The 71,115-nt window shown below is 44.4% G+C and overlaps 1 protein-coding gene across 5 annotated transcripts; it reads left to right on the plus strand.

Annotated features, from left to right (window-relative positions):
* The first annotated feature begins 7,049 nt into the window (after nucleotides 1-7,049).
* On the plus strand, nucleotides 7,050-39,335 carry Gabbr1 (gamma-aminobutyric acid type B receptor subunit 1). 5 transcript variants are annotated; one of them, XM_063239282.1, is made up of 24 exons: nucleotides 7,050-7,180; nucleotides 7,452-7,548; nucleotides 8,090-8,293; nucleotides 9,014-9,199; nucleotides 10,590-10,610; nucleotides 11,950-12,110; nucleotides 15,141-15,275; nucleotides 15,667-15,837; nucleotides 16,749-16,850; nucleotides 17,069-17,134; nucleotides 17,594-17,785; nucleotides 27,381-27,623; nucleotides 28,417-28,480; nucleotides 30,230-30,307; nucleotides 31,805-31,955; nucleotides 32,404-32,536; nucleotides 33,814-33,930; nucleotides 34,019-34,126; nucleotides 34,925-35,018; nucleotides 35,649-35,776; nucleotides 36,314-36,442; nucleotides 36,636-36,779; nucleotides 37,378-37,547; nucleotides 39,089-39,335. In XM_063239282.1, the coding sequence occupies exons 2-24, from the start codon at nucleotides 7,452-7,454 to the stop codon at nucleotides 39,192-39,194; spliced, it is 3,000 nt and encodes a 999-aa protein (XP_063095352.1). In that variant the 5' UTR covers nucleotides 7,050-7,180; the 3' UTR covers nucleotides 39,195-39,335. The 5 variants fall into 5 exon arrangements, with proteins under 5 accessions (XP_063095352.1, XP_063095353.1, XP_063095355.1 ...); XM_063239283.1 differs by having other exon boundaries at nucleotides 39,092-39,335; XM_063239285.1 differs by lacking the exon at nucleotides 37,378-37,547.
* Nucleotides 39,336-71,115: the final 31,780 nt, after the last annotated feature.

The following is a 71,115-nucleotide window of genomic DNA, read 5'->3' on the forward strand; positions in this document are numbered from 1 at the left end:
ATAAAAACAGGCTGGGACAGCAGCTCAGTGCGAAAGTCCTAGTTTCAATCTCCAGTGCCAAATAAATAAATAAATAAATAAGATTAGGGATGTAGCTAGTTCAGTGTGAGACCCTGGGCTCAATCCTGAGCACTGGATAAATCATGTGTCAGATATGTTAAGTCTGACAAAATAAATGCGATACCATTTTACCCACTAAAAGTTTACTAAATACAAAAAATAACCTGTGCAAATCAAGTGTTGACAGCCATGTAATAAACTGAAAGTTTGTTACATGACTAACATGAGTACATTTTAGAAAAGAAATTCACATTATGTGACAGAGTTTAAAGTGTGAAGAAGGGCACTCTGGAAACTGAGGCAGGAGGATCTCTCAGTTCTAGGCCAGTCTCAGAATACAAAACACAACACAAAACAAGCCAAAAAAAGCTGCAACCTTTCTATTGGCTAAGGCTGGCATAACTGCAAGATAGAACTTGGAGTTGTTGTGGCCTGTTCGGCCCCAGAATAGATCCCGCAGGAATTTGGGAGCCCTGCCTGTCCTGGTTTGACATGTGGTCCATTGCGTCGTAGCATGTCAGTTGGGTGCTTACCTTGTACCCTTGGGTCTTGTAACTCTAGATGTAGGAGACACCCCCTCTCCGATCATCTTGGTAAAATGTTGGAAGGAAGCTGAGCGACCTGGAGACCCCTGCTCTAGTGCCTTCGGCTCGCCCCTCACCCTGCAGTTTCAGTGGGTGTGGGGGGAACTCGGGCAGTGCATGAGTTCTCAGATTTAGGACAGCAAGTGCAGGAGGAGGAAGAGAGAACAAGACATGGTGTCCAGCGCAGCTTGTGGGCTCTTGGCAGCAGCCAGGCACCACAAGGAGCCAGCTGGCCTAGACCGAGGCTCCTTTCTTTGCACCCCGCCCTCCTGTCCTGTTGATCCTGGGACAGGGGCTGACTGCATCTGTTCCCACAGAACCCTATCCCCCTGGGTGGTCCACAGTAGCGCAGGGACACGACAAGGACACGACAAGGATGCTCGGCAAGAGGGGTCCTAGTGCCTTGGGAGGCTTTCGCAGCGGCCCACTGGTGTTCTTGGCTTTCCTGATTGCCTGTGACATTCTGGGCAGATTACTGAACACATTGGAGTTCAGTTTCCTCATTTATGAAATGGAAATACCTGTGTCGGAGAATATTTTAAGGCCCAAGTAAGATAGTCTAAGGCACAGCCCACTTTTTGGAAAATGTGTGGAAAGTTGCACCACAGGGCCAACATCAGCTGCTAGTGATATGAGGCAGCTTGGAGAGGCTAAGGAGGCCACAGCAACTCACAGTGAGTAGTGGGCTTGGGTTGAGGTGAAAGCACCAAGGCCAGTTTAAAACTGTGTCAGGCTTGTGTGGCCAGAGCGTGTGGAGGAGGAGGGCACTGGAGGGAGCCTGGCTCTGAGACGGCCCTGCTACTTATCGGGCCCTGGTGTTTGTTTATTGGCCGTGTGACCTTGACCTGGCTCTGGACACTGCCAGGGCTCAGGGTTTCCCTCTGACAAGTGCAGACATGCAGAGGTATTTGAAAGCATTAGGAGAGAAACTGTGCTAGAGTTCCTTGTGAATTGTGCTCAGTGAGGGTGTTTTGTTTCTGTGCAGATCTGAGTGTAACAGGCTTGAAAGCACCTGAAGGTGTGTGTGAGTCATGCTGGCTCCTGGGAACCTCATGCTGGCATGGAGAGAAGGGAGACAGTGATGCCAGCAGGTGCTTGTTTACTCTCAACTGCTGAAAGAGGGCTCCCTTCACACCTGCTCCAGGTTTCCCCTCTGCTGGGATCAGTATGGTTCATGGTTGTTTAAGACATACAGGATCCAATACTGCACTGTAAGAGGTGGGGGGGGGTACAGATTTGATCAGTTTTGTTTTGTTTTTTTGAGACAGGGTCTCACTCCGCACTTCAGGCTGGCCTTGAACTAACTCTGTAGCCAGGGACTGGCTTTGAACTCTCATTGATCCTCCTGCCTCAGCCTTCTGAGTGATACCATTACAGGAGTGTGCCACACTTCTAGCTCCCAGCTGGCAGTTACAGTGTTTCCATGAAAAGAATTCCAGTCTCCTGAAACATCTATTTGTATACCTTTCCCCCTCTCCCTCCTCCCTTTCCTCCATCTCTTTGGGTCCTGAAGCTGAGCATGGTGAACTACACTGCCAGCCCTTTTCTTCTTTTTTTATTTTGAAACAGGGTCTAAGTCACTATGTTGCCCAGGATGGGCTCAAATTCTCCGTTCTCTTGCCTCAGCCTCCCAGAACGCTGGGATTTACTGGTATGCCCCACCACCCTTGGCTAAGTACCTCATCAACTTATAAACTTAGTTCCACACATCCTTCTCTGAGATTCCAAAATCCCCAACATTTTGAAAATTACAAATTTTGTTTTTAACTCATTTGGTGGCAAAACCTGGCCTGAGTTGCATTTATTTGGTGGCAAAACCAGACATAAAGCTATGTATAGTCTAAAGTGAAGGACCTTACATACCACAGGAATATAATTTTTCTTATTATATACTTCAGTCTGCATACATGTATTAAGTGATGGCTTTCCCAGGATTCTGTAACCTTCTAATAGAACAACTGGGATTTGCATTTTTATTTGAGTATGATTTGCTTACTTGGGGTTTGAATAAGTGAACCATAGTGACAGGAGCCTTAATGGACCATGACAGGTGACTCGAGTCACAAACAACTGTGCTGTCAGCAGCAGCACACACTGCAGTGCGTGTTTCTCAGATGGGCACAAACGTTTGGCAGCTCCTTAGTGACACCGGGGACAGACCTACCTTGCAGAGGGCCAGATACACAAGATTATCGTTTCTTACTTTGTTGCTTAAGTCAGTCCCGTGTTTAAATATATTGTGTTCCTCCACTTATGACCTAAGGGCTGACTCACAGGGAGATTATTTCTGGAGGCTGATGTTAGTCTTACTGTTGGTACAGAGCTCCAGACACAGAAGGGGCTCCTGGCCACCATGGTGTCTTGTGCATGGGGCAGGGCCACACTAGAACAAGCATTCACCACACAGCCTTTTAATTTCACTGGGGTTTTATAAACACCAGGACATGCTCATCTGTATCTCTCTGCAAGCACATAGTAGAAATAAGTAGGCACCTTCCTGTCTTACACTGTGTGTACACCTGTGAGGGGCTGCATATTTAATGTTACCTCAGAACTCAGGCTTTAAGCCCTAATTCCCAAAGTGAGAGCTGAGAGGTGGGTATGTGGGAATGACGACTGCCCGTGTACAAGAGACCCTGGCAGCTCGCTCACCCTCTGATCTTGCAAGGACGCAGTGAGAGAGCACCAACCATGAGGAAACTGGCTGTCACTGGTGTGCTAATACGTTGATCTTAGACTTCTAACTCCCAGAGCTGTCAGCTATAAAGTTTCTGTTGTTACAGCAGCTTGAAGAGAACAAGGCAACAACCAAAGTATGGAGCAACAGAGATTGTTTTTGAGTGACTTGCTATGTAGTTCAAGGTGGCCTCAAACTCACAGGATCCTCCTGCCTCAGCCTCCAGAGTGCTGGGATTAAGGCATGCACAACCATGCTCAGTTAGCAATTGAGATGATGAGCAAGGCACGGTGCCTGTAATCCTAGCACTCCATAGGCTAAACCAGAAGACTGTATCTGAGGGCAGTTTAGGCTACCGCAGAAAATGCGAGGCCAGTTTGGAGCTTAGCAAGACTGTCTGAAAGCAGAAGAGCCCTAAACCAAAGCAAACAATACCCTGTAGAAAATTGTTGAAGAGTTCACTCACCCCCTTACTTTCTGGCCCAGCAGTTCTGAGTGCCTACTTTTGTTTTCTTCCCACCAGTACTTGGAATTGAACACAGGGCCTTTGCACTGAGTTACATCCCCAATTCTTAAAAGAAAAAAAAATCTTTTTTAAAAAATTTGAAACAGGGTCATGTAAAGTTGCTAAGTTGCCCAGATTGGCCTTAAACTTTCCATCCTCCTGCCTCAGCCTCCCAGACTGAGGATTATTGGCATGTACGTCTGCATTCAGCTGGAGTACCTACAATTATCATTAAGAGAAAATGAGCACGCACAAGTGATAAAATGAGGGGAAGGATCAAACAGGAAAATTTTAGTAATAATAACAAGTGATGGAAATAGTTCAAGCCTTCATTAAAGCCCCAGAGTGATCTGGGTGTAGTGTAACATAGCTGTTACACTAGCTACTCAGGAGGCCGAGGCAGGAGAATTGCAAATTCAGACTTAGCTGGGTAACTAAGAAAGACCCTGTCTCAAAAATAAAAAGAGGTAAAGAAGTAGCTTAGTGGAAGAGTTCCCTTGGGTTTGTATTCCCGGGCCAGGATGATAAGGGGTCGGGGTCAGGGTCAAGCCCAAAGGGTAAATCACTTGAGTGCTGGAGTTTTAAACTTTTACCTTAGTCATTTTTCTTTTTCCAGACTGGGTCTTGCTATACAGTTCAGGCTGGCCTGGAACTCACTATGTAGCCAAGGTGGCCTCAAACTCCTCCCTCAGTCTCTTGAGTGAGCCATTCGGTTGGTTTTTGAAACAGCCCGAGTCGTGGAGTCTAAACACAAGTCTTTTCCCACCAGAAGAGGACACAGCTGCCTTCACTTGTTCACTTGCTGACTTGTTACTTGGGTATGGAGGATGCTCACAGTAGAGACCAAGACAAGGCCCAGACCTGTTCTTAGCTCCGGTGGACACGTATGCTGAGACAGTGCCCTCCAGGGGATCCTGCTGGGCTGGGAAGGGGTCTGAAGGTAGCCTTTCCAGGGACACAGGGGAGCCTGGACTGACTGACTGCCAGCCAGCCAGCCAGCCAGCCAGCTCGCAGGCCTGCAGTGAGGAGATACTTCTCTAAGCTGTCAGGAAAACTTGTCACCCTTATGTTCTTCCTGAATTTAGTAACTATTATTTATTACTATTATTGTTATTTGTGGCAGTAGGGATTGAACCCCAGACTTTTGCAGAGCTACATCTCCAGCCTGTTTCTTATTTTGAGACAGGGTTTCACTAAATAATTCCTGCCTCAGTCGCCCGCCGAGCTGAGATTTAAGGACAGGTGCCTCTTTGCCCACCCTAACTATGAATTTAGATGATACCCATACTTCTCCAGTTCTGTTGGTTGAGAAGGGCGTTAGGAGGAGACCCTTTCCACTCTCTTAACTCCAGGGGGTGGGGTGATACTGCTCCCTAGAGAATACTTTGAAATCTCATGTTTTTTCTTTGAAATCAGAATGGTAGAGGGGACTCTACTGGCACTTATGGAAAGGGTCAGGGAACAAGCTTTCTTTCAAGGCACAGCCTGGATAATGAAGAACTGTCCCTCATCCACATTCTTACAAGTCCCCTAAGACATTCATGTAGGTGAAAGCTTGGGCTTAATTATCTGAGTCTATAAATTGATATAATTTTGAACTTTCTAGGAATGCAGTTCCAGTTCTGTGTCAATTCAAGGAAGACTGACTTTGCTACCACGCAGCCTTCATATTGCATGAAGTCACCTCATTGACAGCAATGTGCTGGAGGCAGCTGACTCACTGGCTCCACACCTGTGCCATAGTGCTGGGGCAGTGCCTCTCAGGGAACCAGGTGCACTCCCACGTGCTTCCAGGGAGAAGAGCCCGGGCACTCACACACTGAGGTGCTGTCTATACCATTTCATTAGAAGTTTTTTTTTTTTTTTTTTTTGTCCGTTTGAGACAGGATCTCACTATGCAGTTGAGGCTGGCCTTGGACTCACAGTAATCCTCCTGCCACAGCCTCCCCAGTGCTGGGATTACAGGTGTGTGTCACCATGCCCAGTTAAAGTTGCTGTTCTTTTACTTCCTTTTTATAGTATAGGCTGAAAAGCATTTTAAGTTTTTTTCCCCTCAAGACAAGGTCTCGCTGTGTAGTCCAGGCTGGCCTTGAATTTGTGGCAATTCTCCTGCCTCAGCCAGCTGTGATTATGGACTTGCCCACCACACCCAGCCGTTTTAAGTTTTTCAAAGGTATGTGTATAGGAAGGTTGCACCATCTATGACTAAAGCTCATGATGGGGAGGGAGTCATAATAAAATCTCATAAAATCCTAGTCACTCTCATAGTATAGTATTTGACTTTTTGTACCTTTTCTGGGGGGCAGCAGCCAGCAAGGAGCTTCATTTCCTTTCCTTTTTTCTGAGAGGGAGCCTCTTTGTTCTCTGCACAACCAAGCTCAGGCACATCATCTTCATCATTACCATCACCACCATAATCTTCATCACCACCACCATCCATCATCACCACTGCTACCACCACCACCATCGGCCACCACCATCATTCACCATCACCATCGTTACCAACACCGCCACCACCATCCACTACCATCACTACCACCATCCACTATCACCATCATCACCACCATCATCTACCATCATCCACTATCACCATCATCATCACCACCACCACCACCACCGTCCACCTCAAGCACGCACTAGCCTGGAGTCCCACCAGTCCTGAGACCTCTCTGCCTGCATGCTGGCGATTCCCTACCATCTTGGGAATTCTTCCGGTGCTCTCTGTCACCAACTGTTGGCAGCCAGACCCTGTTGGGGTGGAGGAAATACTGGCTTCTGCCCACGGGAGGTTCCTTTTCAGTCTACCTCAGTTTCTCTCCCGGTCCTTCGAGCAAGTGTCAGTTGCACACAGCTGAGCTGGAGTCTGAGGCGTGGTGGCTCCGCCTCTTTCCTCCCGTCGGCCCTGGTCGGCTCGGGTCCCCCCTCTTTTCTCCTCTCCCTCCTCTGTTCTCCGGCTTGGGCCCGCATCTCCCGGGTCCAGGCCTGCCCCTCCGTCTCGTCCTCCCCAGTGCAGCCGCTAACCCCGCCTGCCCCTCCGCTCTCCGCCCCGCCCCCAGTTTCGTGGGTGTCGCAATCCCGGTCCCGCGGCGCTCGGAGCATCTGGGTCTGAGCCGGGCCCCGCGTGGCGGGCAGGGCGGGCCGTGCCGGTGCCGCGGCGTGGGAGGCGCCCTCTGCCGGCCGCCTCCCTGGGTCCCGCCGGAGCGCCGCCTCTCCCTCACTCGCTCGCGCCCGCGGCCGCCGCGCCCAGGCCGCAGACGGGTGGGGTTGAAGCGCGCGGGCGCAGGCGGCGGGCTAGGCGGCGAGCACGCGAGCGCGGGAGGAGCGGCGCGGGCCTGGGCCTGCAGCGGCGCCGAGGTAGGAGCGGGCCGGGCGGCCGGGCGGGCGGACGGTCGGGCGCGGAGGCCGGGAGGCCGGGAGGCCGAGCCGGCCGGAGGAGGCGGCGTCCCGGGGGTGGCGGCCGGAGCCTCAGGGCCGGGAGGAGGGGACGGCGTTGTCCGCCCCGGCCCCGCCCCCGCCTCCTCCGCGGCTCGGGCCGCTTCGTGCCGGCCGGGCTCGGGCGCCGAGGGAGGCCGCGCCGGGCGGGCCGGGCCTGGGCTCCGCGCGCTCACCGCCGCCTCTCACTCAGATGCTGCCGCTGCCGCCGCCGCTGCTGCTGCTGGCGCCGCTCTTCCTCCGGCCCCTGGGCGTCGTCGGGGCGCAGACCCCCAACGCCACCTCCGAAGGTTCAGCCTCCTCTCCCGGCGACCCGGGCCCAGTCCCTCGGCCGTCGCGGCCGGGTCCTCGCTGGTCCCCTCGGCCCAACGCCACTTTACTACTCCTGACCTCTTTTCTGTTACCCCACATTACTACCCATCAGCCTTTTTTTCTGCTCCACATTGCTACACTACATCTCATTTCTGTGACTGAATTATTTACTCAGCCCTACCTGGCTTTCCTGGTCCCGCATGACAGCGATTCCTCCCTTTCGTTGGTCCCACTTGGGGATGGCTGTGCGGTCTCCTTTTCCTCTAATTCACCTTAGAGAGCCTCGCCTAGGCCCCTCCTTTTCTTCCAAGTGCCACCCACATGTTATTTCTTGGTTTAATTATTCCATTACCCCAACCTGCGCCTTTCCCTCCCGCTACTCTGTCCTTTAGCCCTGCCTTGCTCCTGTCCCCACCCTGTCCTGCTGACCACGCCCTGCTGTCCCCTGTCTCCTGCAGCCCAGCCCACCTGGCTGTCTCCCACGGTCCTTCTCTGTGTGCCTCCCCCACCCGCCACCAGGTTGCCAGATCATACACCCGCCTTGGGAAGGCGGCATCCGGTACCGGGGCCTGACTCGGGACCAGGTGAAGGCCATCAACTTCCTGCCCGTGGACTACGAGATCGAGTATGTGTGCCGCGGGGAGCGCGAGGTTGTGGGGCCCAAGGTGCGCAAGTGCCTGGCAAACGGCTCCTGGACTGACATGGATACCCCCAGCCGCTGTGGTGAGTCGCCTTGGAGCTCCTGGTCCCTGGAGACTTTTCCTTTTGCTGTGCCAACTTGGCATTACTGCTTGCAAGTTAGCACTTTAAATTCATTGTGACCAAATTCATAAGTCCATTTAATGAACGATTCCAACCATTGGCAAAGGGATGCTGCAGTTGGAGGTCCTAAGGCTAGCAGCCTGCACATTTCATTTCATCTTCCTGTCATGAGGCTCCGGATTACTGGATGAAACAATGTTATTATTCATTTTATGAGTTATTCTCTTTGAGGTAGATTATCCAAAAAATTATGTCTGAAATGATTTCACTACATTTCTTAACAACACTGACACCAACTTGGAGATGGTATCCCCAGGAACCCGAAGTGAGTTTGATAATATAAACCAACCATGATAAGAAAAGCAAATCTGACTGCATACAAAGTTATATACAGTACAGCTATGGGTTTCACAGGCAGGGAGCCACCCACTGACAGGAGAGGAGATCCCATTTTGTATGCTTAGAGCTCCATCTTGGGTTCTTGCAGTGGAAATGCTATTTCTTGTTTTGGGACTGTGTGGATGCTTCAGGGTAAGGGAGGAGTGGAAGGCAGGGATGCAAGTCCTCCTGACACCTGGTTTTCTGTAGAGCAGGATGCTTGTGGACACAAATCCAAACTTGCCCTCTGAGGGGAAGTAACCTCCAGTTTGCCTTTCTTCTCAATTTCTTGTCTCTCCACAGTTCGAATCTGCTCCAAGTCTTACTTGACCCTGGAAAATGGGAAAGTTTTCCTGACGGGTGGGGACCTCCCAGCTCTGGATGGAGCCCGGGTGGATTTCCGATGTGACCCCGACTTCCATCTGGTGGGCAGCTCCCGGAGCATCTGTAGTCAGGGCCAGTGGAGCACCCCCAAGCCCCACTGCCAGGGTGAGGGGAACAGCTGCCCACATGCAGCTGATGAGGACGCTTGATAGCGGGAGTGGGGGAACAAGTGGGGTGCTGGGAAGAATGTGGGGGGCTTGGAGAGGTGGAGGTAAAGCCTAACTCTCCCACCATCCACCTGCCTCAAACCTCTTTCTGCAGCCCCAGGATCCACTCTGCCTACATTAGTGGCTTTTTTCCATTTCTCTTTGTATGTCTTCTTGCTGCTCTTGGTTCTTTGGCTTTACTTTTTATATTCCTCTGTGACTCCTACCTTCTTAGGGTTTAAATACTCTAGTTTCCCTGGATTAATGCCCTTTCTCTAAATTTAGAACTTTCTTTGCATCACCTTTTAAATTTGATCCTCCACCATTTATTATATGAGAGAATTACTGTAAAGACAATGTTTTTAGAAAACCTGGTTATCTGGTTTACCTGCCTATAATCCTAGCTCCATAGGAGACTGAGGCAGGAGGATCACAAGTTCAAGTCCAACCTAGGCAACTTAGTAGTGGCTTAGTGACATACTGTCTCTCCCCGCCCCCCAAAAAGAAAAGGGCTGGGGATGTAGCTCAGTGCAGAAGACCTAGGTTCAATCCCCACTACAACACGGAGACCACAACAAAAATTGTTACGGAACCTGAGAGTGTAAATGTATTAGTGTAGTGACTCAAAATTGGGGAACAGCTCAGCAGAGAAGTGAGGCCAGTTCACCACTTTTACTGCCATTTGCTTTGCAAATAGCTCCTTTTTTCTGGGGGGAGGGGGTTATGAATGCTCCCTCCCTAGTGGGCTCTCCTGGATTGCAGCTCATTCTGTGTTTTAGGCTTCTACCCCTGTAAGGTGCTTTCAAGATCCTGGTCCGATCATTCCTTAATTTACTGAGTTACAGTTTATTGCTCTATTCTGGAAATAGGGTGCCCTATTCAGGGATGGTTTTTGCATGAACCTACTGGAACTTAAACTTCACTTCCTCACATGGCCCTCTGTTCTAATAACAGAGAGAGCTCTTAATATGATTCTACATGGAAATCTATTTTTATAAAAATTGCAAAAGTATGATGTTTTAACACACTTGTCAAAACCAGTTAAATTTGTAATGATTTTGCTTAAAGAGAGACCCCTAGATTTTACAGTATTCAGTTTCTGCAAAACCAGAATCTGCTTCTGCCTTAGCGGTTGCTTCCAGCCTCAAATCCTGCTGTCCTATGAAGAAACGACCCATGTCCTGACCCCCAGCCCCACCTTGCTCTTATCCTCAGGCACCCTCCCCTCTGAAGCGCAGGCTTCTGCTCTCCCAGTCTTCGACACGGACAGGTGTGGGAGGGGGCTGGGGCGCAGGCCGAGAGCCGGGCGCCCTGGTAACTCTTCTCTGATCCGTCTTTTCTGCTGCCAGTGAACCGAACGCCACACTCAGGTGAGATGGGGACCCTCACGGCAGTCCCTTCCTTCCCTTCTGCTCACAGGCACCCTGTCCAGGTTGTGGCCGTGTCCTTCACCACCTCACACCCGCCCCAGTTCGCAGCCTCTCCTTTTCTCCTACTCATTCCCGCCTCCAGCCCCGGTTTTCCATGGGGCTGCGGCTCCCCTTGCTCCCTGCCTGGTTGTACTTCTCCGGGTCCGGCGACAGGAGCAGCCGGCAGGGGGCGGCGGCGTGCGGGGCGCCGGAGCAGCGCCTGTCTTGCGGGGGTGTGCCTGCCTCCCGCGCGGGCGCCCCCTGCCGGGATGCCTCCTGCCCGTCCCACGCGGGTCCATCCTCCTTCCTCGGGCTCTGTCTGCGTAGTCCTCAGTGTCTGCACCACTCCAGCGTCCTCCTGCACTTCTCAGGCTGCGAGCCCCGTCCTCCCTGTTACTGTTCCCCGCCCCGCAACCGCGCCCACAGCTGCCTCAGGCCCAACCCCAGCCCTCCTGCAGCCCAGAGTCCGAGTTCAGTCTCCTGCGCACTGCCAGCGCACCCGGCCCTTTCTCGCGCCTCCCTTGGGTGGGACTGCGCCCCTCCGCCTGGCCGCCTCCACCTCTCCACCGTTTTCTCCTCTGCCCTGCCCCCTCGTCTCCCATTCCCCCATCCTCCACTCACCCCCTCCCTTTCTTGACCCCTCCCTCTATCCCCGCCTCTTCCCTCCCCGCCCCTCCCCTCTCATCTCCTCTTCCCTGTCTCCCCTCCCTCATCCTCTCCCTTTCCCCGCCCCTTTTGCCCCCTCCTCCATCCCCCGCCCCCCCCCATTTTCTCTCCCTGCCCCTCCATCTCCCTTCCCCTGCCCCTCCCTTCCCCCCTCCTCTTATCCCCTCCCCGCCCCTTACCCACCCCTCCTCCTCTCCCCTCCTCTCTCGGCCTCTCTCCCGCTCGCCCCCTCCCCGCCCGTGACGTCAGGTCCCCCTCCCAGCAGTTGCCCGCTCCGCTCTTCCTCCTCCTCTTCCTCGGTCAGTCCGCGAGGAGAGTCCGCGGCAGTGGCGCGGCTTGTTGCTGCGTGGCGGGAGCCCACATCCCCTGCCTCCTCGGGCCTTGCCCGCTCCTCCCCTGTCCACTCGGGGATGGAGGCGTCTCTCCGACGTGCCCTCAGCAGCCGCTCGTGGGAGAAGTGTCCCCCCTGAGCGCCTCCCCGCCCTCGCCATGGGTTCGGGGGCCCCCTTTCCCCGGGCGGGGTGGCCACTGCCGCTGCTGCTGGCGCTGGCGGCAGGGGTGGCTCCTCTGGGGGCCTCACAGGCTCCGCACCTCCCGCGTCCTCACCCGCGGGTCCCCCCGCACCCCTCCCCAGAGCGGCGCGCGGTCTACATCGGGGCACTGTTCCCCATGAGCGGGGGCTGGCCGGGGGGCCAGGCCTGCCAGCCCGCGGTGGAGATGGCGCTGGAGGACGTGAACAGCCGCAGGGACATCCTGCCGGACTACGAGCTCAAGCTCATCCACCACGACAGCAAGGTAGCCCGCGCATGGGAGTGGGCAGGAGGGCCGGGGGCCTGGCCCTCCCTGGCTACCCAGGGGAGGTGAGCTTAGAGAGGGAGGCAAGGGCTGGGGAAAGCCGGGGATCTAGATGTTAATCATGCTTTTAGCCTGAGGGGAGAAGCTCTGGAAGTGTGGAGGCTTAGGGAGCCTGATGGTGAATTTAGGGTCCTAGCCTATTCTCTTTTTCTGGGAAAGTGAACTAGTCCTGGGCTGGGTGGGGGCTGGCAGGACTGTCAGAGATGAGAAGCTGGAGCAGGGGTTTACATTTGCCATGGTAACAAGGTAGGTTTTGCGTAGGTTGTGGCCGGAAGGAGTTGGGAGGGAACAAGGAAATTTTTGAGGGACCTGAGAGCTCTTTTTTATTTACCAAAACAAACAGCAGGGTGGCTGGGAGCCCTCCCTGCCTCCACACTATGAGGGCTGACGATGTGGGAGCTGTGACCTGTAGGGCTGGGAGAGAGAATGGCCAAGCACTGGGCCAGGCACTAGGGGGGTGAATTGGGTCAGGGTTCACATGGTGCCCTGTGATAATGCAGGGTGGAGAAGAGTCAGTATTCCGGAGAAGAAAGAATGGATGAGAACGGAGAGGGGGAGGAGGTAAAAGAGGGATGGCAGGCAGTGCTTGGGAGGGACCTTCCGGAGGGGTCCTGGGGCCACCTCGGGAAGCTGGGCCCTTTTGGCACTGGCCTCTAGGGTGTGACATGAGAAATGGGGTACCAGGTTCGAAGGAGAGAGAAGGGAGAAGGGGAAGGTATAGCAAGGTTTCTCTCCCACCCATCAGTCCACAGTGAGAGGGGAAATGGGGAAGCATCTCACAGAGGGACGATTCGGAGCCGCCTTGGGGTTACCTTCTAAGGGATTGGAGTGGGCTGGTAGAGAAGATGAACTGGTGTTTTTACACTTTGGGGTGTGCCGGAGATTTATATTCAATCTCCAGAACATGAATATACATCTAAAAATAGCATGTGAAGGAAGAGGGACCAGGAATATGGGTGCAGGTAGGGTGCTTTGGGAGAGAGCACCAGGGTTGTTAGGAGCTTGGAAAGAGAACTTGAAATCCCTTTGGGCTTTTACTTTCTCTGGGCTTCTCAAACATTAGTGTATACAGAGCCACCAGAGGAGTCAGAAATATGGATTCTGAAAGCCGGATGTGGTGGTAAACACCTGTAACCCAGCATTTGGGAGGCTGAGGCAGGAGGATCACCAGCCTGGGCTACCTAGTGAGAGCCTCTTTCTCTGTTTCTCTCGCTCTCAAAAAAAAAAAAAAAAAAAAAAAAAAAGGTATATGTACATGTTTTCTAACTCCTTGGTCAGAGAGGAACCCCAGATAGCATCTGTATGTTTACCAACAGGAATCCTGCCTGGTTGACCTGTTGCTAGCCCCAGGATGCCTATGGAAAGAGCAGCAGGGTGCAGAGTGAGAATCGCCTGTCAGTTGGGCAGGCAGGAAGAAGTAGAAGGTCAGATCTATTGGATGAGTCAAGCTAGAGGAGCAGGAGGGATAATGGTGGGAGGGGGTGAGGACTGGTGACAGGCTGGGGGTTCCAGCTCCCCTCCTATGACGCGTGATCACAGGAGTCAGAGACAGGAGCCTCTTGTAGGAGTCAGGGAGCAGCTGGGACACCCAGGAGCAGGAACTGGAGGAGAAGGTAGCAGAAGCTGCAGAGGACGGATGAGAAGTATGCCCCTTCCCTGGCAGCAAGTGCTGACCATTGCAAGAGCCCAGGAGGAGGAGAAGGAGGACAGTGTACTGGGAGGAGAGAGTCTCAGCGAGGAAGGGTCTGGGAGGGATATAAAGGGAAAAGATGAGCAAACAAGAGAAACTGCACATTCACACTGCTTACAGTGCCATACTTAGAGGCACTATGGGTTCTTGTGTGTCCGCTCTCCTTGTTTCTATTAATATTTGTTCAGCTGAGTAGTGGGGTGCTGAGGGACCTTAGGGGGAAGTGGGGCGCGGGTCTGGAGTAACAGATGCTGGGAGGTGGGACCCCAGAATGGTAAAGATACACAAAGGTACCCAGGTGGGAGGCATGAAGAGAAAGTCTTCCAAAGGAAGGCCAGCACAGCTCTTGGCTCTTGGCAGGTGGTCAGCAGGTTTCTGCAGCCCTTGATTCTTCCCTGCCCTTTAACCTCCCACAGTGTCCCAAATGCCAGGTCTCAGTGGGGCTTGAGCAGGCTCCAGGGGACCTTCTTTATTTCCTTGCTACTTGTCACACTGGGCTCCCTCTCCTGGCTCCCCACTGGCTTCCTTTGGGGCTCCCGCAGCTTCTGAAATGTCATATTTCAGCAGGAGGGAATGGGCTGCGAGGAGACCCAGGACAGACTCCTCCCCGCTGCATTCTTCTCTTAGCTCTTGCGCTTTTGGAATTGCTTACTTCTCCAGCTCTGTACCTTTTTTTTAGGCAACATCTGGCTTCTGGAGAGTTTCATTCTATTTATCCTCCCATTCTTTCTTCCTCTGGATTCTTCCCTACTTTTAACGTTGGGTATTTGTTTTCCTGATGGGCCTGTCCAATGGTGGAGCTCAGTGGGAGGGGATGGGGAAGACCCCCTATTTCCTGGTCTCTCTTGTTTCCTTACTGCTAGCCCAGAAAAGAGGAGAGGGAAAAGAGGAAGGTTTTAAAAAAGGTAGAGAGAGGGGGTTTGCTGAGGTGAAGGTGAAAAATGTCCTACCAGGCTTTGAAGAAGTGTGAGAACCTGGGGGTATGTGGTGATGGAGACGGTGGGGAGCGGGGTGGTGGGAGGTGGGCCTGGGATGTCTCTGATGAGCTGAAGAGGAGGAGTGTGCTGGAGGGGAACAGGGCAAGGGGTCAGGTGGAAGACAGAAGGGAATTAGTGACATAAGAGAAACAAACCTGACAAGCAGAGATGTCAGGAGGGAGAAGGATGTGACGGAGATTAACTGAGGAAGGAGCTAGACTGTCTGGGAAGGTGAGGCAGTAGGAATTACAAGGGGAAGAGGGCCCTGGCAGAGCCTGCCTTGTCCCCTTTTTCCTCACTCAGTGTGACCCAGGCCAAGCCACCAAGTACTTGTACGAGCTGCTCTACAATGACCCTATCAAGATCATCCTCATGCCTGGCTGCAGCTCCGTCTCCACACTTGTGGCCGAGGCTGCCCGGATGTGGAACCTCATTGTGGTGAGCAGGCCTGTGAGGGCCAGAAGTGCGGTTATTCCCTTTGGATTGTACTATGTGGGGATGGCGGGTTTGTGTTTTAAGAAGGTGAGGGCGAGGAACCCACACCAGGACTGGGAGCACTTACAGACCTGAGCTTGTCAGCTTCCTTGCAAAGAAGCCTGACCTGGTTCCTCATCAGAAGGAACTGAAATAGATCAGACAAAGAACATCCTGATTAGGAGGGGTGTGTGCCTTCTAGACTCACTTTTCTTAGGGCACAGGTAGGGAAGTTGGGCACAGGGGGAAAGCAGGGGAGACAACTCCAGGAACAAGGAAAGGGTTAACTGCACACCAAGCAGCCTCAGAGGAACCCACCACTGACATCCTGTTTGCACTGTCCTTGGCCCTCCAGCTCTCTTACGGCTCCAGCTCACCAGCCTTGTCCAATCGGCAGCGTTTCCCCACATTCTTCCGGACGCATCCCTCAGCCACACTGCACAACCCCACCCGTGTGAAGCTCTTTGAAAAGTGGGGCTGGAAGAAGATTGCCACCATCCAGCAGACTACGGAGGTCTTTACATCGGTGAGGAGGACTGGGGGTTAGGTATGAGGAGCGTCCACTCTGAGTCCTGTGGGGAGAAATGAAATGGGATTCAGTTGGGCAGGAAGCCCTGATTCTTAAAAAATCAGTACATTCAAAGTAAGTGAAGCCCATGTTTTTTCTGTAGCCAGGGGAACAAAGGAGTTCTTTTATGATTTTATTTTCCCTTAGATGCTCTGTGCCCCTGACAGGTACACCCAAAGTGACTCCATTCTGTTAAAGTGGTGTAGTCCTAAGCTGAGTCGGGAGGAGGAAGGGAATAGTACACAGTACCCTGGGAGCTCAGGTGGGGAGCAGGTGTAAATGGTAATGGAGAGGGAGACAGGAGAAAGAGGAAAGGAGTGGAGGGGCAGAGGGAGAGAGACAGGCAGGCCAGATGCAGACACACCATCTGGCAGTAGACACAGGCCAAAGGACACAGTGCATTGAAGGGACGGGGAGACTTGAGGGGCAAGAGAGGAGGACATGGCTTGAGACCTGAAAGGGGCTGTCCACTGCCTCCCATCCGTACTCATCTCTGGGTCTTCTACACACTTGTGTTCAGTGGCCTTTGATCCTTCCTCCTCAGTGTTTCTGGCCCCTCTCTGTGAACCTTTTGTCCATCTGCCCTTTGCCCTTGAGCTTATGTCTTGCTGTCTATTCCAACCCCTGCCTCCTCTTTTGTGGCTCTTCTGTTTTCCTCTAGTGGTGGGAGGGTGAATCAGATGGCATCCCTGAATTCACTTTGAAGGACAGAGGCACTTGCCCTGAAACTTTCCTCACTAGGGGCAGAGCTGCTGGAGAACAGCTGAGTCTGGCTCCTTTGCTCTGAGTGTGTGCTCTTCAGTTAGCAGCGCTGTTTACCCCATTGTGCACCCTATGTTCCTCCTGTTTGTTTCTCACTCTTATGGCAGACCCTGGATGACCTAGAGGAGCGAGTGAAGGAGGCTGGAATAGAGATTACCTTCCGCCAGAGTTTCTTCTCGGATCCAGCTGTGCCTGTCAAAAACCTGAAGGTGGGCTGGCTAGGAGTGGCTGGCTCAGCCAGCAGAGGGCAGGTGGGGACAGTGATGTGCTGGAGATGAGCATCCTGCGGGGCAGCAGTGTCTTGGGGAAGATAAGCCCTGTCTTTGACGTGCACCCACTGCCTGCCACACTAAGCACTTCAGGGTAGAAAACAAAGCTCTGAGTGCCCAGATACCCTTAGGAGCTCTCTTTCTGTTTCTGCTTACAGCGCCAGGATGCCCGGATCATCGTGGGACTTTTCTATGAGACTGAAGCCCGGAAAGTTTTTTGTGAGGTGCGGGAGCTTAGTGAACTCCACCATGGTTTTCTTCTAAGTCTCCTTCCTATATCTCTGCTTAAATTGATAACAAATAACTGAGGTGATGATTAATTTAATATGCCTCTGACTTCATCCTTTGCACATGCTAGCTCTTACATTTATGCATGTAGACTTGTGTGTGCACACACACAAGACCATTTGCAATACTCACCTTCTCCCTCTTTTGGTTTCTTTTTTTCTCTTTTGGTTTCTTAGATGACCCATGAATCCTCTCTTTCCTGGCTATCTGGAAAAGCCACTCCAAAAAAAAGGGACTTAGAGGAGGGGTTGTTGAATTTCTTTTATTATCCTAGACTTGTAGATTTCTTCTTAATTCTGCTGCTCTTCTCTGGTTCCGACTCTCCTAGTGTCCAGTGAGAACACACACAGAAAACCCCAGACCATACCCCGGTCCTCCCCCTTTGCTGTGTGCAGGTGTACAAGGAACGGCTCTTTGGGAAGAAGTATGTCTGGTTCCTCATCGGATGGTACGCTGACAATTGGTTCAAGATATATGACCCATCCATCAACTGCACGGTGGATGAGATGACTGAGGCAGTAGAAGGTCACATCACCACTGAGATTGTCATGCTGAACCCTGCCAACACGCGCAGCATTTCTAACATGGTGAGGAGACTGGCATGTTGAAGCCGAGACTGGGTGGAGGAGGGCACAGAGGGAAAGGGAGAGCTTGTAGGGTTTGAACGTGCAAGGGAAGGGGTCTGTGCCCCTGTGAGCTTGTTTGTGTCATGTCTCCTATAGGGTCTGCTTCTGCTGTGACTTCACTGGGCAGGAGAGAGAGGAGAGTGGTATATTCCTAGGTCTCTGATGAGTGGAAGGGTTGTTACCATGGAAACAAGGAGCAGTTGGTGAGAAGTCAAGGAAGGAGCAGCTTTAATGATAATACAAATGCTTGCATATGTAAGCACCTTTACCAGAGTGTTATTCCTGGACAGAAATATATTTTATTTTCTTGGCAACTTATATTGTACCTCAGGAGTTGCTTAATATTCACTCTGGTTGATACAAAATTAGCTTTGATTTTGACTTTAAGTAGTTCTTTTTTAGAGTTTTAGATATATAAGACACTTTTGAAATAATTTAGCCCCAAATAGCTAGCTAGTGACAGACTGGAGCTTGAAGTGAGAGGTAGCCTGCAGGGTGGGGGGCACAAGCAGGTGTGGGGTGAGCAGGGGAGACCACCAGGTTGCTCAGCACTGCATCTTAGCATGTGGGATCCAGGCAACTCGACAGGGTAACCTGTGTGTCTGCTGTTATACGATGTATATTGCCGGGTCCAGAGAGCTGCTTTTGAGAGCGTGCTGGGGTGGGAGATAATGGTGTTAAAACCCAAAACTAGTTTATTTAGAAAGGATTTAGTGAGAATTGACTTCATGTGGTAAATTGGGAGCTTAATGATTTTAATGAACCTGAGAGCAGTATGATGTAGATTTCTATTTGCCTCTTTTAAATTGAGAAGATTAGGACTCAGAGGTTCAGTGATATGTCCCTCGCGGCACACATACCCTTGAGTGGTCTCACTAGAACCCAATTCCTAGCTGAATCTTAATTCTAAACTGCTCTGCCCCGTTATTTTCTGTGGAAAAGTAGGAAGCACCTGGTAGGTAAATTTGCTAGCGCTGAGCCACAGCCTCAGCCATTTACAGCAGCTTTTGAGCAAGGAAGAAACAAGAGTCTCGCCAGCGGGTTGTGACGAAGAATCAGCTGCCACATGGACTCTTCTTAGATGTTTTGCGGGACTGTCTCTGTGTTTAATGTGTCTGTGTTGAAAAGTGCAATGAAAAAGATTCTGGAAGGTCACTGCCTGTAAAGTACCTGAGAGGTGAGTCACCCTTTAGAACTGAAAAATTTTAGGATTGGTTACCCAAGTCAGAAGGACCTGCCAATTGTGGCTTCAGTCTCATAACAGGGAGCTGGAGGAGCCCAAAAGAAAGGCAAGGATTGCTTTGAGGGACACTTGGACTTTGGAGGAAGATGCTGTAGGGCATCTTTTTCTTGCTTTTGGCCTTTAGAGATAAATGGAGGCCACAGGGATTATAGTGACACTAGCCTAAAATGCCAAGTGGAGAAACCAAGATTTTTCAGTTGAGGGTAAAGAAACCTTAACTGATCTTGGAAGATAAGAGGTGAGCAGAACTAAAAGAAGTGGGTCAGAAGCAGCAGCTGGATGTAGGTAGGCAGACCCATGGGGACTTAGACTCTGTAGGAAAGGCCAGGTTTACATAGAGCAATAGTTCCCAATCCTTAGCTCACTTCAGAAACACCTGGAAAGGCACTTAGTATCCAGATCCCCAAGACCTTTCCCCAGAAGTTGTGGTTCAGTAGGTATAGGGTGCCTTGTGTAGAGAGCAAGGTCCTGAGTGGGTGACAGGAGATTAAGAAGAAACAAGACATGTAAAAGAAAAGCTAGGCCTGGGTGGGTAGAATCTGACTTTTCTGCCAGACAGGCAGGGACAACGTTCCAGCTTGTCTTTATGCTCATAAAGTAAAAAAGGGGAAAAACACATAGTGGGTTTGAGAGTGCATGGTCTCAGTGTTTTGCTGAGAACATTTGAAAGCCAAAACACTCTCAGAGCTATGATGCTGTAATTAACAAGGAGGAACACCCAGGCTGGACACCTATTGATAGGCAACTGGGCTATAGATCAGTTTGGTAACATGGTCCTGCTTCTGGGGTTCTGTGTGCCTGGCTTTATTCTAGTCTCAAGGAGTTTGCCTCCTCCAGCTCAGCCACAGCTCAATCCTCCCCACAGTAGGATAGGCCTGAGAATTTAAATTTCTAGAAAGTTTGTAGGGATGCTGATGTCACTGCCCTGAGGAATTACTTTTTTTTTTCAGTTTTATTTATTTTTTTACCAAAGTTACGCTATTTATTTTATTTTTAAATTTTATTTTAAAGAGGGTAAAATTAAACACAACAAAACAGAACATAAGAAAGCAAAGACATAAATTTCAAAACAAGACAACAAGAGATCTTCATTATCTATCATATTGTCTCTTGTTTTCTTCCAAAGTGTCCGTATCTTGACATACAGTGAATTCATACACAACAACATAGTATAAAACTGATCCGAACTGGATGATGGTGTTTTAGGTTTTCAAGACCAGACAATAGGGAAGTCAACAATGGCTGTTATAATGTCTCTTCAGAATAGTTGTCCATACCTTCACATATGTTGAAATTAAAACAAAACAGACTAAAATCACTCTGAGCAAAGAATAATAGTATTAAATTTCATATCTTGATGCTACAGAGTCAGCACTGGATACTGTAGTGTCTCTTTTTCTTCAAAGTAGTTATTCATTTCATCATGCATTGTGTAATCAGTTCTCATAAGCTGTTTATAAGTTCTATGCGTGTATGAATCTCTACATGTATATCTATATCAGAAGGAAAAACAAAGCAAGACAAAACAAATTGCTAGAAAAACATGAAACAAAAAGGTCATAAAACTGCAATACAAGGTGATCTACAATGGTTACTATGATGTCTCTTGTTACCTTCAATAGAATTGTTTATGTCATCAGGCATAGTATAATTGAATATAGCAGTACATAACTATTAATAAAAATGAAACATTGGAGACATTATAAGACTTCAAAATCATGTAATAATCAAACCAGAGTGGGTATCCTAGTGAATCTTGTCATCTTCAGTGTAGTTGCCTATACTCTCAGACTTGATACTATCAGTCAGAAGAGATTGAAATAAAATCAGTCAAGACAAAACATTAATCTTAACCAGATTCAAATAAGATCGGTAATGATAAGACAGTGTAAGTCATACAGGGCTTCAGATTAAGTTAATAGGAAATTAAGGATGATTACCATACTATATCCTATTTTTGGAATAGTCTGTTCCCTCACATACAGTACGAGTAGACTGGAACAGAATATAATCCATCTAAACAGAGCAGTGAGTGATTTGGATTTTAAATTCTGACACACTATTAACAATATCCTCTGAGCTGGGTGTGGTGGCTCGAGCCTGTAATCCCAGCACTTGGGAAGCTGAGGCAGGAGAATCATTGCAAGTTCGAGACCAGCCTGGACTACAAAGTGAGCTCAAGGCCAGCCTGAACTGCATAGAGACCCTGTCTCAAAAAGACAAAAAAAAAAAAAGAAAAAAAAATATCTTTTGCCTTCCTTTTTTAGACAGTTCCTCCCCTTTCACTCCCACAGGGTGCACTGCACATTTTAGGTCCCATCAACTCCCTCAGGTTTTAGATTGGAGGGGCAACCTGCTATTTACCTAAGTGGTTCCAAACTTCCTTACTCCTGGACTTGATCTCAAGTTGTATTCCTTTACCTACAAAAGCCTCAAGGTTTTCCTTCATTGTAGCTGAGTAGTTTTCTACTGCACAAAAGTGTCCTGTCTTTTCAGCCTATTTGCAGCTGCTGGTTTAGTTGCCCCTATTTCTCTCTGGTTCTCTGTCACATAGAGGACTGCTTTCTCATATTTGATTTTTGGTCCGTAAACCCTCTTTCAGGTTAATTATATTTCCTATAAAGAGCATCTCGATGGGCCCTACCTCCTGATCTACTCTGCCTGTGTTTCTTTTTGTTAGTGTATCAAGGCCATCTATATTAGAGATTATAGCCAACCTTCTCTGCCTCATTTCTGCTATGCTATTTTTCTGCCATTGGTTGTCTACTTTTTTCCTTCATTCTACTGTCTGCCCCATTCATTCAGGCCTGTCTGCCACTGTTCCTGAAATCCTGATATTTTTATTTCCTCTCTCTCTAGAATGTCCTTCAGTATTTTTGTAGGGTTGGATTGGTGGTGATGAACTTCTCTTTGTCATGGAAACATGTTGTTTTTCCATTAATTTTGAGAGACAATTTTTCAGGGTACAACAATCTGGGTTGGAGGTTATTTTCTTTTTTGTTTTTTTTAAAATCCTCAGCCCTGAGGTTATTTTCTTTCAGGGCTTGGAATACTTCATTCCAAGCTCTTCTTGATTTGATGGTTTGTGTCCAGAAGTCTGCCGTGATTTTGATGGGTTTTCCTTTATAAGCGATCTGTTTGTTTTCTCTGACAGCTTTTAGTATTCTGTTCTTGTAATGAATTTCTGATATCTTGATTATTATATATCTGGGTGTGGCTGGAGTTCTGTATGCCTCATACATCTGAATATCATTTTCTTTTCCTATGCTTGGGATGTTTTCCTTAATTATTTCTGTGAATAGCCTTTGTATTTCCTTTGTGTGTATTTCTGCTTCTTCACTCACATTTTTTTGTTCTTAAATTATAGATCCTCTTGTCATCTGCTAGCCTTTGTATTGTTAGTGCCTGTTTCCTTGTTATTTTTAAGAGATCTTTCCTTTTGCAATCAGATGTTGCAATCCTATCTTCAAGTTTTATTAATCTATCTCTAGTTTCTGTCAGGCAGTTTTTCCAGCTTTCGATGGAGTTTTTAATTTCCTGGTAATCTCTTTGATCTGTTTCATGTGTTCTAGGTTTTCTTTATATTCATCGAATGTTTCTTTTCTTTTTTTGTGTTCCTCCATTCTGCTGTCTGTGTCTTCTTGAGAGGTGCTTAGCATTTCTTTTATTAGTCTTCTTATATCTTGCTTTACTTGAAATAATTTAGTTTTGAGCTCGTCAATGATGTCATGAAGATATCTCTTTATGTTTGCTGATGCTGTGTCTGATATTACGTGTTTGATGCGCTCAATTTCTTTTGTATTTTCCTCTCCTGGGTCAGTATTTGCAGGGTTGGGGGCTCAGGGCTTTTTCTCATTACTTTCTCTTGTCATGTTTTTGGTTTTTCCCATATAGGTATATAGTGGAGGTCTGAGCCCCTTTCCTTGTTGGTTATGGTTCTTCTGAAGCATGCTGGCTAGGGATTACTGCCCTCTCCAGTTTGTTGTTGGTCATTGAGGTACAAGTAGGGCCAGTGAATGCTGGCCTCTCCACTCTGAGCCAGTCAACCAGTGGGAGCCTTCACTATGTTAGTGTGTACTGTGCATATGGAATTGGTTTGGGATGACTTACTGGGTCCCAGCCAGGAGTGTGACCCAGCCCAAGCAGATCCCGCCAATCTGCTCTGGGTAGGGTGCAACCAACTGAAGTCACTGTGGTTCCTTGTTCATGCCCGTCCTGTCTGATTCCAACATGTCGTCCAGTTGGTCACCCCTTTCCCATGGTGGGGGTCTTATTCTGAGCACTCACCACTGGTTAGTGCAGGTCTCCATGATGGCTTCTCCGTTGGGCTTGCCAATCCCCGACTTCAGCACAACTGCGGCTCCGGTGGTGAGCACTCTGTGACCTGACTGCGAGTTTGAGTGGCTCCAGTGAGAGCGCCAGTGGTAGCCCCAGAACCACTCATTTGCCTGGGAACGAGAGGGTCCATCTTCCTTTGTCTGGTCCTCTCCAGGATGTTTTATTCCAGCATCTGAGTTGTTTCTCTCAGGGAGGCTCTGTATTTTGCTGTTTACTAGTTCACCATCTTTAGCTCTGCTCGTCACACTGTTTATTTAGAGAGTGGTTCTTAACTAAAAGGTGTGTCTGGAGAAATTTTTGGTTGACACTTGGGGTGGGCGGTTTGGGGATGAGACAGATGTGCTTGGTGTTTAGTGGGTAGAGACCAAGGATGCTTCTTTTCTTTCGTTGTTTTTTTTTTTTTTTTTTTTTTTTTTTTTTTTTTTTTTTGGGTGCTGGGAATCGAACAATCAAACTTAGGACACTGTGCTTGCCAGGCAGCTTGGCAGCTTCTTGCACCACTGAGCTATATCTCCAGTCCCCAAGGATGCTTCTTATCCTGCAGTTCAGAGGTCAGCCCTGACAAAAGAGCTGTCATGCCTAAAATGTCAATGCTGTGGAGCTGGAGAAGTCCTGGTGTAGAGAAGGACCCTTTAGAAGTGGAGTGAGTTACTGTGGTTTGGAGAAGTCTAGCTATGGCCTAGAGCGAAGGTGGAGGGCGTGTACCTGCAGGTTAGCGTGTGGCACATCCTGATTGGAGACACCATCAGACTCTGGTTAAAGCCAGCTAAAAAGGCAGTTCAGGAACACATTAGATCACTGCCAAACATCCATTTCTACACCCGGAGGTAGATGGGCAGCACTGTTAGAACAATTAGGATCATAAGTTTGCAGTTGGCTAGTGTCTGTGGATCATAAAATTTTTGGTTTTAGTTTTACTTAGCAGCACAGTAGAATTTCTCTTTGAGAATTTGTAACCTAATCTTTTTAGAGGTGAGATGGTTTTTTCCTGATGAGTCACGGTATGGGAACATGGTGCTCCTGTTGGCCAGGTGTGTTGGAGGTGGTGTCCTGGGATAAGCTGGGAGTTTGAGGGTCTGGGAAGTGGGTAACATCACCAGCAGATTAAACCTCTTCCTATCTGGGTGATTTTCTGATGCAGTCTTTACTTTGAACTGAGGATTGGGTAGACCTTGAAGCCAGAGGAAGCATAACGAATCTTGAGAGCAGGTCCTTTGGGGGAAAGTGCACAGGACTAGTGCATGGCGGCTGGTAAGAGACAGACTTTGTAAGCGTCAGACTCACTGTGTAACTTGAGGCAGGTTACCTAGCTCCTGTGCCTCAGTGCCCTTGTTTCCAAAAGAAAGAGGTGTAATAGTCGTACCTCTTGGTGAATTTTCATTAAATACATCCATATATGTACCTTAAAAAAGTGCCTGGTGTGTAGTAAAGACAATGTAAACGTTATCCATTGTCATCCTGTGTAGGGAGGGATTTTACTGAAACAGTTCAACATAATGATTAGGAGGATTTGGTAATTTGAAGGAGTCTAATGTGATCCCAAGGTTTTGATCTTATATATTGAGTGGTGTTGGAATGTGAGGAAAAATTGAGGTTAGTTTCAGATACTTTGATTTTTGTTTTGGACAGAGTCACCGTGTAGCCCAAACTCATGGTGATCCTCTTGCCTCAGCCTCCTGAGTCCTGGGATTATTTGCACTGCTATGCAGGGCCAGTTTTGGATATTTGGTATTTGATATTTTAATTTTGGAGACAGGGTCTTGCTGTGTAGCCCAGGCTGGCCTTGAACTCATGACAGTTGTCCTGTCTTAGTCTCCCAAGTGCTGGGATAATAGGCATGCACCACCACACCAGGTTTGAATCTGAGATTATTGATCATACTGTTAGCAATGCCTGACAGTCAATTGGAGATATAGGGCTCGAGATTTTGGGCTGGCATTATATATCTTAGTAATCAAAGAAGAAGTTGAGAGAAATTTTCAGAGAGATTTGCTTTTATTTATTTATTTGGGTTTTTTTGAGGCAGGGTCTAGCTATATAGTTTAGGTTAGCTTTGAGCTCACTATGTAGGTTGACCTTGAATTCATGGTGATCCTCCTGGAGTTCTGGGATTACAGGAGTGCAACACCACACCCAGGTTTCTGCATTTTATACATGTTCTTATTTCATTTTTATACAATTTTTTTTTTTTTTTTTTTTTTGTCTTTTTGAGACAGGGTTTCACTGTGCAGTTCAGACTGACCTTGAACTCATTTTGTAGACCAGGCTGGGATTTGAACTTGGCAGTGATTGCCTCAGTCTCCCAAGTCTTGGAATTACAGGCATGCACCACCATTCTCTGCCTTATATGAACTCTATAAGGCAGAAGTCCCATTTTAAAACTAAATAGTCAATAGATAAGATTTAATGACTTGTTGGAATTTTTTTTTTTTTTTTGGTACTGGGAATTGAACTCAGGACTTTGTGCTTACCAGGCTGGTGCTGTGCAACTGTATTCTATCCCCCAATGTTGGAAATTTATAGTAGATATTAGAGTAATTGGAATTAAGCTCCATCAATGTGTTTACTCAATGGAAAATTTTAAAATAAAGACTTTGTTTTTAGAAATTTTGTTTTTTATTAGTACATGTTTGTGGTACATAATGTTTACATTGCTTTTTTTTTTTTTAAAGGAAGTTTAGATTCATTTGCATAGCCTTTGTTGTTACTAGCACTGTTTGCTGGAGTGGTATATTGGTTCCCATTAAGGACACTGCATTTTCAGGTCATGGTCAGATGCGGTGGTTTACCTTTGGGTCCTCTCTTGGTGTTGTGCATTTTCTTCAGTTTGTACAAATGTGTGTAACTTACAAATGTATGTTATGGTAACATACCCACTATTGTCATTGTCCTAATCCAGTGTTGGTTTACTTTTGTTTATTATATAGACTGGGCACAGTTTGAGAAGAATGGATCTCAGTCTTATCCTCAGTAGTTATAGAATCTAGTCTGTGTCTCTTCAATGCCCAGGCTGTTTTCAGGAAGTTAAAATAGAAGAAAAAAGTGATCAGAGCATAAAGACAAAAAGATACTTACTCATTTATCTATTCATTCCATGAGAATTTGTGTATGTTAACATATTCCAAATCCAAAAGTTGTTTGTGTAGTATGCCTGTGTAGTACTTGTGCTTTTCCAGAAATAGTTGTTAAACTTTTCTTTGTGTGTTTCTGGGAGGTATGGAGAGATGTAATTTTCTCTGTGATGTGGAAGATAGTTCCAAGATACCAAGCAGTTCAGCCCTGGTAGTTAAGGCAAACAGGCTTACGGTCAGGCTTACCATGTTGGGTAGGTTCATGGATCCATCTCACGAGGTTAAACTAAGTACTATTCTTTTTAGCTTTCTGGGAAAAAGAAGGCTGAATGTTGAGAGAGGTGTGGGTGGGATTGAATAACGGGCTTCAGGAGTGTGAAGGGTATTTCTTCTGTCTCCAGTCTTCTGAAAACCGTCCAAGAATCATTGAACTGAAGTTACAGATCTTGTTGTTTGACAAGCAAAGTGAGAAAGACATGCTGTCGCCTTTTCTAGGATTTTTCAGAGTTGGAGGAGCTGTGAGATCCTGGGTCAGATCTACTTAGAAAGTCTGCAGGATGGGAGTATGTCAGCATCACAAGTCTTTACTGCAGTACCACGTCTCTTCCTCTGCTCCGACTCTACTTGCTGTCCTTTGCTATTCGTGATCTAAAGTATTTATTCATCACACTTCTCTGTTTGTAGTTCTGAGATAGCAGCTGACACACTGCGACCACTGGCCCCTGCTGACACCTGCCCAAACTCAGTGGCTTCTCACCTGAGACAGTCATGGGCGATGTTCTGCCTGATAGCAGAACACAGCCCTTCTGTCTCACTCAGCTAAAGCGTTTGAGCTAGAAGTCGACAGCCCCTTCTCACTGCACCCACGTACGTGCCCACCCTCCCTCTTGTTTTCCCTACCCAGACCTCCCAAGAATTTGTGGAGAAACTAACCAAGCGACTCAAAAGACACCCTGAAGAGACTGGAGGCTTCCAGGAGGCACCATTGGCCTATGACGCCATCTGGGCACTGGCACTGGCCTTGAACAAGACCTCTGGAGGAGGTGGCCATTCAGGTGTACGCTTGGAAGACTTCAACTACAACAACCAAACCATTACTGACCAGATCTACCGGGCAATGAACTCTTCATCCTTTGAGGGTGTCTCTGTGAGTAAAGCAGCTTCCTTTTTACTCCCATTCCCTTAAATAAACAGAACAGCTCAGGCTCCTGTTAGAAACTGTATTCTATTTTTCTCTTCTCGTTTCTCCTTTTTTTTTTTTTTTTTTTTTTTTTTTTGAGACAAGGTCTAACTGTGCAGTTCAGGTTGACCTTGAAGTCACTATGTAGCCAGTCTGGCCTCAAACTCACAGCGATCCTCCTGCTTCAGCCTCCTGAATGCTGGGATTATAGGTGTGCACCACCATGCCCTGCCCCTATCTTTCTATTACTTCTCTGCAAAAATCATTCTCATACTGGAAGAGGAGGGACCCTTAATTAGAAAATTGCATAGGAGAGTACAAAGAATGACGGAGTGTATTCTATTTCTTTCTACCTCTCCCCTTGTTTTATCTTAAAACCAATCTAGGTAGATGAGAATTGGAGGATTTTAGAAGAGGAAACAGCCTGGAGGTTCATTGTCTTATTCCTTTTAAAGTGAGAAAATTAGTGCCCATTGGTGCTTGGTAACTTGCTCAAGGCACACAGCTGGAGGTGAGGTCTCCTGCCTTTGTCCAGAGCTCTTTCCCATTCAAATCTCCTGGGCAAAGTTTCTTCTCAAAAGAATTGTGTTCCTGGAATCTAGGGTATGGGCATCTGGGGTGTGTCCTATATGCAGGCAAGTGCCATAAATAGCGTTCATTCAGAAGCTCAGTACATTAGACCCGCGAGGACTCAGAGTCCCTGATGTTCTCTTTCCACTGGGACCTTTATCCCGTCTGCCTTCCGCATTTGTCCCCTCAGGGCCATGTGGTGTTTGATGCCAGTGGCTCCCGGATGGCTTGGACACTCATCGAGCAGCTACAAGGTGAGCAAGGCAGTGGGGAAGGAAGGGTGGGGCCAGCCTGGGAGGATGGCATCTGAGATGTCGCTGCAGGGTGGCCTGCTGTTTCCTCCTCCCGCCCTTTTCTTTTTAACTGTGCTCATCAAATTTTTAAATAATACCAGTGAAAAGCTTGGACGTGAGTAGGTTTCTTGCAGTGGTTGTATTCTTTGGAAGGGGTCTGAGAATTAAAAATAAGTGTTCTCTTCTCTCTTTTCACACTCAGAAAATTCCCTTCAGAGGCTAGTCTGAAGGGTTAATGAGCTGTCAGTGTGTCATCAAAGATGCAGGGTCCTGGGAATGGTAGCACATGCCTGTGATCCCAGCACTGAGAGGGTGAGGCAGGGGTGTCTCAAAATTGAGCCCAGTCCGTACCCTGGGTAATTCAGCGACTTAATGAGACTGTTTTAAAGTACACAAATGAAGGCTAGCCTATTGCAAAGCCTCAGGGTTCAATGCTTGATCCTCCCCCTCTAAAAAAAGTGATACAAAAATATAAGTAGGAAACCCACTATTCTTTAAGGAATCTATTGAGTATCCTTGCTGTGTATGCTATAATTCCTAATTTTTGTTTTGTTTTATTTATTTATTTTTTGAGATGGGATCTTCATACTGTGTATGGGTCTGGCTGGCCTTGAATTCACTATAGAGCCCAGGCTGGCCTCAAATCTTGCAGTAATCCTCCTGCTTTAGCTTTCAAGTGCTGGGGTTATGGGAATACTCCACCACACTCAGCCTATAATTTCTTCATTTATCTGTAGTTTCACTTTTCCAGATTGTACTTTCTTTCTTTCTTTTTTTTTTTTTTTTTTGAGCTACCGGGGATTGAACTCACGACCTTCTGCTTGTGAGGCAGGCGCTTATGCTGCTGAGCTAAATCCCCAGCACAGATTGTACTTTCTTATAAATTAGTACATTTACATGTTGGCGAAACTTGTGTGAGCTAACGTTTCATCCCCACCCCACCCTCCAAGCCTCCTGTAGCATGGCCAAAAGACGCATTTCTTGGCCTCCTGTGAAAAGTTTCTTTTTTCCTGTTTTGCCACCTCCCACAGTCCTCTCAGTTCTTTGTATCTAGGATAAGAGGGAATGGATTTTGGCCATGGCAAAAGGGTGTGAATTGGCTTTTGAAAGAAAAATTATGTTAACGGGGACAGTTTTAGAACAGAAATTTTTTTTTTGGTACCGGAGGAGGATTGAACTTACGACTGCATGCTTGTCAGGCAGGTGCTTATGTCACTGAGCTAAATCCTTGGCCGTAGAACAGAAATCTTAGAGTAGCTGAATTTTTAGTGACCCTTTAAGAGGCAGATGTAACTTATCCAAGGTATTAGAATCCAACCTAACAAGTAACAAATTTCAAAAATTAAAATGAAAGCCACTGGGAAAATAGATGGCAGGGTTGTGTCTATCACAAGCAAAAGAATAAGCAGAAATCTATTTCAAGCCTCCTAAGCCAGAATCAAAGTGAGAGGCACACAGCCAAGAGAAGGGTGAGCTGCAGACTGTGGCAGACGTGGAGGGGCTCCAGCCTCAAGGAAGGTGATAGATACCCTGTGTGTTCACGTTGTCTCGGAGCCCCTTCGGGAAGGCTGCTGGTTCAGGCAGCCCTGGGTCTTCCCAGGAATCTTTCAGCTGCCCGGATAGGATGGTATCAGATATGGTTGTGGGAGGTGAAGATGCCTAGGGGGGCTGCTTCTGTCCCTGGCCATGCCTGTTATATTATCTGCTCAGGTGGCAGCTACAAGAAGATTGGCTACTATGACAGCACCAAGGATGACCTTTCTTGGTCCAAAACAGATAAGTGGATTGGTAAGTTCTCTACTTAGCCTTCCCTCCCACTTCTCTAATCAAGGAAGATAGTCTTGCATTTAAGTGGAGGTGGGGTGGTGGGTGGTGTGTGCTGTTGGGGGAGACGCAGCAGGTAGCTGCGAGACAGGCTGGTGTATCTGGAGAGGGCAGAGATGTGTGTTGTGCTAATTTTAGACAGTGCTACGGACACTGAGCGTGAGGCAGAGAGCAGGAAATGGAGGCACCTTTGGATCTCCAGGTACCCTGGTGCCTTGGGACGTCTAACCAGTTACTTAAAGCCTAGAGCTGCCTCTGTGTTTCTTGGTCATGAACATGGTTATTTAGATTATAGGAGAAGACACAAAATCTCTTATCGTAAATTTTACTGTGTATGTGTTTTTCCCCCCATACGCTATTTATTCACTTACTTTGTTTTTTTCTTTCTTTTTTTTGTATTGGAGATTGAACTCAGGACTATGCACTTGCAAGTCAGGCACTTATGTCGCTGAGCTAACCCCTTATTTCGTTTTTTTTGAGATTTTTTTTGTCTTGCTATAAGGTTCGGTCCGGCCTTGAACTCACAGTGACCCTGCTCTCTGCCTCAGCCTCCCAAGAGGAGAGCTGGGGTGACAGGTGTGCATCACCACACTCGGTGCCATGTTCTTTTAGAAGAGAGAAAGCAAGCAGTTATTCTTGGTGTTTGCAAAGCGCTGAGTGATAAGTGGGATGATGTGGAGGTGGGCCGAGGGGTCGCTGATGGAAGCTGGAGGATGTGACATAACAGCCATGGAGACAGCTGTCTGCTGGCCCAGTGAAACCCAATCATTCCCAGCACTGCTGGAGTTCGGCTTTTTATGTTTTTTTATTTGAATTTAGGACAGTGTTCTGTACTGCTATAAATGCTGTGTGGCCTAAATTAGTTTTTTTTTTTCTTTAAGCAAATTGAAATTAGGTTTTTCAATGAACACTGACAAATTTGAACTTCCCTTAATAATAACTGTAAAACACATTTGGGAAATCATCTTACATGGTTAGAATTTCAGATTAGTTTCTTTTTGTTTGTTTTGCCTAAGGTTAGGAGGGCACAGTAGATACATTGAGGCTCCTGTAGCATCCTGAGTGGATTATTGTCTTTTACAGCTTTTGATTTGCAAAAGACCTCATTAAGTTTATTTTTCAACTGTTCCCTTTTTGTGCTCTCATTTTCCTTTGCTACAAGCAAGACAGAAAAATAAAGAGTCAGTAATGAAAGAGGAGACACAGAGACACAGATATAGACAGAGAGACAGAGACAGACAGAGACATGGCGAGAGAGACCACTGCTTTGGAAGCCGGCAGCATCTACTTTATCTTCTCTTCTCATTTCCGGTGGCTTCTCGAGGGCCCGTGCCAGCCAGGGCCTCCTGTTCTTAGAATAAGCACCCAGCAGCAGCCTTCCTCTTTGTCCCTTTCCCCTGTCCATCTGTGCTTCTTTGTCTTCTTTTGTCTCTTCTCCGTGCTGTCCCCTGTGCCTTGCAGGAGGGACCCCCCCAGCTGACCAAACCCTGGTCATCAAGACTTTCCGATTCCTATCACAGAAACTGTTCATCTCCGTCTCAGTTCTCTCCAGTTTGGGCATTGTCCTCGCTGTTGTCTGTCTGTCCTTTAACATCTACAACTCCCATGTCCGGTAAGTTCCTTTTGCGACATGGCCCTTGCCCCATCTGCCTTTCCAAGGTAGCCATCATGCTTTGGGCAGGGAGTGAGAGTAAAATGTGTGTGGCTCTTAATGCTGCATGTTTCCGAGCGCTCCATCCTGACCTACTGAGAATGCTGAGGGCAGAAACCAGGTGTAACTCCCCCACTGCTCCAAGGCAACCGACTGGAAAAGAACCCCAAAATAAAATAAAACCAAACCTTTGAGGCCAGGGAGCCAAGTCTTGGGCTCTGAATGAAGTGTGTCCAGTGGAGGTTCTGTGCCTTTTCCAGCCCCATGACCAGGCTGACTGTCAGGACCCTGCTCTGCACCAAGCCTGTCCTCCTTTAGTCCTGCAGTTGGGATTACATGGCATTTAGAGCTGAGCCTTCCTGAAGAAGAAGGGTAACCTTGTTCCTCTCCAACCCTTTCCCTTTCCTAGTTATATCCAGAACTCACAGCCCAACCTGAACAATCTGACTGCTGTGGGCTGCTCACTGGCGTTAGCTGCTGTCTTCCCCCTGGGGCTGGACGGTTACCACATTGGGAGGCATCAGTTCCCTTTTGTCTGCCAGGTGAGGAGGGGAGGGCAGGGCTCTCTCATCCCCTTGGAGTGCTTTCCCTGATGTGAGGTTCTCTGCCTCCTTCCTGTCTCATTTACCCCTGACTCTTGTCTTTATTCCTTCCTCCAGAGACCACCCCTCAGCACTCTCTCTGGCTTGGTCTCTTTTTTTTTTTTTCCTGGGTCTGCAGACATTTTCCATTCTGTAGTCCACTCACGTGTCTAAGGTTGCCAGGGCATGGCTTGCAGAGAAGAGGAGGGAAAGGCTGGAGCTCAAGGAAGTGTGCATAAAGAGCCCACAGACAACGGTGGCTTTTCTGTGTTGTGGGAGCTGAGGACTGGGAATGTGGGCTTCCCGTGGGAGCCTTAGTGGGGGTTTGGAAGAACAAAGGGAGAAACTAACCTGATAGCAGAGAAGTCAGGGATAGGAGAGGGAGGAGGAACACTGTCACACAGGGAAGAGCCTCTTGGATTGTTGGTATCCAGAAAGTTGTAGGAAAAGTATGGCTTGAGCAGTGATACTTGAATGGTTGTCTATGATGCTGTAGGCAACACTTACTTTCCCCTCAACTCCACCCACTTGTACGTTTCTTCCCTGCGCCCCTGTTCCTGTCTTGATTGTGTAGTGTGCATGTGGCATTTGCACACACATGTACATGCAGTTCATCAGGAATTACTTGTTTCCAGTGAGATCAGAGTGCAGTTACAGGAGCAGACAACTAGCTGCAATGCAACAGGAGGGGTATTAGAGTAGAGATTTGCAGAAAGTGCTGTGGGAGGAAAGAAGGAAAGCAGCTCACAGTTGTAGTGGTTGAGTGGGCCTCACAGAGGAAATGGTGTTTGCATATCAAAGGATGCTTGTGAATCTGCTAGCTGGGAAAGAGGAAAGATTACTCGGGAGCATAGGGAACATAATGTGGCTTACAAAAACTAGAGCGAGTTGCTGAGGAAGGGTAGTTCAGCATGGCTGGACTATAGGGCAGGTAAGCACCTGACAGTGGAGCTCTGGAGGTGTTTGGGCTATAAGCCATAGGCATTGGCGTGGCGTGATCAGGAGGTTTCGTAAGGTGACACTGGTTGGGTAGAAGGTGAGTGCTGGAAGAATTACCAAAGGTAGGGAGGCCAACTCCTGTCCCACTCTGTCCTTGGCATATATTTTATCCCCTGCTAGCTGTGTCCTGCCTGTCTTGTCATCTGCTGCCTGCTCACACTCCCTCCTGCATCTTATCCATCCTCATCACAGCCCATTTCCTGCCTGCCCTGTTCTGCCCGTATGCCTCATCCTTTCAGGCGCGCCTCTGGCTCCTGGGTCTGGGCTTTAGTCTGGGCTATGGCTCTATGTTCACCAAGATCTGGTGGGTCCACACGGTTTTCACAAAGAAGGAAGAAAAGAAGGAGTGGAGAAAGGTGAGTGGTTTACAGTCCCTGTCCCTGCTCCTTGGCTCCTCAGGCTCTAGATTTCCCCTTAACCAGCCTGCTCTGAATGTTTGCTCAGACGCTGGAGCCCTGGAAGCTGTATTCCACAGTGGGACTGCTGGTAGGCTTGGACGTTCTTACTCTCGCCATCTGGCAGATCGTGGACCCCTTGCACCGCACCATCGAGGTACTGCTTGAGAGGAGGTGCTGCTGTCAGGAAGCTGAGCAAGGTTCACTGCACATCAGTGTCCCAGGCTTTGCATGTTCTCAACTACAAAGCAGCTCGTTGAGATAGTGCTCTTGGCCTTCTGCCACATAGTGGCTGTCTTAGTTTTCTCTCATTGATGGGACAAAATACTCAGCACCCCAAATTAAGGAAGTGAAGGTTTATTTGGCTCACAGTTTGTCCACACAGACAGGTTTCAGTCCATAATTAGCTGGCCTCTGGCAGGGTGGCATGGAGCAGGGATGGCTGTTCATGGATGCAGCAGGTAAAAAGGCAACAAGAGTCAAAAAGGGAAGAGCACGTCTCCTTCCCTCCCTTACACTGCACCTGTCCCTGAGTGGGTGCAGCGCTCACACTGCCAATCCCAATGCTAGAACCGATCACAAATGCTAGACTCAGCTGCCTTTGAAAGACCTGCCTTCCATGACCACTTGAGGCTTTTGAGGCTTTTGAGTTAAATGCTGCAAACCATAACAGTGACTTTCCCACTCCTTCCTAGAAGGAATCCCATCAGAGCCTCTAGATTCATTGCAAGGATCAAAGTGGTGGAGATTAGGGAACGCTATGTAGAATTTCCTTGCATTGGAAAAGGAGGGAACAAGCCCTTCTAGGGAGTTCAGGAAGTGTTTCCAGGTCCAGAGGAACAGAACTTGGCGTCAGTGTTGATGATCTCTTAAGAGCGAGCTAGTAGGGCTGAGGTCAGAGGTGGAGCAGGGGAGGATGGAAGTCATCTTTCTTGTGGTCCTTTTTCTTCTTCAGACTTTTGCCAAGGAGGAACCAAAGGAGGACATTGATGTCTCTATTCTGCCCCAGCTGGAGCACTGTAGCTCCAAGAAGATGAATACGTGGCTCGGTATGTGGGATGCAGGGGAGAGGAGGGAAGGATGGCTGGAAACACAGTCGGTCTGGTGAATGCTAGGTCAGCACGCTGCCGCTGAGCCATGTGCCTGGCAGTGGGTCTGGAAGGAGAAGCGCCTTTGAGAGAGATGGAAGGGAGCTTGTCAACCCAGTTTAAATGTCTCTGTCTTTTCATTGCACTGCTGTTTCCTGAGAACAGAGGAGGGTTGCTCTTGTGGTTCCCTCTGACCTTGTTAACATTGCTCTGATCTACAACTTCAAATTGCAAATCTACCTTCAGCTCAGTGCCTATCCTCCTGCCTGGAGGGGAAGAGGTGAGGATTGTGCGGGCCTCCACTGGCCCATTATTGGTGTCCATCAGGCTTCTGCCTGCCTGACAGCTGCCTGAGGACCACCATCTTCCTGTGTGATGTAGGACTCCTCATCCCAGCAGGATGGGATCAGGTCTAGGCCAGGGTGGGTCACAGGAGGCGGGGGTGCACTAGATCAGAGAGGCTGGGTGGGAGAGGAAGGCTCCTTCCTGTGGAACTGCAAGCAAGGGGAGTGGTAGATAAAAGACGAAGAGGATGAGGACTGAGAGCAGTGGAAGTTTGGGTGCCCCAGTGACCCTTTCCTGCCTCTCTAGGTATTTTCTATGGTTATAAGGGCCTGCTACTGCTGCTGGGAATCTTTCTTGCTTATGAGACCAAAAGTGTGTCTACTGAGAAGATCAATGACCACCGGGCTGTGGGCATGGCCATCTACAATGTGGCGGTGAGCTCCCTGGATTCCAGGCATTGACCCTGTAGACTGCACAACAGCTAGGCGTGGTGCACTGGGAAGAGCTGCACACTAGATCTAGAATCAGTGGCAAGGAAGTCTTGACAAGTTTGTTAATGTTAGACATATAAAGCACTTCCTAAAATGTCCTACTGCCTAATCATTAGTTGCTCAATGAAGTAGGTATTAGTATCCCCAATTTATAGGTAAAGAGAAAAACAGAATTGTGAAATCAGAGTTCTGTGGTTCATGGATGGAACCTGCATGGAGATTTCCCTAGAAACTGACTTTGTGTGTGTGTATGTGCGCATGTGTGCCTGAGCGTGAGCAAGAGCACACATGTGTCTGCTGGTGGAGAGATTCTGGGAGTTCCTGTCTTGGGGGAAGGGTGGGAAACTGGTTCAGGATAGTCTGTCTGGGATTTTTCTCAATCTAGTGGAGGACAATCCTGCTCCTGGCAAGTTCCCCAGCACCCTATCCTCACAGGCTGTGCTATGGGGGAAGGAAACCCCAGATTCTGTCTGTCTGCAGGTTCTGTGCCTCATCACTGCTCCTGTCACCATGATTCTAAGCAGCCAGCAGGACGCGGCCTTTGCTTTTGCCTCTCTGGCCATCGTGTTCTCTTCCTATATTACTCTGGTTGTGCTCTTCGTGCCCAAGGTAATTTTTCAGCCTTTCTGCTGCCTGCTTAGTGTCGTGTCCCTTCACACCAGGACTCTTGCTTGTTCCTCCTGCACTGCACCTTCCTTCCACTGCTCCTACCCGTGCTTCAGGCCCTGCTTGTCCCCGTTCATGCCTTTCACCTGCCTCACAGCCCCTGCTCTGCCGCTTTTGCCCAAATGTTTGTCCCCAGATGCGCAGGCTGATCACCCGAGGTGAGTGGCAGTCTGAGGCCCAGGACACCATGAAAACAGGGTCATCCACCAACAACAACGAGGAAGAGAAGTCGCGGCTCTTGGAGAAGGAGAACCGTGAGCTGGAAAAGATCATTGCTGAGGTATGTGGTGAGGGCAGGATCCGGGAGGCCTGTGTTTTGGGGCTGGGTTATCTAAAATAGAGCCTTGGACTGGGAGTTCAGGTATTTGTGATTTGTGAAGGGAAGGCTTTAGGACAAACCCTGCAGGGGAGTTTAGTGCAGTAGGACCGGGCAGGGGAAAGATTTGAGTGAGATTCTGCTTTAAGTAAGTTCTTGATTTAATGCATTGGAAGCCTCTGGCAGTGACAGTTTTGAGCTGTTATTGGCCAGCATTCACAGCAGCCTGATGCCAAGTATACCCATAGGAGAGGGCACTGGGTAGCGCCCAGCATTCATGCTGCCCTCTGCAGCAGTTAGGGGCACTTGCAGCGTCAAGAGACGGAAGGTGGTTGACATAAATTTGTATGCACTGACTTATTTCTTCTTCATTTTCTCCTTTTCTTCAAACCTCTCGCTTACTTCCCTGGCTTCCTTTGGTACCCCGTTGTATTCTTTGATTTTCCTTGCTCTTTTCTTGGTTCCTCCCCTTGGTTTCTGCTGACTCCTCCCTCCCCGCCCCTTCTGTGTTTCCGCCTTCCTCCTCCCTTCCCTGCTCTCCTGCCTGTGCTGCTTCCTCCAGAAAGAGGAGCGGGTCTCTGAACTGCGCCACCAGCTCCAGTCTCGGCAGCAGCTGCGCTCCCGGCGCCATCCCCCAACGCCTCCAGACCCTTCTGGGGGTCTACCCAGGGGGCCCCCTGAGCCCCCTGACCGGCTTAGCTGTGATGGGAGTCGAGTCCACTTGCTGTACAAGTGAGGGTGTCAGGCAGGAAGGCTGGCGGGGAAGGGAGCAGGGAGCGGGCGGGAGGCCGGGGAGGAGGTGAGTGTCTCTGTCCCAGGCACGTCCCCACCATCTGAGCCCACATGTTAAACACCTGTGCCTCAGGAATACTGGTATTATTTGGGTCTCTAATACTCTGAGAAATAGACCTTTTTGTGTCTCATTCATTCATATAATCTGGTATCATTACTTCATAATGAAGTTTGTATTTTACCTAGAGCTTCTCACACACGCTCCTTGGCAGCCTGGTCATTCTGTCTGTCTAACAACTTGTTGCTGTCATTACCAGGCAGCCTCCTGCCCTTTGGCTTCCCATCGGCGGGGGTCCTCTTGCCACCCTGTTGCTCTCACCCTCATAACCTCCTTTTGTTCCACTTTCTCTTCCACACATTCCCATTTGTTTTCTCCTTAGTTTTTCCCCTCTGAGGGCTCGTTCTGCTCACCAAGGCTCACTGTGTGTGTGTGTCCATGCTACGCAGCACGTGTATCCTCCCGCTCTCCCCCTGGGCCTGCGGGGCATGTTCCTGTGCACGCATGTCCTTCCATAAGCTTCTCCATGTGTGGTCCATGTGCTCGCCCTGAGCCCTGCGCTAGCTGTGTGTGTCCCTCGCATGGTCACAGCTTTGCCTGTGTCTTCCCTGCCTGTACACATCTGTGCTCGCCTGTCTCCTCCTTCGCCTGAAGAGCATTGTATTCCACCAGGAGCCTGTGTAGCACCCTGTGCATTGTTATGACTCTGACCCTCTGCTGGGCTCTCATACATACTGTTTCCTCCTCATACTCCGTGTCTGTCCTGCATCTTCATTGTGTGACCCTTGTCTGTACTCAACAGACATCCTCTCCCAGACTGCTCCCTTTCATTGAGTGCATATATGAGGGAGCTAAGGGTAAAGAATGGGGGCAGGTTTGGAGATGCTTCGAGTTGATGGATGGTGGAATCATGACCATAGGGAGGCACCTTGGACCATCGGGATGAACAGATGGACTGATGGGGCGATGGATGGTGTCCCTTTCACACTGGTGTCTCTTGAAGAATCTTCCCAGATCTCAATAAACCAGTAGACAGTGTGACTTGGCACCTTACCCTCTGTTCTGTGAATGGCAGGCTCCAGTCCACGGAGGGAGGCTTGGAGGGCTCCAGGTTAACAAAAAGGCTTTGAAGGGACGGAGTGGAAGCAGTGTTTCATTGGTCCATTAAGGGCTTAGCAGGGCAAACCAGGATATAACTAAGGCTGGGTGGGTGAGTGATGATGTCAGTAGCAGAAGTGTGGGCTCTGGAGTTGGAGGCCAGGTGTCACATCTGGCTACAGTGCAAGAATTGCCTTGATCTCTTGTTCTTTATGCCCTAATTTATGAAGAGTAAAGAATACAAATCATAACAGTAACTACACATTACTTCAAAAAGTGGAGGCAAGGACCAGGTGGTGCATCCAGGTGCCTGGATTGTGCTGGTCCAGGTATATGTGGCGTAACTGTTAATCTCTGGCACTCGTGTTTGATGAATTCTCTACAGCAGCAGGCATGCACTGGAAGCCTGGAGCAGGTGGCTGAACAGATGTGCAGGTGCCTTTCCAGGAAGTAAGAACAACAAGGAGATGATGACTGCTAGAAGGTTTTGAATGAGATGGCCTGCAAGCGTCTCCAGCTGTACAAATATTTGCCTAAGAAACTCCAAGCACCTTGGGAAGAATTTGTGGTTGAAATAAAGGGTTTTGGATAGCTGAGGGAGAAAACAAGTTGCTTGGACTTTGGACAACATACTTTTTTTGTCTCCTTTTGATTTTTTTTTTTTTTGCATGTTTTTTTGATAATGGGATCAAATTTAAGACCTTGCACTTGCCAGGCACGCACTTGTGCTTCTGAGCTATGTCTTCAGCCCATGACGTGTTTTTTTCATAGCTCACTTTGGTACTGAGTTTTCGGTGACTCACTTTTTTTCTCTCTCTCCCTTCATCCCTCTTCCTCCCCCTCCCTCCCTCCATACTTCCTCCCTCCTTCCTTCTTTCCTTCCTATTGCAGTAGAACTTCAGGGATGGGCCCTGTTACTGTTCTGTGTATGGCCAGGTTAAATGTTAGGCCAGTATTGGAAAAGCATTCCACTATGATTGTCTGTATTGGAACAATTGTGTTTGATTTGGGTTTCCATTCTCATAGAGGAGTAGTCTTAACCTGCTGTGTGCAGACTGAACAGCTGGCTTCAGAAACAGCAGCAGGAATAATATCCAGTCCTGGATAGAACCTAAAAGTCATGAATTATCACCTCAGACTTAGGTTGGAGTTAGGTGGGATGTGAATTATAAATAAAGGACCGGAAATTCTACTGTGGCTAAAGGTGAGCCGGATACTGTGTGAGCAGGAATGTAAGAACTGGGCCAAATGGTAGGGCTGGCAGAGATGCTTGGTACAAAGGGCATGAGGAGGGCCTGAGTTACTGGGTGGCAAGGCTACTGCTCAGCAGCTAGGGAAGAATGGTTATTGTACTGTGAGGTAGACCCTACCTCACCAGTGCCACCTTGGGGTAGGGCATTGCCCTCAGGCTTCAGGTCTGCGTCAGTCTTGGAACATCCTGTACCTAACTGCCTGCCAGGCTATACTGCCCCCTCTTCCCTGTATCGGCCTGTCCTAGTCCCAGTCACTTAGAGAGTGTTGGTGAACGTTTCCTGCTGCATGACTTCTGCTGTCCTTGCAATCTCTCAAGTGGGGATGAGGCAGATTACCAAGGGAGGCACTGGGGTAGAACAGCGAGCAAAAATGGACTTTTGTGGGATGTATGTGCTCAAGATAGGTCGGTGATGGCCAGTAAACAGATGAATAAATAGACAAGGCCACTTAGGATCTTGGAGTACTGGACATTTCTGTTGTAAGAACCTTTTCTTTTCCCTTCCCTTTCCCTTCCCCTTCCCCTTCCCTCCCCTCTCCTCCCCTCCCCTCTTTTCTTGGTACCCACCCAGGAATAGAGAATTGAACTCATGACCTTGTGCTTGCTAGGCAGGTGATGTCCCTCTGAGCCATATCCCTAGCCCTGTTTCATTCTGTTGTTCTGGTGTCCAGGACTAGGAGAGGGGATGGTTAGTATTCTCATTATCTGGCAAGAAGACTGCAGCTCAGGGAAAGGAAGAACCTTAAGGAGTGGAGCCAGATTCCAAATATGTGCATTATTAATTACTGCTTTACCTGTTGGCTTTCATGCTGTCTGTGAGTCAGAAGTTTAAACATGCTGTGGGGACCATTTCTACTGCTCCATCACAGCTGGAAAATTGAAAGGCTGGATGCTAGAGTCCTGTGAAGAATCCTCTCAGTATCCAAAGGTGGCTAATGGCCCAGCTGAGACTTCAGCTGAGACTCGTGGGCTGGAACCCCTACATGTGGCTTTTGTGTGTGGCCTGGAATGCTTTATAATATGGTGACTGGATTCCAGAGGCGAGTAGGGAGGGAGACCAAGCGAGAGTGTGCACTGGGGGGTCAGCTAGGGATCTTTTTTTCTGAAAATGCCTCAGAAGTCACGTGGTATCCTTTCTGTTATACTCCATGGGATTGGGTAGTGACAGGCTATGGCAGGATCCAGGGATAAAAGCAGATTGTCACACTGCAAAAGCGTGGTATGTGAAATGGGATAAATCTATTTCAGGCTTCCTTGGAAAAATGATTCACCTGCTCCAAAGCCAGTGTTTGCTGTTCTCCATTGATCACCCTACTTGTCTTCTGGCATTGAACCTTTTTTTCTGACCCTTAATTTCTTAGGTAGCTTCAGGGTCAGCTGTTGTTTCACACCTAGAGTCTTCTGTCTTCTGTGCTGAAGATGGTCCTGCTGTTGGGGGACTTCCACTATCCATGTTGATTTTTAGGCCACTGTCTTGGTAACTTTTCTCTTGTTGAGACAAAATACCCAACGCTCAAAATTAGGGAAGGGAAGGTTTATTTTACAGTTTTGGAGGTTTTGTGCATACTCAGCTAGCTGCAAGGCAGGTGGCATGGTGGGGCTGCTGTTTGTAGCCCCTGCAAAACAGCAAGAGTGAACTGTGCAAAGGAGAAAAGACACCTTCTTTCTGCCCTTACACTATGACAGCTCCACCCCTGGGAGGTGGGCATAGCATTCACACCATCAATCCCAGTGCTAGAGAATGAACCAATCACACACACTGGATTCAGCTGTGTCCATGATTGCATGAGGCTTAGGGGGTGGTCATCTGAACACAAACCAAAACAGCCACTAAGGACAGGAGCCTGCATATTCATTCAGGCTTTTGAAAAAGGGAATTTTGCTACTTTGCTCTTCATTAATTTAGGAAAAATATGGGCATTATGTCATGTGATATCTGCCCCTGAGAGAAGTGATGTTAGTGTGTGTAACCAGCCACCATCGTGTCCAGTGATATGGCCCCTGGGGAGACTCCTGCAGGAGGAGGGCTGTGCTGTGGGGTAAGGGTGCAATCTATGTGAACTGGCACTGCTGGGGACTGGTGTGACAAAGTGAGGACCATTTGTGTAGCATGCAAGTGTGTTTTCATGTGTGTGTCAAGCAGCACATATGGATTAAGACAATGTAATAGGAACCAGAAATGAAGACAAAGTGATGTTGACAGCACACTCATAAAAAGCAAGACGAAGTTAAGGTCTGATTAACTTAGTACATGAGTCACTCTCAAATTCTGTTTATTGTTTATATGTAATGAAAAGAAGAAAAGCTGCTAGCTCTGAGTCTTAATCCCACTCACCAAAAAAGATGACATGGATACAAAAAGGACCGGATGCCTGCAGTACCACTGTGCAACACCCCATTGATGAAGAACCAGTACTAGACCTCGGCTGAATCGCACTGTATTTGCAGCTGTATCCCAAAAGATGTGAGGCCAAAATCCTGATGTCCATCAGAGCCTGGGAGACCTGAGGAACTATCTCATGATAGTCTCCCAGGGAACATGAGGAAGAGAATGTGAGGTGGCCTGAAAGTCCTAGTATTCTAGGAGGATCAGAGTGTCCTCCACATCCTCAGATTAGTTGTCGCTGAAACGTTGCTTGTGTGTCCCATGTAGATAGGCACATGGTCTCCAGAGCACCATGATGGAATGAGTCCTCTACACAGACATGACAGTTGAGATCAGATAACACAGCCAGTGAGTGTGACAGAGTTAGGAAATAATCTGTGGAAGCAAACACAAAAACAATGAAAAGAGGAATACTGAAAACTGACAGGCACAGTAGTTTTAGAATTTAAGTTATTTATGGAGATACGTACCCTCCCTTTCTTCGGTATTCTGTATCTGCCTTTCTCTGTCTGGTAGCAAAAATCACACTGACCCTGCAGTGCCTCAGATATGTGGCCTGTAGACTCAACCTTTTTATACATCATAAAAAATTTCTTAGTACAGAATTGCAGGTTGCCGGAGTGGTGGCTGTCATCACTGGCCTTGGCCACTGGCACCAGGGTCAGGATAAGGATGTGAGGGACTTGAGGTCACTGGAGGTGTGGGCCTGAAGCTGAGGCCCACTGCTTGTACTGGTTGGCTTTCTCTGGGATTATGGTGTTTCATGGAGAGCAATGAGGTGATGCTGATCATGACCCTGTAGTGGCTGCCTGCAGCTTTGTTGCAGCTGGAGCAACAGTGGATAACAGGAAGAACAAGGCCCTGACCCTGTTACTGCTGGACATTATTCTGAGGTGACTGTCCTGGCTCTGTGGTACGGTCCCTGTATACTGGCTGTACGTTGACCAGATGCTGTGGAAGGTAGACAAGGTCAGCTCTGAAGGGCCCTGGGAGCTGGTGCTGCTGGTCCAGTTGCATAACCAACTCAAATACTTCAGATGCTGTTGGACTCACTTTGATGAAGCTAGGGCATTGATAGCCTCATGTAGTTTAGCCATGTCTTCTGATCTACTGAGATCAATCAGCTGGTCTCTGGGGTGGATTTCTGGCCAATTCTACAAGTATTCTTTCAGCATTCAGTTGTACCACAATGGGATCTCAAACAGTGACCCCAGAGACTGCATCCAGAGACCTGCAGTATGCAGCTTTGGCATTGGGATGCATCAGTGCTGAGTATCCCAACTCTTCCTGCCATTACAGAGAAGCCAATTTCTCCCAAACCAAATGTCACTGGTTGTGGAAGCTGCGTTTTGTATGGGAAAGGATCAGAGTTCTTTGAGATTATCCTGGCTGTTTTAGTCAGGGGTTGTAAGAACAATTACATACAGGACGCATCACTTATAATAGTATATGAGGTCAACCAAAGAGTTAAATACAAAGAAAGTGCAGGAGATCTATCCACACACTAAAGGCCCAAGGAAATGCAGCTGAGGTTCTGGATCCCACAGCGGTGTTCTACATGAGTTCAGATGAAGACAATGATTCATGCAAGTCTGCTTCATGGATCTGTGCTGGGAGGGCCCAAAGATCAGCAGTGAAAGGTATAAAGTCTATGCAGCAGGGTGAAGGATCTGTGCCTGTAGGTTGAGGGTTCTGCACTGGAGCCAAGAAGTGACACACAAAGTAAGGACCAGGGCTCCCTTCAGAAGTACCACAGTCAGCAACACTGAGGTCCTGAGCTCGTCTAACCATTACAGCCAAGTACTTATCAGGAAGCCAGTATGACAAACTTTCTGGAGATTAAACAGACACGTATCCAGAGCTAAGAAGCAATGCTCAAAGTAAGGACCAAAACTCCCCTAAAGTGAACTATAGCTTCTCAGTAGCAGGCTTTGGAACTCCTCTGATGATAACAATTGAGTGCATACCAGGGGAGCCAGCATGACAAGCTCCTCCAGGAGAATCAATGACTCCAAACAACACTTAGGAGAACCAACAATACTTTTGCTGCTTCTCCGGTCTTATGCTGGCAACAATCCATAGGTGGACCATCTACGCTCAGCACAATGCTGATTCAGCTCAGCTGGTGGTTAAGTTACCAGCCCACTACACTGGCCTTATACTTTCCCTAGAAGACAATCACTAAGTTCCAGAATTTACCATGTCTTCAAACAGATGCAGAAATTGAAGCGGCAAGTATCCAGAGTGATGTTTTCTCACTGGAGACCTGTACTGCCAGTCATTGCTGTGGCATCACTGAAAGGTATATGTGAAAACTTGGAAATCCACACATCACAATCTGGGTTTAGCCTTGACCTGAGATGCATATCAGAAGCTGACTGCACAGACACTTTCTGTACTTAAAATGACTGTAATTGGGAATGGGCTTTTCAGTATCTGATGGCATCTCATCTTCTACAATATGGGAAGTGCTGTTTGGTCAAGCTCCTGTGAGTTTTCATGCTGGAGATTGGGCTATGCATCTCAAGAAAACATCTACCCAGAGTGACCAATTTGAGTCACTATAATGACAAACAGTACGTTTCCAGAAACTAATTATCACCTAGAAGTTTGCTGTTCTGGCTGCCCTCTATCCCGGGAAAAATGGAAGGTGGGAATCTATTAGGGGTCACAAACTTGCTAAGTGTTAACTTATAGGTAGGGTGTGATGGTTGCCACTCTGGCAATTACAATGAAGGACCTGAGGTTTATCTCAGCACAAATGATCCCAGGAAAGCTGTGTGGGGGCCATGATGGCAAGCAGGTTGGTGTTTCTGTTGGCAGTCATAGATGGCACAGCTGTCTTCCATCCCAAGTCTCCATCTTGTGCTACAAACTACCTGTCATCTCCGTTTTTATCTAGACACACTCTTCCTCTTCTTTTTCTTCTATTTTCCTTCATTATTACTTTCCCCTTGAGGATAAGATTCTCTCTCTTCTAAAAAATTAGTTCTCTAGGGGCTGGGGATTTAGTTGAGCAGAGTAAGCATCTGCCTTTTAGGTGTGAGGTCATGAATTTGATCCCTGGTACAAAAAAAAATTTGTTGTCTAAACAGAAGAGTGTACGAAGCATATCTGTAGATTTTATAGAATAATACATCCATTATATTTTAACACTTCTCTATTTAAAACAGATCAAGCCAGACATGTACAGATTGGTTGCTGCAGGAAAGACTAAACTGGTAACTTGTAAGGAAGCATTTATTGTCTTGCTGCCTGAACTTACCTGTGACAAGTAGCTTCTAACTGTGGGAGCCTTGTCTTTTTTTTTTTTTTTTTTCATTCTTTCTTTTTTTAAAAAATTTTATTTAAGGAGAAAAAAAAGCAGAGAAAGGGTACAAGTTATACAGATTTACAGAAAAAAATAAACAGTAGGAAATCATTAGTTAATGGATTACATATTGTCATCTTAGAAATAATTGTTCAGGTCACAAAATTAAAGCTTGTAAAGTGGATATTCCAACAATGATACTGCAAACAGTTCTATTCAGTGATCCAATAAAACTCAGTGATATCATTTTCTATCTTATACACTTAAATATACATGCAGTTATATCATTCAGAGCACTTTCTTTTCCTCTATTTTGTACAATGACTATTACACATTTTGGGTTTTATTGCTCCCACGATTCTTATTACTTTTTTGGAAGAGAGTAAAACCAAATGTGACATAACAGAACAGAGTTGGTCAAATCAAAAGGGTGGACATAATAGATAATGTAAAAACATAATACAAGGTGATCAACAATGGTTACCATAATGCCTCCCACTATCTCTAATAGAATTGCCTATATCATCAGTTATAATAAAATTGAACAACACAGTAAAGAACAAAACCAAAATATTGGAGACATTGCAGGTCTTCAAAAGTAGATAAAAGTCAGCGAGAATGGGCGTCATAATGAATCTCACTATCTTCACAGCTGTTGCCTAAACTTTCGAACCTGGTACTATCCAGCAAAACAGAATAGGGGAACATCAGTCAAAAACAAGATGGTGAGAGTAGTACAGGGCTTTAAATCAAGATAATGGAAAGTCAACGTGGGTTACTATAATATATCCTGCTATTTTAATTTATTTTTCCCTTAATTAAAAGGATAAAAAAGTAAATAATGGAGTGGAGATTGAGATAAAAGAGGGCATAACAGCCAAACAGCGCAGAGCAAAACATAACCAGTTAAACAGAATAGTATTTCACCACAAGATAATCCAGACATAAAAGTAGTTACCATATTGACTCTTTCCTTGAAGTCCTTGAGCACAACTTCGTATACTGTAGCATTAAATATATCAAAACAATGTAAAACCATTTAAGAGAATGACAGCATTACAGGGTATTTAGAATCGACTAACAGAAAATGAACAATGGTTTCTGTATAATCTCCTTGTCTTTAAAAGTTTTTGCTTATACTATTGTATATAATAAAATCCAATAAGATACAACCTATTTAGACCAATGGAAACAGAAGAACAAAAGCTTGATGAGACTTCAAAACAAGATGATACTAAATCAGTATTACCTATTAAGACATCATTTCTCCAAAATAGCTGTTCCTATCATCCAATCTTCTCTGCCTCATTTCTTTTGAGCTCTATTTCTGTCATTAGCTGTCAGTTTGTCTTCTTCATTTTGTTCTCTGCTCCATTTGTTGTGGCCTCCCCGCCACTATTTCTGGATTCATTGTATTTTTCTTTTTTTAGAATATCCTGCAATACTCTCTGTAGAGTTGAATTGGTGGTTGCAAATTCCCCCAGTTCCTCTTTATCCTGGAAGCACCTTGTTTTTCCATCAGTTTCCAGGGACAGTTGTGCAGGATATCTCAATCTTGGCTGGAGATTATTATCTTTCAAAGCTTGAATTATTTCCCCCCACGCTCTTTGTGATTTGTTGGTTTGTGCAGAGAAATCTGCTGTAATTCTGATGGGTGTTCCCTTGTAAGTGGTCTGTTTCTTGTCTCTGACAGCTTTCAATATTCTGTTCTTGTATTGAATTTCTGGAATTTTTATTATTATATGCCTGGGTGTTGCTCTGTTTGGGTTGTAGATGGCTGGGGTCCTGTATGCCTCATACATCTGAGTATCTTTACCTTTTGCTAAATTAGGAAAATTCTCCTGGATTATTTCTGTGAGTAGCTTTTGTAGTTCATTTGTTTGTGTCCCTACTTCTTATTTTATGTTCTTAATTCCTAAGTTATGGATCCTCTTATCATCTTGTTGTCTTTGTATTTTTGCTGTTTGTTTCTTTGTTATTTTTAAGAAGTTTTTCATTTCATTCTCCCATATTACAAATCTGCACTCCAGTTCAGATAGTCTGTCTTTAGTTTCTTTCAAGCTGTTATGCCAGTTTTTGGTAGACTTTTTAGTTTCCTGGTAGTCCCTTTGAACCTGCTTCACGTATTCTATGCTTTCTCTATTTTCTCCATCAAACAATTCTCCCCTCTTTTTCTGTTCTTCCCTTCCATCTGTTTTTTCTTGGGTGGTGCTTAGCATTTCTCTAACTATTCTGCTTACTTCTAGCTTCAGGTCATTGATAACTTCATTCCTGAACTGATCTGTGAGGCTCTCTAGATGGTGCTTTATGTCTTTTGGTGCGGTGTCCGCTATTACCTGTTTCTCAGGATTGGGGGCCGAGGAGCCTTTCTTGTTGCTGCCTCTTCCCATATTCTTTGTTCCTTATATATGCAAGCTAATATAGGAGGCCCGGCTTCCCTCCCTGTCAGCCACAGTCTGTTTGAATTGCGCAGGTTAGGTGTTCCCGCCCACCGCAGCGCACCAGGAAGTTCCAGACCAGGCAGCCTACGCAGGGCCCGCCCCTCCAGGCCACTGTCAGGCTCTGGGATCTGGGTTGGGCCAGCCTACTGGGTCTGCCAGCAGCGTCACGTAGGCTAGGCACTTCTCACCAATCCCGCCTGAGAGGGGGATATGTGGCTGAAGTCGCCACCGCGCCCTGCTCCCGCAAGTCTGTCCAGTCCCAGAATGTCCTCCGCTGGAGTCAAACTGTGGTAGAGTGTGAGTTTCTCTCACTCACCTCACCACAAGTCAGTGCACGCCTCCCTGCTCATCCTGTTTTCGACTCTTTTCGCAGATTCCTGTTCTCAGAGCTTCCGCACGTCTCTCTCCTTGCCGAGCCAATGTAGAGGCAGCCGCCGCGTGGCGGGAAACCCAAATCACAGCTTCCAATGGCGCGGGCTCCAGCCTCCAAACTGAGGCTTTTCTGTTCCTGTTCTAGCACCAGGACTGCATTGCAAGTTGGTTTCTCTCAGCCCAGTTCGTTCCTGGGTCAGCAGAGCATATCTCCGTCGGCTTATGTCTCCTTGCTCCGTAGCATTCCTGACTTCTGAGCCGAGTCTTTCAGAGAACCTCCGTAGCTGCTGTTATCTGTCCGTCATATTCTCCCGGAAGTCGGGAGCCTGGTCTTGATTTTTTTTTTTATTTTTGTTTGTGAGAACTACAAACAAACTGGTGTAATAGCATACCTTCAAATTTGATTAGAGTGGAGATTTAAGGAAGGAGAATGATGCCACCTCTTAATTCCACGGACAAGTTATTGCTCCTTACAGAAACTTCAAAACGCAGGTACTATAATTAGATCCCATCTCAGATCACATAATGAGGGTGGAAGAGGAGGAATAGCGCAGAAGGAAGTACAGTGGGTGGGAACTGGAGCTGGGAGCTGAATGCAGTTGTGCTGGCCACTTCCTCCATCGCCCTGCCTGACGTAGCTCTTTGGTTCAGTAAGTTAGTTTCTCTTTTAGTGGTATTGGAAGTAGCAATGGAGGCACAGTGAGATGTTGGAGGGATGAACCCCAGCAGCCCAGTCCCACGAGGAAAAACTGCTCATTAGTTCTACCCAGTCTAGGGGCCACTTGGCCTGCAGATAATTAACCACTAATGACAGATGAAAACAGTTGGGAGGATTCAGAGCAAAATTGCCAACAGGATGCTTCCTGAGGTAGATGAGGTCACCCTGTGCTGCTCTGTTACTGGGCACTGCTGTCTCTTCACCCAACTCCTCAGTGTCTCATAGTTCCAGTTTTTTCCCCCTCACTTCTCTTGTACTCACTGACTAGCTCTTTGGTTTATTTCCTTTGTGCTCTTACATAATATAGGTGTAATTTACATGATAAAATGTACATAAGCTTACTGAGCTTTGACACATATATACAAGGTAAACATCCTAGAAAAAAATGTAGAATGTTTATATTATATACATATATATATATCCCAAAATTTATATTATATATCCCAAAATTCTTAATCCAAATTTGCAGAAATTCTGTGCCCTGTGGGTGTTCTAGGTAGCCGCTGCTTTGATTTTTTTGATTCAAGGTGGTTTTGTCTGTTCAAGAACCCCATGTAAATATCTATTTTATATGTATATACTCTTTTTCTTTAGTTTTTCATATGGTGTACAACCTTTTTGAGAGAAATCCAGATTGTTTTGTGTATTGGGGGTCCACTCCTATTTTATTCCTAAGAAATATTCTGTTGTTTAAATCTCTTGAGAATTTGTTCACCCATTCACCTATTGGGGGAATATTTGGGTCTGTAGTTTTAAAATATGCCCAGTTTTAAAATTTCCTCTTTTTAACAGGTAAACCTACTTTCCTTCCCTTCACTGAGAACTGTACCTGATAGCTCATTTGTAACATGCAGAATGTGGCAGAAATGATGGTGTGTAACATTCAAGTAGCTGTCTCTTCACTCCATTAATGGAATGAATTTTTGCATTGTGACCTCTTTGTCTTTTCTCTTGATTTTCTTTCTTTTTTTTTGAGACAGGGTCTCGCTGTGCAGTTCAGGCTGGCCTTGAGCTAACTTTGTAGCCTGGGCTGGTCTTGAACTCACAATGATCCTCCTGCCCCAGCCTCCCGAGTGCTGGGATTACAGGTGTGAGCCACCATGCCCGGCTTTTTCTCTTGATTTTCAGTCAGGGGAAACTGTATAAACAGTTTGGATGGGAGGTACATTTTAAAGGGAATTAGGGCTCTCTACTAAAAATAAGCAGGGTATGACTGAGATTTTTTTCTAATTTTAAAGAGAACAAAAGAAAGCAATGAAACAAAGCAAATCAGAACAGGAAAATGCAAGCAACACAGCACTTCACAACATCAACAGAAGCTAAGATAATGTCTCTTCTTTGAAATAGTTGAGCACACCTTCACACAATAATATCAAACATAACAGGATAGTAAAACATTCAAAAGAGTGAAAGCATTATAGGACTTCAAAACCAAATAATAGGAAATGAACAATGGCTGCTATAATACCTCATTTTCCTAAAAAACTTGTCTATAACATCACACATAATAAAATCAAATAAAACAACAGGATAGAACCCATCAAAACAAGAACAAAACCATGAGAGGACTTCAAAACAAGATGATAGTAAATCAGCAATAGCTACCATAATGTCTTGTTTTCTTCAAAATAGCATTCACAGCATCTCACATAATAAAATCAAACCAAACAATAAAATCAGACCAATGAATGAAAGCATTATAAGACTTCAAAACAATAGGAAACCATGATTACCATAATATTTCTCATTATATTCAAAATAGCTGCCCTTACCATCTGAAAGCATGACATCTAACAAGAAAAGAACAAAGCCAAACAATAAAATTTTATAAACAATGCAAGAGTTCAAGATAAGACAATAAGAAACTGACAGTAGTTTCCACCTTTCTCTCCCTTTGCTCTTTTTAAAAAAATCTGATTTAAAGGAAGACTAAACAAAACAGAAAATGGGTAGAAACAATATATACTTTTAAAGAAAGAATAAACAGAAATCACTAGTTGATATTTACATATTGTCTTCTTAACAAATAGTTAAATTCATTATACAAAAAGTGGAGCATATAAAGTGGAGTTTCAAACAGTGAGACTAACCAGTTCTGTTCAACAAAAACTTAGTAAATATGGTTATCCTATACACTTATACATGCAGTTATGCATATCTTCATTTATGTTGAGATTGAACAAACCCAAGCAGGCTAAAATCAATCTGAGCAAAGAATAATAGTATTGCTGGGTTTCACGTTATGATACTCTTGTATCAGCACTGGGTACTACAGTGTCTCTTTTTCTTCAAAGTATTTGTTCATTTCATCATGTGTCATAAGATCAGTTCTCATAAACTGTTTATTGGTTCTATGCATACATGAGTCTTAACATGTATTTCTATTCTTTCTATATTGGAGGTACAAAACAAAGCAAGAGAAAACAACATTCCTATAAACATAAAATGAAAAACACATATAAGATGACTGTACAAGGGGTTCTACCATGGTTACTGTGTTGTCTCTTGTTATCTTCAATAGAATTGGCTATATCATTAGACATAGTATAATTGAATATATCAGTACATAACAGTATTAATAAAAACATCTTTGTATGTGGTATAAAGCTTCAAAAGCAAGTAGTAATCATGCCAGAATGGATATTGTAGTGAGTCTTGTCATCATCAGTGTAATTGCCTAAACTCTGACTGATACTATCAATCATTTAAGTTTTGAATAAAATTTGTCAATACCAAACAGCAATGAAACAAACCAGATTTAACTAACACGAGTCATGATAAACCAGTATAAGTCATAAGGACTCCAAATTAAGTTAATAGGAAATTAAAGATGATTACTGTGCTATATCCTGGTGTTTTTGGGATAGCTGTCTGTGCCTTCAAATCTAATGCAAGTAGATAAACTGGGACAGAATAAAATCTAAGCAGAGTGGTGCAAGTAATATGGGTTTTAATTGTTGATACACTATTAATAATGTTGTCTGCCATATTTTTAAAGACCATTCCTCCCTTTTCACTTCCCCAGTATGCCCTGTGTATTTTTGGGTCTCACCTAGACCCTTGGTTTTCAATTGGGGGGGGGCAACCTGCTATTTACCTAAGTGGTTCCAAACCTTCTCCTGGACTTGATCTATAATTATATTCCTTTACCTATTGAAGCCTGTCTTTCCAACCTATCCACAAATACTGGTCTAGTTGCCCCTATTACTCTCTGGCTCCCTGTCCCATAGAGCATTGTTTTCCCATATTTGATTTTCAGTCCGGATACCCTTTTTCAGGTTAATTATATTTCCTATATAGAGCATCTCAGTGGACCCTACCTCCTGATCTACTCTACCTGTGATTCTTTTTTTTTAGTGTATCACGGCTGTCTATATTAGAGTTTATATGCAAAGTTCTCTGCCTCATTTCTGTTATGCTCTTTGTTACCCATTAGTTGACTGCTTGTCTTCATTCTACTTTTTGCTCCATTCATTGAGGCCTCTTTGCCACTGTTCCTGGAACTCTTGTTCTTTTCTCTCTCTCTCTAGAATGGCCTGCAGTATTCTCTGTAGCGTTGGATTGGTGGTCGTGAATTGCCCAGTTCCTCTTTGTCTTGGAACGATCTTATTTCTCCATTAATTTCTAGAGAAAGTTTAGGAGGGTATATCAATCTGGGCTGGAGGTTATTTTCTTTCAGGGCTTGGAATATTTCACTCCAGGCTCTTCTTGACTTGATGGTTTGTGTTGAGAAGTCTGCTGTAATTCTGATGGGCCTTCCTTTAAAGGTGATCTGTTTCTTATCTCTAACAGCTTTTAATATTCTGTTCTTATATTGAATTTCTGGGATCTTGATTATTATATATCTGGGTGTGGCTCTGCTTTGGTTGTAGGTGGCTGGAGTTCTATATGCCTCACATCAGAATATTTCCTTTTCCTGTGTTTGGGAAGTTTTCCTTAATTATTTCTCTGAATAGTCTTTGTAGTTCCTTTGTTTGTACCCCTGCTTCTTCATTCACCTTCTTTATTCCCAAGTTATAGATCCTCTTGTCATCTTCTAGTCTTTGTATTGTTACTGCTTGTTTCCTTGTTATTTTTAAAAGTTTTTTCCTTTCATTGTCTCACATTGCAAACCTGTCCTCCAGTTTGGATAATCTATCCTTAGTTTCTTTCAAGCAGTTTTGCCAGCTTTCAATGAAGTTTTTAATTTTCTGGTAATCTCTTTGAATCTGCTTCATGTATTCTATATTTTCTTTTTATTCTTCATCAAATGTTTTCTCCTTTGTTTGTTTTCCTCCATTCTTTCATCTGTGTCTTCTTGTGAGGTGTTTAGCATTTCTTTCATTAGTCTATTTATATCTTGCTTTACTTGGTTAAATATTTCACTTTTGAACTCGTCTATGAGGTCTTGAATATATTTCTTTATGTCCATTGATGCTGTGCCTGACATTGCATGTTTGCTGTCTTCAGTCTCTTTTGCATTTACATTTCTTGGATCAGTGTTCTCAGGGTTGGGGGCTGGGGGCTTTTGTATTGTTTCCTCTTCTCTTATTTTTTGTTTCTTCCATACAAGCATATAAAGAATGCCCCAGTCCCTTTTTTAAATTAATTCTGGTTCTTCTGAAGCACTCTGGCCGAGTGACTCTGCCTACTCCAGTGTGCTATTGAAATGCAAATAGGGACAGCATATGTTGGCCCTTCCCCTCTGGGTCAGCAGCCCGCTGAGGCCCTCACCATTCCTTAGTCTACACAATGGTAGGGAATTGGTCTGGGACACCCTACTGGTTCTCAGCCAGGGGCTGGACCCAGGCCAAGCACATCTCAGCAATCCCATCTGGGAAGGGAACAACTGACTGAGGTCTCTGCAGTACCCTTGTTTGTGCCAGTCCTGCCCAGTTCCAAGATGTTGTTCTCTTTCCTGTGAAATGATTTTATTCCCAATACTCACTGCAGGTCAATGCAGGTGCCCTACCAGCTCCACTTTCTGTTGGTCTCATTGATTCTCGACCTCAGTGCGCCCCTACCCCTGCGCAACCATGGCTCCGAGTCAAGCAGCGGGAACTGGGCAGTTCGCTGAGTAGCAGCCATGCGAATTCGGACATGCCAGCCAGTGCAGTTCTCTGGCTCGCTGCTCTCTTCTGTCCTTACATCTCCTCACCAAGGCCTTCAGGCTTGCCAGCCACCAGCTTCACTGGGCCCACACACCTGGGTTCCAACAATGCTTCTGGGACAGTGGGACTGGCTCTGGTGAGAGTGCCATCAGCTACTGCCTTCTTCTGTTCAAGTTTTTCTTTTTAAAAATTCTTTCTGTGGGCTTCAATCCTCACTTTAGTTTCTTCCTTGGTCAAGGGGACCTACGTCTTTCCTGCTTTTCCTTCTCCAGCATGCTATATTCCAGCATCTGGGCTGTTTCTCTCAGAGAGGCTTTTTAGTTTGCTGCTTACTGTTCCGCCATCTTCCCAGACCCCCGACTGAGACATTTTATAAGATGAAATTTTAATCTCATCTTTTTTGTTTTTTCATTCAGATTTGTAATTTTTATTAGTACATGTTTATAATGAATAATGATTACATTTGTTGGGGAGAATTTGCACATATAGCACATATCAATTCTATTTTTCTTTTCCTCTACCCTCTATCTGCCATCATTTGATTTATTTATCTTGTAAATAAACTTGTCTTATAAATTATAGTTAATTATTATGCATATGTAGGTTAACAGAATAGGCCAAACAAAAAAATCCCACATAAAACAATATAGCAATTATACTAAATCTAAGCAAATTAGGGTTTAAGTACAGTATAAAAATATATAGTGCTGTGGGAAAATAAAGAATTGTTATGAACTTCAGGAATATTTTCTGTGGAAAAATGAAAGTCATTAAAATGATAGACACAAAAGTAAGTTAAAAAACTTTTTGTATATTTTAAAGAACAAAACAAGAAAGCAAATTAGAATAAAACGATGCAAGTGATACAGAGCTTCAAAACAAGATAACAGTAAATCAACAATGGCTACCATAATGTCTCTTGTTTTCTTCAAAATAGCTGTCCATATCTTCACACATAATAAAATCCAACAATATAAAATAGGCTAAAACCAATGAAAACAAAACAATGAAAACATTACAGGACTTCAAAAAAAGATAATAGGAAATGAACAATGGCTACTATAATGTCTCTTTTTTTTCTTCAGAATACCTGACCATATTATCACACATAATAAAATCAAACAAAAACACTAAAATAAAAACAATAAAGCAAGATAACAGGAAATCAATGATGCTTACCATAATACACCCCATTATTTTCAATATAGCTGCCCATACCATCAGACACAGTAAAATCTAACAAAACAAGACAATAAAACCAAATCTAACAAAATTATGGAAATGATACAACAATTCAAAACAAGATAATAGGAATTTAGCAGTGGCTATCACTTTCCCTTTTTAGGCATCACCTCCCCTACTCCTTTCATAATATCTGTTGTGCTTTTTGGATCCCACTAACTCCTTCAGTTTTTTATGCTAGGGAGGTGACTTGAATCCAAACCATTTCACCCATGAGCATGATCTCCAGTTACATCCATTTACCTAAGATCCTTGAGATTATCCTGCTTTTATACCTGAGTAGCTTTCCATTATATGAAAATACAATATCTGATTCATTCTGCAGTTGATGGGCAAGTTACCCCCTGCTTTTTTTTTCTGGTCTCTTGTCACATGGGATAATTGTTTTCTCTCCTTTGATTTTTAGTCTATGAATTTCCTCTTGAGTTAAATGTGCTTTTTGTATACAGTATATTAATAGATCCTGTTTCTTGATCCTTTTGCCCTGTGTTTCTTTTTATTGGTGACTTGAGGCCATCGTTTACATTAATGATTTCTACTGGCATGCATTGGTTCATTTCTGTGATGCTATTCTCCTTTTTTTTTTTAAATTTTTTTTATTTAAAGAGAAGAAAAAAAAGGACATAAAAATGCAGTAAAAGGGTACAAATAATACAGTATTTCTAGAAAAAAATATATACAGTATGAAATCCCCAGTTAACAGGCTACATATTATCTTCCCAGAAACAGTTGTCCATATCACTAAATCAAAGCATATAAAGTGAACATTCATACAGTGGAATTGGAGACAGTTCCATTCAATGATCCAACAAAAGCTCAGTTATATGGTTTTCTGTCCTACACTCTTGAACATACCTGTGGTTATATCCCTTAGTCTACCTTACTTTCCTCTCTTTTTTACAGTAACAGTGAGACTTTTAGGGTTTTATTACTCTCACGGTTCTTATTACTTTTTTGAAGAGAATAAAAACAAATGTGACTAAGCAAAACAGAGTCAGAACAGAAGGGTGGGCATAGCACGTGATGCAAAATAGAATACCAGGTGATCAAAAGTGGTTACCATTGTGCCTCTTGCTATTTTCAAATTGAGTTGTCTATATCGTTAGGTATAATAGAATTGATCAAAACAATACGGAGCAAAACCAATAAAATCTACACTGAGGACCTTACAGGACTTTAAAAAAAAAGGATGATAGTCAATCCATATTGGGCATCATAGTATATCTTATTGCCTTCAAAGTGATTGCCTATACCCTCAAACTTGATACTATTAAACAAAATAGAATATATAATAATCAGACAGAACAAGATGGGGAGAGCAATACTGGGTTTCAAGTCAGGTTAATAGGACAATAAAATGTTACTATAATATGTCCCATTATTCCTTAATTTAGTTTTCCCTTAATTAAAAAATGAGAGAAAATAGATTAATTTAAAAAGATTGAGATAACAGAGGATATTTTAATAGAACAATGCAGGGCAGAACCGAGCAATTCAAGCATCATTGTGTTTCATCACCAGATAATCTAACGTAATAGTAGTCACCATAGTGCCTCTTTCCTTAAATTATTTGAGTGTAACTTCATGTGCTATAATATCAAGCGTATCTAGGCAGTGTGAAGCCTTTCAAGAGAATGCAAGAATTACAGGGTATTTAGAACCTGCTAATAGAAAACAAACAATGGTTTCTATATTATCTGTTTGCTTATAAAGAGTTTTGTTTATACTATAGAATATAGTGAAATATAGTAAGATACAACATGTTAAAACCAGTGGAAACAGATGTACTACGGCTTGATGGGACTTCAAAACAAGATGATATTAAATCAGCGCTAGCTTTTATGTTGTGTTGCTTTCTTCAAAATAGCTATTTGTGCTATCATAGATACTAAAATTGAACAATCCAGGTTAAAACCATTGCGGTTAATGAGTGAAAACATTATATGGCTTTAAACCAATATGATTGGGAATCATGATTACCACATACTTCTATGTATTCTTATCATTTCTTACACTAGGGAAACTATTCGGTATTTATACATGTGAGTTTGATTTATTTCACTTATGAGTATGGTCTCAAGCTGTGTCCATTTATTTATAGATGTTTCAATGCGGTCATTCTTTATAGCTCCATTGTATAAAAATACCACAACTTTTTTATCCATTCTTCAGTTGATGGACATTTAGGTTGTTTCCAAGATCTGGCTATTACAAATTGTGCTGCTATAAACATGGGTACACATATATCACTGTGGTATGATGCTTTCAGTTCTTCTGGGAATATGCCTAGAAGTGCTATAGCTGGGTCATATGGGGCTTCCAGTCCTAGTTTTCTGAGAAATCTCCAGACTGACCTCCACAATGGTTGCACTAGTCTACACTCCCACCAACAGTGCAGGAGAGTTCCTTTTTCTTCACAGCCTCTCTAGCATTTGTTGTTGGTTTTCTTGATCTTGGCCATTCTTTCAGGAGTGAGATGAAATCTCAGTGTGGTTTTGATTTGCATTTCTCTAATGACCAATGATGATGAACATTTTTTTCATATATTTATTTGCCATTTGTATTTCTTCATCTGAGAATTGTTTATTCATCTCAGATGCTCATTTTTGGATTGGGTCTTTGAATTTTGGGGGTCTGATTTTTAAAAATTCTTTTAGACAGAAGTCCTTTGTGTGAGGGGCAGTTCACGAAGATTTTTTCCAGTTTGTGGGTTTTCTTCTCACCACACTGGAGACTTCTTTTGATGTGCAGAAACTTTTTAATAAGAGGTGATCCCAGTTATCGATTCTGGGAAGTATTTCCCATGCGGTTTGAGTCCTGTTCATGAATTCTCTACCTACTCCTATATCTTCAAGGTTTTTACCCAATTTGTCTTCCAATAGATTTAGTGTTTCTGTTTTAATTTTCAGATCTTTGATCCATTTAGATTTTCTTTTAGTACATGGTGATAGGCATGGGTCTAGTTTTAGCTTTTGACATATGGAGAGCCAGTTTTTCCAGCACCATTTATTAAAGAGACTGTGGTACTCCCAGTGAACCTGTTTGGCCCCTTTATGGAAGATAAGGTGGTTGAATGTGTTTGTAGTTGTGGTTGTATCTTCTAATCTATTCCACTGATCTTCAGCTCTATTTTGGTTCCAGTACCATGTTGATTTTACTAAGGTTGTTTTGTAGTATAGTTTCTTTTTTTTTTTTTTTTAATTTTTATTTAAGGAGAAAAGAAAAGAAAAAAAAACAGTGAAGGGTACAAGTTATACAGATTTACAGAAGAAAAAAATGCGCAGTAGGAAATCACTAGTTAATAGATTACATATTGCCATCTTAGAAATAATTGTTCAAGTCACAGAATTAAAGTTTGTAGAGTGGACATTCCAGCAATGATACTGCAAACAGTTCTGTTCAATGATCCATTAGAACTCTGTGATATCATTTTCTGTCTTATACATTTAAATATACATGCAGTTATATAGTTTAGAGCATTTTCTTTTCCTCTCTTTTGTACAGTGACTATTACACATTTTGGGTTTCATTGCTCCCACTGTTCTTATTGCTTTTTTGGAAGAGAGTAAAACCAAATGTGACATAACAGAACAGAATCGGTCAAGTCAAAAGGGTGGATATAATAGATAATATAAAAACATAATACAAGGTGATCAACAATGGTTACCCTAATGCCTCCCGCTATTTCTAATAGAATTGCCTATATTATTAGTTGTAATACTATTGAACAAAACCGTAAAGGATAAAACCGACAAAACCAAAACATTGGAGATATTGTAGGTCTTCAAAAGTAGATAGAAGTCAACGAGAATGGGCGTTATAATGAATCTCATTATCTTCTCAGCTGATGCCTAAACTTTCGAGCCTGATACTATTCAGCAAAACAGAATAGAGGAACCTCAGTCAAAAACAAGATGGTGAGAGTAATACAGGGCTTCAAATCGAGAAAATAGAAAGTCAAAGTGGGTTACTATATTATATCCTGCTATATTTTTCCCTTTAATTAAATGGATAACAATAAAAAAGTATATAATGGAGTGGAGATTGAGAAAAAGAAAAAGAGGGCATAACAGCGAAACAGGGCAGATCAAAACATAACCTTTTAAGCAGAATAGTGTTTCACCACCAGATATTTCCGACTTAAAAATAGTTACCATATTGACTCCCTCCCTGAAGTCCTTGAGTACAACTTCATATACTGTAGCATTAAGTATATCAGAACAATGTAAAACCATTTAAGAGAATGACAGCATTATAGAGTATTTGGAATTGACTAACAGAAAATGAACAATGGTCTCTGTATAATCTCCTTGTCTTTAAAAGGTTTTTGCTTATACTAACGTACATAACAAAATCCAATAAGATACAACCTGGTTAGACCATTGGAGACAGAAGAACAAAAGCTAGATGAGACTTCAAAACAAGATGGTACTGAATCAGCATTACCTATTAAGATGTCATTTTCTCAAAAATAGCTGTTCCTATCATCCAATCTTCTCTGTCTCATTTCTGTTGAGCTCTTTTTCTGTCAGTAGCTGTCAGTTTGTCTTCTTCATTTTGTTCTCTGCTCCATTTGTTGTGGCCTCCCTGCCACTATTTCTGGGTTCTTTGTATTTTTCTTTTTTTAGAATATCCTGCAATACTTTCTGTAGAGTTGAATTGGTGGTTGCAAATTCCCCCAGTTCCTCTTTATCCTGGAAGCACCTCGTTTTTCCATCAATTTCCAGGGACAGTTGTGCAGGATATCTCAATCTTGGCTGGAAATTATTATCTTTCAAAGCTTGAATTATTTCCCCCCATGCTCTTCGTGATTTGATGGTTTGTGAAGAGAAATCTGCTGTAATTCTGATGGGTGTTCCTTTGTAAGTGATCCGTTTCTTGTCTCTTACAGCTTTTAATATTCTGTTCTTGTATTGAATTTCTGGGATTTTTATTATTATATGCCTGGGTGTTTCTCTGTTAGGGTTGTAGGTAGCTGGGGTCCTGTATGCCTCATACAGCTGAGTATCTTTCCCTTTTGCTAAATTAGGAAAATTCTCCTGGATTATTTCTGTGAGTAGCTTTTGTAATTCACTTGTTTGTGTCCCTACTTCTTCTTCTATGTTCTTAATCCTTAAGTGGTGGCTCCTCTTATCATCTTCTTGTCTTTGTATTATTGCTGTTTGTTTCTTTGTTATTTTTAAGAAGTTTTTCATTTCATTCTCCCATATTTCAAGTCTGCCCTCCAGTTCAGATAGTCTGTCCTTAGTTTCTTTTAAGCTGTTATGCCAGTCTTGTATAGACTTATTAATTTCTTGATAGTCCCTTTGAACCTGCTTCACATACTCAATGCTTTCTCTGTTTTCTCCATCAAGCAATTCTCCCCTCTTTTTCTGTTCTTCCATTCCACCATCTGTTTTTTCCTGGGTGGTGTTTAGCATTTCTCTAACTATTCTGCATACTTCTAGTTTCAGATCATTGATAACTTCATTCCTGAATTGGTCTATGAGGCTCTCAATATGGTGCTTAATGTATGCTGGTGCGGCGTCCATTATTGCCTGTTTCTCAGGATTGGGGGCCGAGGAGCTTTTTTTGTTGCTTCCCTTCCCCATATTTTTTGTTCCTTATAAAATGCAATCTTACAAAGGAGGCCCGGCTTCCCTGCCTGTCAGCCACAGCCTGATCAAATTGCGCTGGCTAGTTGTTCCCGCCCACCGCTGCGCACCAGGGAGTCGGAGGAGGCAGCCTACGCGGAAGTCAGTCGCTCCTCCGGGCCATCGTCCGGCTCTGGGATCTGGGTTAGGCTAGTCTAGCCTAGAGAGTCCGCCAGCAGCGTCACTCAGGCCAGGTACTTTTCTCCAATCCCGTCCGAGAGGGGAATGGCGCCCAGAGAGATCTCCGCCAGAGTCAAACTGTGGTGGGGGGTCAGATTCTCACTCACCTCGCCACCAGTCAGTTTTCGTGTACACCTCTGTCCGTCCTTTTTTTTTTTTTCGACTCCGTTCTCCCGTTCCCAGAGCTCGGCGCTCCCAGAGCTCGGCGCGTCTCTCCTTGCTGAGCCGCTGTGGAGATAGCCGGCCGCCGCACGGCGGGAAATCCAAACCGGTTTCCAATGGCGCGGAGTCGAGCCTCCACACCGAGATTTTTCTGTTCCTATTTTAGCGCCAGGACTGTATTCCAAGTTGGATTCTCTCAGCCCAGTTCGTTCCTGAGTCAGCAGAGCATATCTCTACTGATTCGTGTCTCCCTAGTCCGCATTATTTCTGGCCTCTGAGCCGAACCTTTCAGAGAGCCTCTGGTAGTTGCTGTTGTCTGTCCGCCATGTTCTCTGATCTCCTGTAGTATAGTTTCAAGTCAGGGATTGTGATACTTCCTGCCTTGCCTTTGCTGCTTAGAACTGTCCTTGCTATTCTAGGTCTCTTCTCACTCCAGATGAATTTTAGGAGTGATTTCTCGAGTTGTATGAGGTATGTTGATGACATTTTTATTGGGATTGCATTGAATGTGTATAAAAGTTTTGGGAGAATGGCCATTTTCACAATATTTATTCGCCCTATCCATGAGCAAGGGATGTTTTTCCATTTTCTGAGATCATCTTCAATTTCATTTTTCAGTGTAATATAATTTTCCCTGTACAGGTCTTTCACTTCTTTTGTGAGAGTAATTCCTAGATATTTCATTTTTTTGGTTGCTAGTGTGAAGGGTGTGGCTTCTCATTTCTCTTTTTGTGACTTTGTTGTTAGTGTATAGGAATGCTATTGATTTTTGAGTATTGATTTTATAGCCAGCCACATTACTAAATTGATTTATTATATCTAGCAGTCTTTCAATGGAGTTTTGGGGATCTTCTATATAGAGTATCATGTCATCTGCAAATAATGATAGCTTAACTTCTTCTTTTCCTATCTTTACGCCTTTTATTTCTCTCTCTTGTCTAATAGCTCTGGCTAGTATTTCCAGTACTATATTAAATAGGAATCCTTGTCTTGTGCCTGATTTTAAAGTAAAGGTCTTCAATTATTGGCTATTTAGTATGATATTGGCTGTTGGTTTGTCATAGATGGCCTTTATTATATTGAAGTAAAGACCATCTATTCTGATTTTCTGCAGGGTTCGTATCATGAATGAATGTTGGACCTTATCAAAAGCTTTTTCTGCATCTATAGAAATGATCATGTGGTTCTTACTTTTGGCTCTATTGATATAGTGTATTACATTTATTGATTTACGTATATTGAACCATCCCTGCATGCCTGGGATGAATCCCGCTTGGTCATGGTGTATGATTTTCTTCATGATATGCTGCATCCTATTTGCCAATATTTTATTGAGGATTTTTGCATTTTTCATTAGGGAGATTGGTCTGTAGTTCTCTTTTTTAGTTGGGTCTTTCTCAGATTTTGGTACTAGAGTAATATTTGCTTCCAGGAATGACTTAGGAAGGATTGCTTCCCTTTCAGTTTCATTGAAGAGTTTGAGGAGTGTTGGCATTCGGACTTCTTTGTATTTCTTGTAGATTTCTGCAGTGAATCTGTCTGGGCCTGAACTCTTCTTTCTAGGTAAGGATTTAATTACCTTTTCAAGTTTACTAATAAAAAGTGGGTTATTCAGTAGTTTTACATCTTTGTGACCTAGCTTTGGTACTTCATATGCTTCTAGGAATCTGTCCATTTCCTCTGTGTTATCAAACCTTTGAGAGTAGAGGTTTTCGAAATAGGTGTTGATGATTTTCTGTATTTCTATAGGGTCTGTAGTGATTTCTCCTCTTTCATTCCTTATTGCATGAATTTGAGCTTTTTCTTCCCTTTTTAAAATAAGGTTGACTAGGGGCTTATCAATTTTATTTATTCAAAGAACCAACTCTGATTCATTGATTTTTTGGATTTTTTTTAGTCTCTATTGCATTGATTTCTGCTCTGATTTTTATAATTTCTTCCCTTCTTTTGGCTTTGGGCTTGACTTGCTCTTCTTTTTCTAGATGTTTGAGGTGTAACATCAGGTTATTTATTTGTATTCATTCTGTTTTCCTGATGTGTGAACTCAGTGCTATAAATTTTCCTCTGAGGACAGCTTTCATTGCATCCCACAGATTCTGGTAAGTTGTATTTGTGTTTTCGTTTTCTTGTAAGTAGTGCTTAATTTCTTCTTTGATTTCCTCTGTGGCCCACTGATTACTCAAGAGTGTGTTATACAGTTTCCGTGTGTTTGTGGGAATTTTGTAGTATCTTTTATCATTAATTTCTAATTTTGTAGCACTGTGGTCTGATAGCATGCAAAGGATGATTTCAACCTTTTTGCATTTATTTAAGATATGTTTTGTGAATTAATATATGGTCTATCTTAGAAAATGACCCATGTACTGCTGAGAAGAATGTGTATTCTGTTGTTGTTGGGTGGAATATTCTGTATATGTCTCTTAAGTCCATTTGTTCACAGGTGCGATTTAGTTCTTTTATTTCTTTGCTGATTTTCTGTCTGGTTGATCTGTCCATTGGTGTCAATGGTGTGTTAAGATCTCCTGTTAGAATTGTGTCACTGTTAACTTGGTTTTTCATTTCTGTTAGTACTTGTTTTATATAACTGGGTGCTCTGGAATTTGGTGCATATATATTTAAGATAGTTATCTCTTCCTCTTGGAGTTTTCCCCTAACCAGTATGTAGTGACCTTCTTTATCCCTTCTGATCATTATTGGCTTGAAGTTCACATTGTCTGCAAACAGAATAGCCACCCCCGCTTTTGTTTGGGTTCGTGTTGCATGAAGTATTGTTTTCCATCCTTTGATTTTCGGTCTGTGGGTATCCTTTTGGGTTAGATGGGTTTCTTAGTGGTTAGAATTTGTTTCTTGATCCATTCTGCCAGTCTGTTTGTTTTAATTGGTGCATTGAGACCATTTACATTAATGGTTATAACTGTTATATATTGGTTTATTGTTGACATGTTATCTTTCTGCTGTTACGTCTTTGTCTTTCAGTTCTGTTTAATTGTCTGCTTTCTTTAGTGGTTTTTTTCCTAGATGCATCTAGGCCATCTTTCAGTATTCTTTGCAGGGTTGGCTTGGTGATCATGTAGTTTTTCAGCTGTTCCTTGTCATGGAAGTATCTTATTTCTCCATCCATTTTGAAGGACAGTTTTGTAGGGTACATCAATCTAGGTTGGAAATCATTTTCCTTTAGGATCTGAAATACTTCACTCCATGCTCTTCTTGACTTTATTGTTTGTGCTGAGAATTCTACTGTGATTCTGATAGGCTTTCCTTTATAGATGATCTGTCTTTTCTCTCTTACAGCTTTTAATATTCTATTCTTTTGTTTGATTTCTGGGATGGCCATTACTATGTGTCTGGGTGTATTTTATTTTGGTTATGGCTATTTGGATTTCTATATGCTTCACTGATCTTGATATCGGTTTCCAGTCTCATGTTTGGGAAATTTTCAGCTATTACTTCTCTAAGTATCCTCTTGACATCCTTTATGTTGTCCCCTTCTTTTTCATTTATCCCTATTAACCTTATGTTGTTCATTTTTGCATCATCTTGCAGGTGTTGAATTGTTATTTCCTGATTTCTTGTTATTTTTAAAAGATCTTTCCTTTCCTGTTCACTGGCTGCAATCTTGTCTTCAAGGTCTGAAATTCTATCTTCACATTCATTGAGGCGGTTTTTACAACTTTCAATTGAGTTTTTGATTTCTTGTATACCTCTTTGCATCTGCTTTATATATTCTGTTTGTTTCTTATATTGTTCATCCAGGGATTCTATTTTTTTGTTTATCTCCTCATTTTTTAAACTGTGTCTTCTTTAGATATGTTCAGCATCTCCTTCATTTCTTTTATCATTTCTTCTTTTACCTGGGAGATTATTTCTAGTTTGATTTCCTTTAAGGCTTCCCAGAGTTGCTTCTTTATTTCAGTTACTATTATTTCAGGTATTTCAGGTATGTGGCACATATTTTCTTCTATACACATGGCTCCTAGGCTTTCTTGGGATGGGCTGGGTGTTTGAGACTGCATTTTGGACTTTCGTTTTGTCATTTTCCTATATTTTTGCTCTTCAAGTTTTGTTCCAAGTGAGGTAGAGAGGTCAGCTAGGCCAGGACAGAGGTCCCTGCTCCCTCCTTACTCACTGATTTCGACAGGAAGCCGAATCCTGGGCCCCAGGCAAAGAAAACAGTTCAACAGGCCTAGGGCTGGGTTCCCTGCCTCTGCTGGTCTTACCAGACCAACAAGGAGCCAGAGGAGGCTGGCCTGCAGGCAAACAGGAGAGTTCCACGCCTCTGCTGGCAGTGGGATCCTGGGCCCCAGGGGAAGAAAACAGTTTGCTGGCCTAGGGCGGGGTTCCCTGCCTCTATCCTCCTGTTATTGGCCTTCCACTTTTCCCCTTCATTCAATTGCCTGTCCTGTTTGGCAATCCTCTTCTGCTGCTGTTTCTGGAACCATGGTCATCTTTATCTCACTCTAGAATATCCTTTAGCACTCTTTGTAGGGTTGGTTTGGTAGTCATGAGTTCCTTCAGTTATTTAGCATGGAAATATCTAATTTTTTAATCAGTTTTGAAAGATAGTTCTGCAGGATACATCAATCTGGGTTGGAAGGTGTTTTCTTTCAGGATTTGAAACACTTCAAATTTCCTGACTGATGGCTTATGTTGATGTCTGTGATGACTCTGATTTGTTTTCCTTAATAGGTGATCTGTTTCTTTTCTATTAACAGCTTTTAATATTCTGCCCTCATGCTGAACTTGTGGGCTTTGATTATTGTATGTCTGGGTGTAGATGTACTTTGGTTATGACTAGTTGGAGTTCTGTGTGCCTTGCTTATGTGCATGCCAGATCCTTTTCCCAAGTTTGGGAAGTTTTCTGGTATCCCTTCTATAAATAATCTTTTAAATTGGGTTGACCCCTTTTGCTGACATCTGTCATTCTTAAATTATTTTTCCTTGTATTGCAGCCATTGAATTGTTATTTCATGGTTTCTTGTTAAAGAGATCTTTCCTTTCATGACCATTAGCTGTGATTCTGTCTTCAAGGTATGAAACTCTATCTTCAGTCTCTTTTTAGGAGTTTTGCCAGCTTTTGATTGACTTTTTAATTTCTTGAATATCTCTTTGAAGCTCTTTCATGCATTGTCCTTTCTATATTGTTTCCTTCATTTTCCTATGCTTTTCTTTTTTAATCTATGTCTTTAGTTATGCTCAGCCATTCTTTCACTATGTTTGTGATTTCTTTTTATCTGAGACATTATTTCTGATCTAATTACTTTTATAGTCTCATGATGTTTCTTTACTTCAGTTGCTATCCTCTTGGAGATTTTAGGTATGTGACTTCCATTTTCTTCCATGTCTCTGAGACTTGTTCTGTGTGCAATGGAGATTGCCTTTTGTACCTTCCTCTTGACATTCTCCTGCATTCCTCCCAATAAGCTAGTTGTGCGGTCACAGGCACTTCCTACATTGGCTGCCCCTCCATGGTGTAGGGGAGTGGAACAGGCATCTGGGTTTCTATGACTTCATGGCTTCTCCAGACCCATGCAGCTACCCTGAAGCTTCCCCAGTGGCCAGGGATGTGTGATGGTGGGGCTGCTTCTTGTCTTAGCCTGTGTGTCTACACCAGGACTCCCTAGCTGGTGGCAGCCATACAGGAGTGTCTTTGATTCTTCTGGTGGGCACTGGCTGTCTGAAAGAAGTAAGAGCCTCTACTGGCAGCCTGCAGATGTACTGGGCATATCTGGCTGCATTTCCCTGTTTGCAGTGGCTGCCAGCAGGAAGAAAACCTTCTAATGGCTGCAGCTGACAAATAGAGGTGGATCTGGCTGCCTCTCCCTCCCCATGTTGGCTGTCCACAGGAGGCAAGCCTTCCAACGGTGGTGGCCAGAAAGCAGAGGCTGATCTGGCTGTGTCTCCCTGCTTGCACTGGCTCTAATTCAAATTTTTGAAAATACTCATACAAATATAATAAACTATGTAAATTATTAATGTTTAGAAATTATTAGAAGGCTGGGAGTGGTAGTGTACATCTGTAATCTTATTATGTGGGAGGCTGAGGCAGGAGGATCACTGTGAGTTTGAGGCCAGCCGAGGCTACATAGTGAATTCAAGTCCAGTTTGAACTACATAGTGAGAGTCTATTTAAAAAAAACCAAAAAGAAAAAAGAAGAAAGGATCATTAGAAGGTTAAATCATGGGTACCACTGTAAAAGTGCCAGTGTGTCATTTTATTTGAGGGGACAGTTATGGGAGGTAGAACTTTTTTCATTTTTTATATAAGTATACACAGTATATTTATTTTGGCTCACAGAGTTGAATTTAAAACTGAGATAAGTTTTAAAAACAATATTCAAATATTTCTTGTGATATAAAAGAGAAAATTAATGTTACAAAATAAAACTGGGTAACTATGCCCTTCTCAGTTTAAGTATTCACTTGTAAAAGAGGTTTCTCTGGATTATGGAGACAACTCATAAATTTTTCATTTTCTAGACCAGTAAGTGTGACTACAACTTCTCTTCATAAAAGCCACTTTATAAACCATAGTATAATAATCTTTAGAACAGGCTAAGGAGAAAGGAGGAGCCCAGATCTTGAATGTAATAATTTGGATGTTGAATGCCTCCCCAAAGGACCGTTGTTAAAGGCTTGGTCCTGAGGGAGGCACTATTAAGAAGTGGTAAGACTTTTTTTGTTTAAAAGTTAAACCCAGGACCATGCACATGCTAAGGGAGTGCCCTTCCACTGGGATTTTTCCATTGTGCTTTTTAATTTTATTTTGGGATAGAAGCCTACACAAGCTGACCTGAGGATTACAGTCTTCCTGTTTCAGTCACCCTAGTTGGTGGGATTACAGGCAATGGATTTTGAGAAGTGGACCATAGCTGGAGGTTCTGGTCATTGAGGTGTGCTCTTAAATTAGGTAGTGGAACCACAGATTCTTCCCCTTCATTTTGATCACTGGCTATGAAGTGATTTTGCCCCATCTTGCACTCCTACATGAAGTGATGCCTCAATAGAAGACCAGAGTCAATTAGGCCAATTGACCATGGACTGGAAATTTCAAATCTGTGAGCCAAAATAAATATTCTGTCTTTAGAACTGAACTAACTTTCCCAAATATTTCATTATTGTAACAGAAGACTAACATATGTATAGTACACCTGTACGATTTCTAAATTTTACCCCTTGCCAGTGTCAATTTTCTGAACCAGACAGTATATGGAACTTTTCCAAACATGCCAACATCCTGGGATGATGACTTTAAGCAGCTGTTTCAGAATCACTTTTTACCACTACCTTACCACCATGGTATTTCTGATCTGTGTGATTAGGTTCCTACATATCTACTGACTTAACATTCAATTGGTTCCACTATTTGCTTATCGCATGAATTTAAACAATTTTTTACTTTCCTTATTTTAATGCCTTGTTTTCCCACCAAGGCCATGAAGAATGCTCCATATTTTCTGTATTTCTTCTTAGATATCTCCTTCCTGTTGCTGTTTTTTCTCAGTCTGTCACAAGAACTCCTTAATCTGGGGCTGCTAACTGACTGATTCCTCTTTTGTCTTTCCTTGCTGGGGATATAGCTCAGTGGCATGATTGCCTGTCAGACAAGTGCAAGGTTCTGAGTTCAACTCCCATTACAAAACAAACAAACAAAGAAACAAACAAACAAGTTTTCCCTTACACATGTTCTCTTTCTCTCCAATTGCTTTTCAGACTCTGCATTCTTCCAGTTTCTCCTAATTATAGTTAGGAGCTCCTATTTCCTCCATGTTCAGAATACTTACTATCACAGCCTTGGATTTCTGGATTGCAGTCCTCAGTTTCAAAGGTTGTCCACCATTGCAAACTCAAGTTTATGTCATTCTTCAGGGGATACACAAATATTATCCCCAATTTTCAGATATCCAAACCTAGTGCAAGGAGAAGTGCTTTCTTAAATATCAGAGCTTCCGTGAAAGAGTTGAACTTAGAGATGCCCAGTACACTGTGTAAATTTACTTTTATAATTTTTAGTAGTACAGTGGTATGTTAGTTCAACAAATGCTTTTGTTTGCAAACAATTTGATTCATGAACAGAAGCATTTGGCAAATTTTGTTTTTGTTTGCAAACTCTGCATCAGGTGACATGTCCACAGCAATCTTTCCTACACAAATATACATGGCCGTTTTTTCCAAAATTATAGAACAAATTAAGCTTGTGAACTGAGTACCACTGTACTTTCAATATCACACATGCATCATGAAAATGTGATACCAACTCCTCTGTCAAGAGTTAGGGATTCTTAGCATGAGATCCCTTAGATGGTGGGACATTGATATATCATGAAGGCAGTTCTCAAAGGACAAATTTATTCCTTGGAATTTTTTCTGTATTCCTTATGATATTTTCTGTATTCATCAGCTTCTGCAGAAAAACAGAACCAATAGAAGGTATAAACCAAGAAAAGGAAAGAATTTAAGGATATGGTTTGGATAATAGGACTGAAAAGCCCAAAATCTGCAGGATGAGTGGTAGGTTGGGGATCAAGGAAGAGGTGACAATGCAGATCAACACCAGATGCAGTCTCCCTTAAGGAACTAGATTATCTTCTCTTGTGGCCTTCAACTCATTAGATAAGACTCACCAAGTCTATGGAGGGTATTTATGCACTGTTGGCTACACCATGAATCACATCTTTTCTGAAAATAGCCCTCATAGAAACATCTGGAGTAGGGTTCATTAAACTACCTGACTACTGTGTATAAATAAATCAATACAGAAAGTTAGACATCATGTCTCTTACACTAGTTTCAGAAAATTAGCCAACCTCCTGAAAATGTAGTGTGGTTTTATGAAGTTGTCATTTATTTTGTATTCTTTGGTTAGATCTTTGGGTTACTTAAAAGTTGATAAAAGTGAAATAGTAAAGACAACTTATTTTTAAATATCAGTCATATGAAATTAGTTATTTTCATATTGTTAGACATTTGTCAATTTCTCTAGTAAAAAACACTGATAAATGTTGTTCATTAATTATCTCAGTACAGATATCAAGGAGGAAGCATCAGATCAAAGTATATATATTTTTAAAGCATTATATACTTCCATCAATGTACACTTAACTTTTAGGGAATACTGAATAATCTTTAATATTTTCAATCCTCAGGATAATCCTTGCACTTAGTAATTTTTTATGTCTACTGGTTATAACTTACTTCCTAGTATTTATGAAAATAGTGTTTGTTTTTCTTTTATTAATTCATGTTGTCTGTACCTGCTATTTGCATTAATCTTAGGGACTAGGTACTGTTAGAGTAAATTGAGGCACTGCTGAGGCTGCCAAATCAGGTGAAGGTACGGGCAAGAGAAGGGTGATGAGGCCACTGGCTCCAAGGGACATACGGGGAGATGGGAGTTTTAGAATAGTGTTTGGATAGGGGAGAGGATGGCAGGGAGGAGGACCTTCTGGGTCTGGGAGTTGGAAGTCTTGATGACATCTGTATGTTGCAGGTGTGTCTGCTTGTTCATCTCATTTTGTGAGGTCTGGCTCCAGTTATCTGTGTCTCTGCAGCTGTAGTCAGCAGCTTGGCTCCATGAGCTTTTTTTTCTTCATCCACGTGGGAGTCTGATGATGAGCTTGTATTGGGTC

Source organism: Cavia porcellus, unplaced genomic scaffold, assembly GCF_034190915.1.
Source record: "Cavia porcellus strain 051 isolate PalLab524CR breed Dunkin Hartley unplaced genomic scaffold, mCavPor4.1 scaffold_28, whole genome shotgun sequence".
NCBI lineage: Eukaryota > Metazoa > Chordata > Mammalia > Rodentia > Caviidae > Cavia > Cavia porcellus.

Bases quoted from the DNA above. Each gene is read 5' to 3' on its own strand.
- Gabbr1 (XM_063239282.1), top strand. From the start codon at position 7,452: ATGCTGCCGCTGCCGCCGCCGCTGCTGCTGCTGGCGCCGCTCTTCCTC. The intron at 27,624-28,416 runs GTGAGTAAAGCA...TTGTCCCCTCAG, and splicing joins CATCCTTTGAGGGTGTCTCT to GGCCATGTGGTGTTTGATGC. The intron at 36,780-37,377 runs GTATGTGGTGAG...TGCTTCCTCCAG, and splicing joins TGGAAAAGATCATTGCTGAG to AAAGAGGAGCGGGTCTCTGA.